At 45.3% G+C, this 71,406-nt stretch overlaps 2 protein-coding genes and 1 pseudogene across 4 annotated transcripts; all 3 read right to left on the reverse strand.

The window, feature by feature from the left end:
- Positions 1-5,197: 5,197 nt before the first annotated feature.
- Positions 5,198-45,369, reverse strand: ZSCAN2 (zinc finger and SCAN domain containing 2). Of its 3 annotated transcripts, XM_076004725.1 has the most exons (4): positions 45,243-45,369; positions 42,588-43,102; positions 29,296-30,691; positions 5,198-5,786 (listed from the first exon to the last, which is right to left on the reverse strand). In XM_076004725.1, the coding sequence occupies exons 2-4, from the start codon at positions 42,994-42,996 to the stop codon at positions 5,579-5,581; spliced, it is 2,013 nt and encodes a 670-aa protein (XP_075860840.1). In that variant the 5' UTR covers positions 42,997-43,102; positions 45,243-45,369; the 3' UTR covers positions 5,198-5,578. The 3 variants fall into 3 exon arrangements, with proteins under 3 accessions (XP_075860840.1, XP_012618718.1, XP_012618719.1); XM_012763264.3 differs by lacking the exon at positions 5,198-5,786 and having other exon boundaries at positions 28,742-30,691; XM_012763265.3 differs by lacking the exon at positions 5,198-5,786 and having other exon boundaries at positions 28,742-30,691; positions 42,588-43,099; positions 45,243-45,356.
- Positions 7,806-9,040, reverse strand: LOC142871894 (nucleoporin SEH1 pseudogene; annotated as a pseudogene).
- LOC105870590 (ATM interactor-like) lies at positions 12,157-20,488 on the reverse strand. The gene is given in 7 exon segments (XM_012763263.3): positions 12,157-12,938; positions 12,941-13,558; positions 13,561-14,685; positions 15,815-15,938; positions 16,597-16,658; positions 17,594-17,678; positions 18,778-20,488. Coding segments are annotated over 7 exon segments (3,195 nt in total). The 5' UTR covers positions 19,177-20,488.
- Positions 45,370-71,406: the final 26,037 nt, after the last annotated feature.

Genomic DNA, 71,406 nt, shown 5'->3' on the forward strand with positions numbered 1-71,406 from the left:
CTTGGGAATGTAAAATGATGCAGGCTCTTTGGAAAACAACACTGGCAGTTCCTCAAAAGTTTAAACATAGAGCTACCATATGACCCAGCAGTTCCACTCCTAGGTATTTATCTGAAAACTAAAAACATATGTCCACACAAAAACCTGTACATGAATGTTCACAGCAGCATTATTCACAATAGCCAAAAAGCGGAAACAAGCCAACTGTCCATCAACTGATGAATGGATGAACAAAATGCAGCATATCCATATAATGAAATATTATTACGCCCAATAGAACAATGAAGTACTGATATGTACTACAACATGAATGAACCTTAAAAACATTAAACCAAGTAAAAGAACCAGATGGAAAAGGCCACTTATCATATGATTCCATTGATGCTAAATGTTCAGAACAGGCAAATCTACAGAGACAGAAAGTAGGTTAATGGTTGACAGGAAGTAGGGGAAGTGGGGAAGGGGGACAGACTCCTGTGGGTATGGGGTTTCATTCTGGGGCAATAAAAATGTAAAGGAATTATATAGTGGTGACAATTGCATAATTTTACAAATACTAAAAACAACTGAGTTTAAAACTTAAAAAAACAAAAGCCAAAATCTGGTCTTGCACATCATAATAAGGTATATTTGTCAACGTAGAAGGATAAGAATTTAACAGTTTGTGGGCTTACTTAATAACTTTTAATATTCAGACATGTGTTAGAGCATGTGAACCTCCATTTGCACTCTTTGCCCAGGGTCTCATGGTGTTAGGATTAGATCCTGGGCCTGCAGCCAGGATTATATGTTTTGAATGATGGCGATGTGCTTGGAGATTCTGACCTCAGAATCACAAGTGACAGTTTAACAATCTCCTTATTTTGTCAATGAGAACATGGGACTCAGAGAGGTGAGGTGGCCAGTACGACGGAGCGAGTTGCCTCAGTGACATGGACCAGCTAGCTGTTCTAGCCATCCAGGGCAGTTGTGAGAGACAGCACCTTGCTGTTTCCCAGAGGTTTTGATCTCTGGGTTTTCAGCAGTATGCAGCTCACAGCCCCTTACCTAATGGGCTACAGGAAGGATCTGCAAGAGTAATTTTGACTATGCACACTCATTGCCTGACTTTGGAGCCCAAGCCCAACATGAGCTGTGACTCCAGCAGTTGCAGTTGAGAGGCTGATAGAACATGATTAAGACTCCAGCGTTGGAGTCATACAGATCAGGGCCCAAGTCCCAGCTCTGTGCTCAGTCTCCCCTACAAAATGGGCCTGATCATAGTACTGTCTCATGGCTGAGATACTTAAATGACACCCTGTAGATAAAGTGCTTAGCACAGGGCCTGACACTGTAAATACTGAGTCACTATAAGCTGTTATAATTTTCACTTCAAGTTCTTGACTGCAGGACAGTGTTGCAGAGACTAGAAAGCCAAAGCCCTGTAAAGCAGTAAAGGGAGAAAAGCCACGTTCTCTGGGGTGGAACAGAGTTGTCACAAGTAGTTTGTTCTGGGCGACTCCACTGGGAGAGGGTCATGCTCGCCATGGAGTGGTATTTGCAAGTCTCCATCCTGGCCTATTGTAGTCTTTGCAGACATCAGTCTCACATAAATCTCTGCTCTACAGCTTAAAATCTAATGATTAATTTGATAAAAAAAAAAACCTCTCCATTTGACTATTTCACTCACAGGATTCACTTGGAGTTAATGTATTCAATAGGTTAATACACTTGCATCAGCTTTGGCTAGGATTAATGTCTTGAAATCCAACTCCAGTGTTTCCTGCTATCTCTAAATGAGAATCAGTCTTTTTGCTAGGAGTTTCTTCAATAAAAATTTTGCAGTGCATAATTTGATTAACTAAATATATCATCTCTTGCAACTTTTATAATAAGTGAATTTCATGCATTCCCAATTACAACTTTTATCATTTTTATCTTGAGAGATTTCTAAGTAAACAACTTAACAAAAGCCACCACCGATTGTCTAGTTCAGATACTTTGAAGCCATGATTGCTTTTGAATTGAGTTAAAAACAAGAGCCTCCAGAGCTTTGCACATCTGAGTACAGTGGTAGACAAAAAGGTAGCTCAAAACACTTTTGAGCAAGATAATGGGTGACTACATTATCAAATCAAAATTAGAACACTGTAAAAATCATAGTACATTGAGATTCATTGGGAAACATCTCCACGTAACTATTAAACCACAGTTTAACTCACTGCTGTCTAGCATGTCATACTCTCTAAGGATTGTAAGATATTTATGAAATATTTACATCTTCAGCTTAATTTTCCCATTACTTCACTGTGGGAAAAATACATGTGAGATGAAATAGTGTGGATATTATTTGAATCTTCTTGTTCCATTCCAAAGAAGTGTGATGGCAGATTCCAAAAAGGAATCTGCTTATTTCCAAAGTCTTTTTACAATGCAGAGCTACGCCTCAGGTATTAGTAGGATGAATTTCCACCTAAGTAAGAATTCTCATTAAAAGAGTGAAATGATTTTAAATAATCTACAGCAGATTTATTTCCTGACCTTGCAAAAAATTCTAAGCTCATATTTCTGGAATACTTCTTTGAACACTGTCTCCAACAACAGGCGCTTTTATTTTATTTTATTTTATTATTTGTTCTCGTTTTAGTATCTGCAAGAAGGCCCTTTAAAAAGTCTTCTCAATGTCAGCAAATTGACATCCTTTGAAGGGATTCTATTTTGGGAAAGCAAAAATTGAGCACAGCCAAGTCTCATGGACATGATGGATACCAGGCTAGATAAACAAGGTGTCCATTCTGTCAACATTTTTTTTTTTTTTGAGACAGAGTCTCACTTTGTTGCCCAGGCTAGAGTGAGTGCCATGGCATCAGTCTAGCTCACAGCAACCTCAAACTCCTGGGCTCAAGCGATCCTTCTGCCTCAGCCTCCCAAGTAGCTGGAACTACAGGCATGCGCCACCATGCCCGGCTAATTTTTTTTCTATATATATTAGTTGGCCAATTATTTTCTTTCTACTTATGGTAGAGACGGGGTCTCGCTCAGGCTGGTTTTGAACTCCTGACCTTGAGCAATCCGCCCGCCTCAGCCTCCCAGAGTGCTAGGATTATAGGTGTGAGCCACCGCGCCCGGCTCATTCTGTCAACATTTTTGTCTTAAGAGACAGGATCTTGCTCCCCAGGCTGGAGTGCAGTGGCATGACTGTAGCTCACTGCAGCCTTGATCTCCTAGGCTTAAAGTGATCCTCCTGCCTCAGCCTCCTGATAGCTAGGACTACAGATATGTACTGCTATGCCTTGCTAATTAAAAAAATTTTTTGTAGAGATGGGGTCTCACTATGTTGCCTAGACTGGCCTCAAACTCTTGGCCTTAAGCAATCCTCCCAACTCAGCTTCTCAAAGTGCTGGGATTATAGGTGTGAGCCACCTGTCAGCATTTATTAAGCCCTTTCCATGTACAAGACCCTAACTACTCTACATCCTGGAAATGCCTCATGGAGACGAGGCTTTCTGAGGTGGTTTGAAGATAGTTCTTAAAGAAAAACTCTAAGAATGTGTTGAATAGTACAAACAACATAGAAAGTCCACAGCCCATCAAAGTGACTACGTTTTTTGGGGGGTGGCAAAAATAGTGACTACTTTTGACAGACATTTGTTTGAACGAGTTCTTTTATGTTTTTTAAAAAAGACTCATTACCTAATAATCCTGTTTTATAAATCTAATTAGGGAGAATCATATAGATTGTGCTTTGTTTTATAATTAATGGGTTTCTGAAAGATTGTGGAAAAAAATAATCAAACACACAAAGGCAACTGTTATAAGAGAAACTGTGTTCCACTTATTTCCAAGCCCCATAAGTTCTACATGTCAGAGTCCTAGCAAGACTCTGCTCTTACAGAGGGGCCTGAATCCGTGGGACGCTGTTGGCCTGCACGTGGCCTCCCCCCCAGGATCTGGAGACAGGAGCACAGACGGGAACCAGTGGGCTTGTCAGAGGCAGGTGAGACAGAGGTAAACCCTCTAACTAGGAGACTTCTTAATACTGTGGTTCTTAGTTACTGTTCTGGACATATGTACAAACAGAAAACGCTTGACCCACTTTGTTATCCTGGTCCACAATCTCTTAGACCCAGTCTCACAATTTCAGGATACAGTATGAGCTGAAAGGTTCTACAGCAGTCTGGCCACTCAGAAATTCTAATTAGATTGGATCATAAAATTGCTGGTTTTACAGATCAAAAATGGCAATCTCATATGGTTCAACCTAATATGTTGAGAGGAGTAGGTTATGGTTTAGAAAGCCAAGCACTGGTCTTCAACGTTTCTCCTTTTCCCTCCTCCAAATATATGATAGAATGCGTTCTTCCCAAGTAACTCCATGTAAATCTCAAAAAGCAATTTGGCCAGCCTGAGCAACAGTGAGACCCTGTCCCTACAAAAAATAGAAAAATTAGAGCCTGGTGACATGCACCTGTAGTCCCAGCTACTCAGGAGGCTGAGGCAGGAGAATCACTTGAGCCCAAGACGCTGAGGTTGCAGTGGTACTGCACTCTAACTTGGGTGACAGAGTGAGACCCTGTCAAAGAAAAGAAACGAAAAGGAAAGGGAAAGGAAAGAAATTTGGGAAAATGTAGACAAGTCCTGAGCCCCAATCCTCCCACAGGGAGAATAGAAGGCTTTTAAAATTTTATTAATAAACTCTTGTCTAGCTGCTTAGTGCTTAAAAGAAACCACCCAGATATTGCTGGCTCTGCAGCTGACCCAACCATCATTAAAGTCATCAGCACAGGAGGACAGGGCCTCCTTTGTCCTTGAGAGAGGGGCTCAGGGACAAGAATCTCACCCCCCTATTAATAGGTGTGAAAATTAAGGCACAGAATCACAATGAAGACACACTGAGATGGTGACATAGTCAAATTCAAAACTAGTCTCTGAATCCTTTGGAAATTGGCTCCCACTTCAACAGCATGGATAAGAAAACCCTGAGTAGTACTTCATAAGCCAAGTGAGTATTTAGTGAGAGAAAATAAAGTCTGTTGGACTGGGATCTAAAATCTCTCTTTTCAACTCATGTGGGTGACATGGTATAGAATCAAAGGCAAGACAAACACTTTTTTGGAATAGATTCCCTAGTATTTTCAGATTGATGCTTTCTCTCTCTCTCTCTCTCTCTCTCTCTCTTTCTTTTTTTTTTGAGACAGAATCTCACTGTGTTGCCCAGGCTAGAGTGCAGTGAGGTCATTATAGCTCATTGTAACCTCAAACTCCTAGGCTCAAGTGATCTTCCTGCCTCAGCCTCCCAAGTAGTTGGGATTATAGGCACACGCCACTATGCCCAGCTAATTTTTCTATTTTTAGTAGAGATGGGGTCTCACTCTTGCTCAGTGGTGGTCTCGAACTCCTGAGCTCAAGTGATCCTGCCACCCAAGCCTTCCAGAGTGCTGGGATTGCAGGTGTGAGCCACTGAGCCCAGCCTGACTTGATGCTTTCGAAACATTTCTCCTACATTTGGGAACATTTAGAATCTCTCTCGGCCACACAAGTTCTCCGATGCGCACTAAAATGCGAACAACTGTTCAATTGCCTCCCACATTCAGTACATTCATAGGGTTTTTCTCTTGTGTGGATTTTCTGGTGTATGATGAGAGCTCTGATTGAAGCTCTTCCCACATTCTCCACATTTATAGGGTCTCTCTCCAGTATGAATTCGCCAGTGGGTAAAGAGATTTGAGCAGTCACTGAAACTTTTCCCACATTTGAGACATTTATAGGGTTTCTCCCCTGTGTGGATCCTTTGATGGCTGGTGAGGGTGGAACTCTTACTGAACTTTTCCCCACACTCTGGGCACGGTTAGGGTTTTTCACCAGTGTGTGTTCACCAATGTATGCTAAAGTGTGAACTATTGGTGAAACTTTTCGCAAACTCACTACATTTATGGGGTTTCTCTCCTGTATGGATTCTCTGGTGCATAACAAGGCTCTGACTGAAACTTTTCCAGCATTCTGCACATTTATAGGGCTTCTGCCATGTGAATTCTCTGGTGTGCTGTGAGGTTAGAATGATCACTGAAGCTTTCCCAACATTCGGGGCATTTGTAGGGCTTCTCCCCAGTGTGGATTCTCTGATGGCAAACTGTGTGTGAGCTTCAGCCAAAGTTTTTCCCACTATGGCCACATTTATAAGATTTCTTTTCTCCAACTAGGGCTAATCTGTGGACAGCTAGGTGTGAGCTCTGGCTGAAATTTTTTCCACAATCAAAGCACATATTGGATTTTTCTCCTACATAGGTTCCCTGAAGACCTATGAATTTACCTAAGTCCCTTTCTGGAGAAGAGAGTGATTCTTGCCCATCTTCCAGGGATATTTTCCATTGCTTTTCTGCCCCATATTCACTTTCCCAGTCTTTCTTCCAAATAAGGTATTGGGAAACATTCGTTCTGGATCTTTTTAATAATGCGTCAGGTAGTTCTACTTCCTCTGAAATGTTCTGGCTTGAATTCTCCTCATTCTCAGCCCTTGTTTCAAGATCTGAAAGAATGAAATGAAACTGCAAATGTAACCCATTTTCTGAATTCAGAAGAATGGAAACTATGTGAACGAGGTCCTCAGTGGATGCTTAAAAACAAGTTATTGACAGAACATAGTCAACTTTGCATTAACCAGGAACAAACAAATCTGAATATGGCCGAACCATGGTTAAGACCAGTAGACTAGCACTTCCCCAGCTTCTAAACAAGAAGGTCATTTGGGAAAGGGCTGGGGAAAGGATGCAGGCAGGCTCTGGGCCCATTCTTTTTCAGCCAGAGCAGCTCAATGCTCCTCAGAGGCTCCTCCTCTTTGCCCACCTACCTAGGGACTGGCAACCAGCACTAAAAGGCTACCTTTCTCTTCTTGGTGCTTCTTTCCAGGGAGCATTCTGTAGAATAGTTCTACATCCCCAGAATAGATCTCCTGGCCTCTGTCTGTCCCCTTACTTAGAGTATGAGGAATGACTTTGATTAATGACGACGTGAGTATTCAAGACTCAGAAGATCAGCAGTGAAGGTTCTGTCCCTACAGGGTGCTGCCTGTGGCAGGGTGGGTCAATCTGCTCAATTCTTGGGTACAGTATTATTAGGAAAGTCCACTGTGGCCATACACCTAAGTCACATTCTCCAACGGCCCCATGCTGCCATTTTGATCTCACTGTCTAACTCATGTCTGTCGCAGTTGGTCAAGAATCTGGGTAGGAGAAGAAGGGTACTACTTATCAGATCCCCTAATTCCAGCAAAATGACTGAGCTGCACCAGGGAGAGGAGCTCATCTTAACCATGAGAAATTCTCCCTCCAATATTCTAAGGTTGACTGTAATTTTTTTTATAAAAAATATTTATTCAGTTTTCAAATTAAAAGTATAAAAATTCATCATTTAAAGTTTACTGTTTTAGGAAACAAAAGAAATATGCCAATATTCTCCAAATGAAATAAAGTGATATTTTTCCTCCTTCCAACTACTTACATAAGGATGGTAACAATCCTTTTAATTTTTAAACCCAAGTTAGTTTCAGGAACATTTCAAAAAATTGTTTTGGTGATAACATCTCAACAAAAAGCCTCTCCTTTATATTTTAAAAGTTTCAAATAGTGTCAGTAAACTGACTAGTACACAAAAATGATATACACTGTATTTTTAAAGGCCTTTTGGACTGCATTTAGCAGTAAGCAGGCTGCTGGTGTATCTTGGGAGAAGTCAAGTGGCGCTGGGGAAGGGGAAAAGGAGCTTGCTTTCCATTCCTGTGTGCATGCAACAAACAGCAAGACAGCAAAGTTACTCCAGTTAGCTTGTACTCAGCTCTGCTTTCTGCCAGCAGAAGATCCATTTAATGAATTTTGAAGATTTAGAATATTTGAACCTAGGGAAGGATTTGAGTTTCCCTGCTGAGAACTCCCATTGACTGGGCTCCCATTACCTTTCAAAATACCAGTACACTTCCAACTGTCCATATAATTAGCTTTCCACAATCGTACACAGCCATCATCTCCTGAAGATGCTAGCACTGTTATATTCCAACTCACTCGCCAGACCTGGGAATTATGATTATCAAATTGAGCCACGATATGGACTTCAAATTTTGTTGGCCCGCCAGAGGAAGTAAGTTCTTTCTTCACAAGCTTTAATGTAAAAATTCTCACATCTTTGGTTGCTATTGCTAGAATATGGAAAGATCTTCCCAAATTTGAAGCAAATGGAATATCATGTACAGGATCAGTGACTGTCATAAGAGTTCCAGCTTTTGTGTATTTCCTGGTGTTTTCATTATATTAAAAAATCTGAACCTTGGCCGTTGTATTTGGACTATTGTCCTATCATGGGACTATTGTCCTACAGCTATCATGGGAGAATGAGCCTGAGGGCTTGAAGGGTTCCAACAAATACAACTACAGCTCAGCTTATGTGAGATCTCAAGCTGCAGAGACCACTGGCTGAGATTCATAACATCTGGTGCCCTGTATATTCTTACTATACCATCTGCTGAACAGGTTGCTAGCATAAGACCCATATGCTTGGGAGCAAATTTCACATTGGTAACATGTCCTACTATCCTTAGAGTTGTCCTTTCAACCCAGTGACTCTGGCTTCGAAGTTTATCATTTGATTCTCCTACTATTTCTTCCCATATAGCAGCTGTTCGGTCAAAAGAACAGGAAGCCAAAACCTATCCAAATTCAGGATGGGCCCATGTCACACGCCATACAGATCCACTATGTGTCTTCCAGCTAGCAGTACAATGCCAATCCCCACTTTCACTTTTATCCCAGACCTTAACGCTCTGATCGCTGGAGCAGGTCACCATCCGCCACCTGTGGAAGTCGAAGGAGACATCATGGATGAGATCCTCATGGTCTGCCGCGATGCTGCACACCACAAACGTGGCTCCTGCCCGACCTGCGCCTCCAAAGAGGGCAGTGGTGGCCGCGGCACACACCCATAGCCTACCTGGGCCCCGCCATCCCTGTAATTTTAATTTGGGGTTTTCCGTGATCACTTTTTCTATTAGCCTGGTTAAGTGATAATTAATCATAATTAAAATTCAGATAAAGGGAAAATCATAAACACTCATAATTCAGTTGTATCTTTTCCCAAGGTAACTAAGGTTTAAACTTAGGGGAATAGGCTTTCCTGAGTGCTGCCCGCTTCTCTGTTCTTTTCCCAACTCCTGTCTTTTCAGCATCACAGAGCTGGGAATGCTAAGTGCCTGGGTTCCTCTCTCAGCGCTGGCTTGTCCATGTTGAGAACTCCTGGGGTGACTGTTTTGGTGGAGTACTAGCTCCCACTCACTTCCCACCTGCAGAGGAAGTTTTCTGAGTCTCCTCCAAATCCTGAAGATCGACATTCCAAAGCCCCTCACTTCTCTGCAGCCTTGTGACCCCATCTGGCTGGGGAACTGGAAGTCCTGCTCAAGGAAAAGCAAGAAGGGACATGGAGTTCTGTGATTGACTTTCTCTTCTCATATCTGGAAGTGGCAGGTGAAATGAGAATGGAAGCACCTCCCAGGAAGGTCTAGTTTTCAGAAGAAAACGTTTAATTTCTTCATACCCCCAGTGCACACCTGGGGAAAGGGTACAGTGGTTAAGCCAAGACAATGCTACTGGTTTGTTTTGTAATGAAGATAGCAGAAGACACCATGCCCACCACAGCATTTTAGTGATTTTCTGAAAAATAATCAAATGGGTTTTTCCCTCTGTGACAGGACTTGATCCAACAATATGCACATATTTATTTTTAAGCTTATAAACATTCTTAAATAATCGTTCTTCCTTTTTCTCAATTACTCAAGTGAACAAAGGGAGCTTCCATTTGTACATAGTCTTTCCTTGCCCTTTCCAAACTATTACAATGAGCCCTGAACCCAAATGTCACTTCTTAGAGAACTATTTGGGATGAGGCTCTCTCCAAACTCTGTTAATAAGTGGGACCCTCCCATCTTGCTCATGATACCAGTAGCACTTACCAGCAGGACTCTGAAAACAGGGCTGGGATACCAGGGCTTCCGGATGCTTCTTGGATCCACCGTTCTTCCCCCTCAGAATCCTGTCATGGCTTCTGAATGCCCTTCTTCCAAAGATGCCGCTGTACAGCCTAGGTTCCGCCCCTGCTTCCCCGACCTGCTTCCTAACATAGCCTCTGCCAGCATCGCCACCTCCTGCTGCCAGCAAGCCCTGTGCAGTTCTTCATGCTCCACATCGTGCTGCGCGGGCAGACCCCCCTGCCACCTCTGGAATGGGGGTGGTGACCCGTGGGCACATCAGGGCATCCATCTTGTCATAGAAGGCACAGGTGCCTGGCATGTAGGTGCTCCTGGCTTTGCGCTAGTTGGTCTGGAGGTTTTTTTTTTCACAGAAACAAAATGTTTTATTTTTTAAAGCCATAGATCGCTGTACATATATTTACAAAAAGCCACAGACATGCATTTTTCCTTTATTTGGAGGACTTAAATAGATGTTTGAACATTAAGGCAGTGACAGTTCTAAAACATAATGAAATTCTAAGATAAGGCTTTATGTTTGTTTTGAAACCCATGTTCATAGGCAACTGTGACCAAAGCAAACTTTTATCTACTAGGTTGAATTCATCTGCCTAGGATATATTATTTATCCATTACCAGCACTTCTTTTGTATCAGATGTATGGGATAAGAATTAGTAGCAAAACCATCAATTTGCTTTAATGAATCATTAGTCCCCTTCTTAGGTTTTATTTTGAGAAGTTAGCCTTCAGCAGCACGAGTGTGCTTTTTTTTTTTTTTGTAAACTTAGAGAACTTACAGGCTGCACTGATGCTTACCTGCCTGAAAGTTGCCCAACAATTAAGAATTCAGGATTTCCCAAATACAGAAAACCCCCAGAGCATACTTGATCGTGCTCCCATCTGAAAACATAGTAAATGTTCTTATTGAAACAATAGGTTCACCTTTGTTTTCTTTGATGAAGACTGTGCTATTAGTCTCTTTTAAAAAATAAAGCAACAAAATGCAGAATACCATATTTTAGATGGATCTATTCTATAATTGCTAGCCTCAAGGCACAAACAATATCCTTGCTAGACCAATGTCTTTTCTTATTCAAGGGAAAGATAACAAGTGGCAGATGGAAGAAAAATTCACTTTAAAATTGTAGATTACACTCTTGCCCTATCAAGCTTAGTAGAAGTGCAAAGTGTTGAAATCTAGGGGGGAATGTCCTTTTCACTTCTCACTTTTTATTTAACACTGAGAGTGATAAAACTCAGATCCAGCCTGTGGGTGCACTTTGGGAAATAGCTTCAGGGCTCCACTCCGGCCTATCATGGAAAGCAGACAGGATGATCATAAAGTGCATTCCAGGACGAACTACATAGTCACCCTGTGTTTCCACGATTGGATGGAACTTTTTGGATGACTTTTATTTAGCAGGGTTATTATTTACACTATGCTTGCTGCTCTTTCTAGAGGCAGTAATTTTATAGCAACGAACTTCTTATAAGGAAAGTACCACACACTAATATTTGTATCAATAAGAGCTCATGTAGAGGGATAGCATTGGCTACATGAAAACTACCTAAAAAGCTAAAGATAGCTGTAGTTTTCCTTGGTGTTTTCAAATCGGAAAAAGAGATGTCAAAGTAGAAGAAACTGCAGGTAGCAAGAGTGTTAAACCACAGAAGCACTGTTGTTTAAATCTGATGGTGGCAGCATCAGATCTTCTAGATATTACTATCAAGAAACAGGAATTTCTAACAAGCACTGTCAATTATATTTTACATGCAATTTAAGTTAAGTATGTTACATGCGACTAAAATGTTTTGAAGATTTGAGAAGTCTGTACCCTAGTACCTGGTAAGCTTGGTTTCAGCTAAATGGCTATATAGGTTTTATAGGTGTGAAATACATTTTTTTTTAAAAGATGGAAAGACTAGCTGTAAAAGGGCAAATGTAGGCAACACAAAAACAATTATTTTTAGATCAACATCTTACACTTTATAATACACTCACATTTATACACAAATTTCATGTTTATAAGTACAAAAGGCAAGAACTGCAAAGAATCAAATCAACTGCATCATCGACTACATTCAACAGAATTAATATTGCTGTCCCTGTTCCCCATTTTCCAAATGCAGAAAGAAATGGTAAACGCCATCCCATACACGGACTCCACTTTTAGAAGTTGGAGACTCTGTGCAGTTCAGCACACGTCTGGGTCTCTATAGAGCTGAACTGAGACTCCTTCGTGTTCCAGGCCAAATCAGCCAGGAGAAAGTCATCCATTGCTGTCTGAGTTTCATAGCTGGTGAAGAACAAGCTCCCCAGGGTTTCAAAACCAGAACTCATGGTCTGTGTTTCTGCACTGTTCAACTGAACTTTACTTTCTAGAGCAAGTATGTTTTTAGCAGTGCAAATTCCTTCAGTTTGGGTCTCTGTGTCAGACGAATCCATACTCATGGAAAAGCTGGTGTGTTTCAGAATATTTCCCAGAGGCAGATGAGGGCTACTGTCTAAAAAGTTGTTTAATTCTGTTTGTGTCTGCGTGTCAAACATCTCAAGGCCTAAGAAGTTAGAATTTCCCCTGCATCCATAGGACTGAGGGGAGGTGTCTGCGAGTAAGAAGTCAGTTTGCGTCTCTCTGTCCAGTGATTTCAAGACTGGTTCAGCATTCATGGTGCTAAGTTCACTCTCTTCAGTTTAAGCCTGGATATTTGAAGCTGAAAAGAACTCTTTGATATCAAAATCTATTCCGGGATTCTGGGTTGGGCCAGATGGGAGCTGGGTGTCAGGTCCAGGATTCGTGTCAGACAAAAGACTACGATTATCCAGCGTCTGACCAGGCAGATTATTTGACAAGATGTTTTCTAAATCACTTAACAAATCCACGGTTTGGGTCTGATTATCCGTCATGTTCTGTGAAGGAAGCATACCATTCTGTGCGCTGAAGTTTATATCTATGCAGATTTCTCAATATCTTGATTTAAAGTCTTAGGGTCGTTCTGAGGCAACAAACCATGAGTTACTGTCTCTGCTACTAAACTGCTGCTTGTGATATTGTCAGTAGCAACACTTTACGATGAATGAACACTCTCAAAAATGTCTCTGCACATTCCAGCTTGGTCCGTCTGCATGGGGTCATCGGTCGGACTCCGCATCCTGCTGGTTTGAGTCTCTCTGGAGATCCCACCTGACTGGAAACAAACATCTGTAAACGCATCAGTCTGAGCAGCAACAGACGAAGTTACCTTAGAGCTGGGCAAAAACGTTTGAGTGTCAACGCTTACGGGAAGGGACACTTGAGAATCAAATGACAAGTCAGTCTAGGAACAAGACGACACAGAGGAATCAGGGCTAGCCCACTGTGTAGAAGGTATAAGGTTTTCTGAGACATAAGGCAGATCTGTCTGTACATTGGTTGAAGAAATGCTGTTCTTCTGACATGTGTTCCCAAGTTCCTGTGAAGGAGTGGATGGACTTTTACCCAAGTTCACTTGAATACCTGTACTAACTGGCTCAATCTTGGAAAGAGGTAGGCTCTCCTTAAGAGAGTAAGCCTCTGAATCTAGGCCAAGGATCAGGTTCCTATCGACAAGGGCAGCAAGTGGACAGCCCCCATGGCAGAGCCCTGATCCACACCTAACACCACAGGCTGGGCCGAGGAGTCGGCTGTAGGCACAAAGACAGGCATGGGAGAAAACTGCATCATGGGTAGTTTAACCAAAGCCACCTCGGGCTTTGGTAAAAGCAACTTCTGAGGATATTTCGGAGGCGTAGTAAGCGACTGCTTTCTGGCATTAGAGCCGCAGGAATCTTCGAAAGGTGCTACTAGCTTTATTTCTGAAGCTTCTAGTTCTTGAGTGTCTGGTGTAGGGACTGGTTGGTTGCTCAATGGTTCAACGGTCTTACTGGACAACTTCTGGTTTTGCAGGCAGTTTTCCATTTTCCTTTTCTTACTAGGTGGATCCTTGTGTTCTGCGGGGATCTTGTGGCCAGTTCGGTAGATGTGGGACTGCAGCGCGGTTCTGCTAGAGTAGGGACGGCCACATGTGCACTGGAAGGTCTTGCCGCAGTCCTCCAAGTGCCTCTTCAAGTCCCACTCCGTGCCATACGAATTGCTGCACTTACTGCATTTATGCTTCTTCTCGGCATGCATTTTCATAAAGTGCTGTTTTACGAGAGAAAATTGAGAAAATGGTCTGTTGGGGCCTCTAGGGCATCCTTCAATTGGACAACAGTAGAATTTTGGTACGGTTTTCAAATCTTTTCTTATTGTTGGATTTACTATGCCGTCCTGCAGGCGGTGGCTCTTGACTAGGTGCATGTTGAGCGCGGGGCTGTTGGGCAGGATCTTGCCGCAGCCGGGCACAGTGCATAGGATGTTGGTCCGCACGGCCCGCGACAACTCGCTCACCGAAGGCCTGATCAGCTCCCAGGCTGGTGGCGCCGGGGCCGCAGGCAGGCTGCCCCTCAGCTGGGCTCCCGGGGCCCCCCATGGGCCCAATGCTGCGGCAGCTCCCCTCTCGGCAGGCTGGACGGCTGAGGCACCCGCTGCCGCCTCTGAGACCGCCAAGGCTCCCTCACGGCTGCCCGCCCCGCTCCCAGGCCGGTCTGGAGGGTCTGGAGGTTTTTGAACCAGTAGTGACACTGCTCCAGGGTCTGCAGGAAGCCATGCTCTCGCAGCTGCTCTGCCACAGTCCGGTACACCTGGCGGTTCCAATGACAGGTGCAGAGTTTTTCATGGATCCAGGACTCTCACCGAGAATTCCCAGAAAAATCTTGGTTTCCTCATAGCCCCAGTGTACTCCTCCCCCTTTTCATCCTCTGGGCCCTGCCACTCCAGCCCATCCCAGGTCTTGGCTTTTCTCCAGTTTGGCACCTGGCCAGGCTTGACTCTCAGCCCACCCACTGAGCAGTCTCTCACACTCCTCTTCCCTCCGGAGTGCGGAGGATCTGAGCTCTGTGGTTTTTCCTCCAGTTCCACATGGGAGCTCACACTGGGCCTGTGGATTGGAAAATCTGTTTGCAGGGAAACAAACAGAAGATGCAATGGTTTGGTGAATCTAATCCCAACCATTTTATATGTCAGGGGGAGAAGATAGTAATTTTTTTAAAAGTCTAGGGGGATTCTTGGGAAGGCTTAATGAAAATACTATAAAGGATCATGAGAGAAGAACAAGAAAACAAATTCAGGCCCAAATCCATAACTATATATCCATGTTCATCTATCTTGTAACAGATAAAATTCAGGCACACACCTAAACTGACCGTCTCCCTAAGATGAGCTTTCAATCTGATATCTTTTCTGGACTCGTTAAACTCATCCTTTGTGACACTGACAATGGTATTGGATTTCCATATTTCTTTCAAACAAGACTGAAGGAAGGGCCGGGTGCGGTGGCTCACGCCTGTAATCCTAGCTCTCTGGGAGGCCGAGGCAGGCGGATTGCTCGAGGTCAGGAGTTCGAAACCAGCCTGAGCAAGAGCGAGATCCCGTCTCTACTATAAATAGAAAGAAATTAATTGGCCAACTAATATATATAGAAAAAAATTAGCCAGGCATGGTGGCGCATGCCTGTAGTCCCAGCTACTTGGGAGGCTGAGGCAGAAGGATTGCTTGAGCCAGGAGTTTGAGGTTGCTGTGAGCTAGGCTGACGCCATGGCACTCACTCTAGCCTGGGCAACAAAGTGAGACTCTGTCTCAAAAAAAAAAAAAAAAAAAAAGACTGAAGGAAGGAATTGATTTGAAACATTCAACCCAGAAAAGGTGCAGAGTAATGAATACTACAGAAACTCTATGGCTAACTTTGACTGTAAAGGAAAAAGTCATTCTTACCTAGCAAGACTCCCTTTGTAGAGTTCTGCCAAATTACTTCTATGTGGTTCTTCTGTCCAGGTTCCAGTTTCCTCAGTGCCTCCTGGGAGACATATACAGCCACATCGCCAAATGTCATCAGCTCCTGAGGAGACATAACAGCCCTCCTCAAAACACACAGCCTTGGGACCAAATGCCTCTATAATGCCTGAGTCATAGGGCAAATGACAAAACAGAAAAAATACAAAAGTGAATGCAGTAAAGGGGGCAGGAGGAGGGCACAGGAGGAGAGAAAGAAAAGAAATAAGCTAACATTTACTGAACACCTGTGCAGTGAGACAGCCGCTTTTCAGGCTTGATGGAAGTTACACAGCTGGTACAGGTCATAGCTAGGATTTGAACTCAGGGCTATCTGTCTCTGAAGCTTTTTGTTTTTCCCCTCACAACATAATACTGCATGCCATGTGAACAAGATCCAGAAGTAGAATGAAAGAAGCAACCAGTACTTTTAAGGCAAACAAACAAATCAATATAATCTGACAGTTTCAGGGTCAAGGAAAAGAATAAGTTTAATCTAATCCCTCGCTACCACACTGTGGCACTGCCTTATCATAAATAAGGAGATTTGGGTGACCTTTTGCAGGCTGATGGAATTCTGGAGCCTAATCTGTAAAGTTACTGGGTTTCCTCACTGGGTAAAACTCTTTTGGAATTTCTGAGAATCAAGAGAGTTGGCTGCAGAGAGCCCACTCTGTAGTAAAAGGTGACCTGAGTAAAGTCTGGCTCACCTGGGAGCTACTCACCATCCCCTGGCCACCACAGCTCTTCTCTGTAGGAATTCCCAGAGCCTGAGCACCAGGCAGGGCTGGGGGGAGAGAAAGGAGCCATTAGAGTACGTGGTTCTCAACTCCTGTTGGGGACTGGCCCAGCTGAGTTTAGAAACAGAGTCTTCTTCCTTCTCTTAGTACTTGCTTTGACCTATCATAGGTTATTAAAAATCCAAAATGATACTTTTTTTTTTTTTTGAGACAGAGTCTCACTTTGTTGCCTAGGCCAGAGTGAGTGCCGTGGCGTCAGCCTAGCTCACAGCAACCTCAAACTCCTGGCTCAAGCAATCCTCCTGCCTCAGCCTCCCAAGTAGCTGGGACTACAGGCATTCGCCACCATGCCTGGCTAATTTTTTGTATATATTAGTTGGCCAATTAATTTCTTTCTATTTATAGTAGAGATAGGGTCTTGCTCTTGCTCAGGCTGGTTTCGAACTCCTGACCTCGAACAATCCGCCCGCCTCGGCCTCCCAGAGAGCTAGGATTACAGGCGTGAGCCACCTCGCCCGGCCCAAAATGATACATTTCTAAGATGAAGTTTCTAGGTTTTCCCTTCTATATCCATCCAGGTACTGACAGCCAGGGTTTTATAATTTTGTTTTTTAGTTCTGGTTTGGGGACACCTACCTGTTTTAAGGATTACTGCACCTTAGTTTAAACCTACCTTGTATCCTTCCCACTAACCAGGCCTAAAATCTATTCCTACTAGGACCAGTAATCTCTCCATCACATAAGGAAAGGTGCCACAGGCTCCCCTGTGTTGTTTTATAAAACACGCCAACCAAGGTCCTTCTTCCCTTTGGGGATACCTATTTAAGATCTCATAGATTCATGTGGTCAGCCTCAGTTCACACGCCACATCTTCCAAGTGGAAGAAAGTGGGAGTTCCCACTTTCTGCACTCAGGGTAATTTTATGCCCTCCCCACAGAAGGATCCCTCCTTCCTCCCCACACTGCTATTAGTATTTCTTACCGCTGTCATGGAAGGATTGGGGTTCTATTTTGGGGCTGTGGCTCAATTGTTCATCTGCTTCTGCCTGTGAGCTCTTCACCACTGCCTGGAACAGACATATGAATTCTTTCTGTGCTTGCTTTGGATGGATGTTTATAGAATTCAGTACTGATCCTGAGGATTCCCTCTTCTCTGAGAGCAAGCACATCCTGTCCCTATTTAAGGACTGGAAGTCATCAAAATTCTGTAGGAACTAAAACTTAAACATCCCAAGACCCAAAGAAGCAAAAGAGAAAGCCAGTCATATGTGAATCCCTGCAGCAGCAGTAAGGAGTGTGGTGTGTGGAATATTTCATGGAGATATGCCTGCCCATTGCAACCTAGCCACCCAGCTCTCCTGGGGCTGCTCCTACCTGCCCTGCCAACACCTAGGTAAAACACATAGGGCCAACCAATAATTCAGCTATTTTGCAATAGGTTTAATTATATCAATAAAGACCAGTGAAGCCTTTGCTTCCAGCTGGGTGCTGCAGAATGAGAGCTGTTCTCCAAAAACAGATTCCCGTCATGCTGTGTTCCTCCTTGCTCAGAGTGATGCTCAAGCCATTTTAAACAATTCTCTTCTGTAATGGCAGGGACCAACACTCAAAGCAGCCAATGTCACACATTCTCTGAAGAGTCAGTCCAAACTTGAAAAGAAAGCTGCAGCTACCTGGACCACAGAATAAGCAAATTCTAGTTTGACACAAATAGCAATTTACTGCATGTCTCCTACACTGCTGGAAACCCAAGGTGGCTCTATCTCTCACATTCATCTATTTTAACTACTCAGAACTATGTTCTTTTTTTTTTTTTTTTTTTGAGACAGAGTCTTGCTTTGTTGCCCAGGCTTGAGTGGAGTGCCGTGGCATCAGCCTAGCTCACAGCAACCTCAAAGTCCTGGGCTCAAGCGATCCTGCTGCCTCAGCCTCCCAAGTAGCTGGGACTACAGGCATGTGCCACCATGCCCAGCTAGTTTTTTCTATATATATTAGTTGGCCAATTAATTTCTTTCTATTTATAGTAGAGACGGGGTCTCGCTCTTGCTCAGGCTGGTTTCGAACTCCTGACCTGGAGCAATCCACCTGCCTCGGCCTCCCAGAGTGCTAGGATTACAGGCATGAGCCACCGCACCCGGCCATCAGAACTATGTTCTTATATCTCACCTGCAGCATCTGTCTTCGAAGCTCTTTCTGTAAGTCTTCTACCAGAGCCACTGCTTCCTCGCCACTCTCTGGATGTTGTTGTCTAACCCAGATCTGGGTCTCCAGGGGAAGGACAGTCAGGAACTGTTCTAGGACTAGCAACTTTAGGATATGTTCTTTTGTATGCTTTTCTGGTCTCAGCCACTGGTGACAGAGCTTCTGGAGTTGGTTGAGGGCCTCTCGCGGTCCTGATGCTTCTTGATAGCGAAAATGCCAAAAGTTCTGGCAGGATGTCTCTGGGTCAGCGTCATTCTCTTGATGGGAAATTTCCTGCTCCCAGTGGGAATCTTCTTCCTGTTTCACTATTTGCAGACCTTGTACTTGTGGAGTCTGGATTTGTTGGTCCACAGCTACAGCCATTGTTCAGCTCAGGAAAAAAAAAAAAAAAGCCTTGCAACTATACCGTGAAGCTCAAGTCTCTTCCGTCGCCTCACTTGGAAGCCATCTTCAGTTAGGAATCACTAAGTGGAACTTGAAATTCTGGAGTCAGAGACACACATTACAAAGTGAACTCTACTGAAAATCACAAATATTAGCCTAGCAGGATTGAGAAGAGAACCTTCCAGTCCCCACCCCACTCCATGCCTGGGTGCCCTCTGTCACTGGGGAGGCAGTCCAGAAGTTTGTTAAGAGTGGTCAAGGGCTGCTAATATGGTCAGAAAGTAGAGGAGCTTGAATCTGTGTTTCCATGGCAGTCATCTTAAGGCTGAAGAAAGGACAGTTATCCACTGAAGAATGCCAATGGGCTGATAGAGATCACGTATAGGACAATAAACTGCCCACCCTCCCAAGCCACTGGTCTTCAGAACTACAGGGTGTTGCAAAGTAAATGTCTGGCACAAGTCTGAGAAGGCACCTAAGGTAGCAGCACTGGGGTGGCGCTGGCTCTAAATTTCAGAGATTCAAATGCTCCAGCTGCTCCACTGCCCTCACCTCTGGCTAGGTTCTCAGCCTTGGGCGCCCCGTTCTGGATTCCTCAGCCCTGACATCAGAACTCTCTCTCCCAAACAAGGAGATTTACCCTGGTTATGGTTACAACCTTTAAGAGAGTAATAAAAACAGACTGACGGGATGCTAGAATTGGGAGGAAAGTTAAGAGATACTCTGGGTTCAAGGATCTTAGGCCTGAAGCAGTCATGGCTCCAGAGACCCCCAGGGACTTGCTCAAAGTCACGCAGCTGGTTTATGGCGGGAAAATGGACACTGGCTCAGCCCTCTGACCGTGAACTGCGTGACCAGCTCACAGAGCATGACTTACTCTGGAAGGCTACTCTGCTCCTCGGGCGACCTTCTCTGCAAGCTTTATAGGTCAAACGCGGGCCCTGGGGACTGGGGCGCCTCGGCGGCCACAGAGCCACGAACGTCCTCTCCGGGCCCAGCGGGTGGCTGGAAAGAGGGCGCCGCCAGCAGGAGGACCGTATCTTGCCCCGGGTCCGCTCGCAGGGACTCACTCCGGGCCTGAACCCAGGCGGCCGGACCCCCGCTCGCGGCCCGGCCACAACCACCCGGCGGGGGCCGCCCGGGGTCAAGGTGACAGCCGCTCCCGCCCGCCGAAGCCCTGGAAATACGGACGACTGGGCGCAGTGGCACCTTCTCCGCAGCCACGCAACGTCCACAGCACCACACTGGAACCTAGAGCCCCAAGCCCGGGCACCGGACGGGAAGCGGAAGCGGAGACCGAGATGCACTCTGTATTCGCGGAGCTACATTTCCCAGAGGCCTCTGCCCTCAGACAGACAGCAGCACTAACCAATAATGTATGAGGACGTCTCAAGCGCCTGTTTGTTTCAGACCAACCATTGACGAGGGGTGGGACTTGCCTTCGTGCTGGCGGCTGGAGGGGCTCCGTCAGGGACGCGGCTAGAACTGACCCGGCTGCGGGCGCGTGCGTCCTGCCTCCCGGAGGCGGAGGACGCCTGTCGCCCTGCGCGGCCCTGGCGACTTGGAGCGAGAGGGCCCTTTACGACGCGTTTCACTTAGGGCTGAGGGCGGCTGTTTAAACCTGTTTCCCTGAGGTTGCACCTTCTTCCATCCTGGGCTCTCCCCAGCCCTCTCTAGTATTTCCATCAAGTTGTTTCCTTTGAACTCACCTCCACCTGGCATGTATCACATGGCATTGGAGTTATTTGGGTTCTTTCCGGCAGCGTTTTCGAAAATGGATCCTCAGCTGGAATGCACTTAAGAGGAAAAGAGTGTTTTGCTTTTTATTTTCTGCCACCACAGCACAACCACAGCCTGATTGTTGAATGAATAAGCGTCAATGGTGTTCCTCTCCAATGACCCAGAACTGTGCACGCAGGAAATGAAGACATGTGAGGGGTGCAGGGGAGAAGAAGTTGAGGGAGGATGTAGTGGTGGTGAAGTATTACCACACCTGGCAACCAGAGAAAAGCACTTTAAGTGGCAGAAAACCTTGACTGGAGTCCCAGCTCCATACCAACAGACCCTCATCTCAAGCCGCCTCGGGGTATTCATCTATGTAACAAGGGTAAATAGAGATTAACAGGTTTAAACAGCCGCCCTCAGCCCTAAGTGAAACGCGTCGCTATTTAGCGTCTAATTTATGTATTTTATCTGGTTTGGTTGCAACAAGGAACCCTGCATAATAGGTCTCACTCCCTATTTAACAGATGAAAGGTCCAGATCCTGTGGAGGTGGGTGAAACTGTGATTTCTCCCAGTAAGAGCAGCCTGTGCTGAGAGAAAGCACAGGATGACAGGAGGAGCTCTCCGGAAAGCCAGTTGCCAGGTCCAGCCACGACAATTCCTTCTGAGAAGGCTCATGTGGAAACTCAGACCAGCACTCTTCCCCTCACACACATCTAGCTTTCAAAACATTCCCTGGACCAGCCCCAAAATTCCTGAGCTGCCTCAGGGACTGGCAAGGTGGGGCAAAGGTCCAACCCAGGAGAGGCCTTTGGGTTCCTGCCTTCCAGTCACCAGAGCAGCTCTGCTTTTACGTATTTTACATAGTCCGTGAGCTATGAAGGACTCCAGTCAAGTGTCATTGGAGTGAGAACCTCTCCCAGCAGTTCTCCCACAGCTGCCTCTGGCCTGTGAATGAACGGAAACGTCTCGCTGTGGGACACTGGGAATAGTGAGCAGGAGAGAGGGATCCAGGGGCAGGTGGGCCCTGGAGCCACAGCCTCTGCTCAGATGCCAGAGGCATGAGCTCAGCTGCACCAAGGAAGGGGTGGAAAGCCAAAGGGAATTAACCACAGGCCCTTCCTCTCTGCCAGTTTCTGTAATCTCCTGCTTTCAAAATGTTACCATCACATAATTCTGTTTTTTTTTTTTTTTGTTTTTTTTTGAGACAGAGTCTTGCTTTGTTGCCCAGGCTTGAGTGGAGTGCCGTGGCGTCAGCCTAGCTCACAGCAACCTCAAACTCCTGGGCTCAAGCAATCCTGCTGCCTCAGTCTCCCAAGTAGCTGGGACTACAGGCATGTGCCACCATGCCCAGCTAATTTTTTATATATATATTAGTTGGCCAATTAATTTCTTTCTGTTTATAGTAGAGACAGGGTCTCGCTCTTGCTCAGGCTGGTTTCGAACTCCTGACCTGGAGCAATCCACCCGCCTCGGCCTCCCAGAGTGCTAGGATTACAGGCGTGAGCCACCTTGCCTGGCCCACACAATTCTATTTCCACTTCCCCTGTGGCCTTGGGATATTTTATAGAGGGTAAAAAAAGAAAGACTATATTTTGCCCAAAGATTTGAAATACGTTAGGGCCAGAGAGCTGGAAGGTTAGAATGGCCCTCCACTTGAAAATCTCCAGGGCCATCTGTGAGAGGCTGTGGGTACAGCAAGTTCAAGACATGGAGCTCCTGCTGAATTCCCTGAGATGGGATCCTTATCAGAGATAAAGAGCAAGGAAGGGCAATCACTGGTCATGTGCAAAGGACTAATTAATTACAGTTGTGGATAGACCTGACACTAGCTAGGTAGAAGACTAAAAATTGTAGCTGATATATCAGTTTCTACTTTTAAAAAGATTTTTATTTTTTTGAGACAGAGTCTTATTCCATCACACTGACTAGAGTACAGTGGCATCATCATAGCTCACTGCAACCTCAAAACTCCTGGGCTCAAGGGATTCTCCTGCCTCAGCCTCCCAAGTAGCTGCGACTACAGGTGTGAGCCACTGCACCTGGCTAATTTTGCTGTTTTTAGTAGAGACGAGGTCTCACTCTTGCTCAGGCTGGTCTTGAACTCCTGAGCTCAAGTGACTCTCCCGCCTTGGCCTCCCAGAGTGCTAGGATTACAGGTGTGATCCACTGTGCCTGGCCTTAAAAAATAATTTTAAGTGCCGGGCGCGGTGGCTCACGCCTGTAATCCTAGCTCTCTGGGAGGCCGAGGCGGGCGGATCGCTCGAGGTCGGGAGTTCGAAACCAGCCTGAGCAAGAGCGAGACCTCATCTCTACTATAAATAGAAAGAAACTAATTGGCCAACTAATATATATAGAAAAAATTAGCCGGGCATGGTGGCTCATGCCTGTAGTCCCAGCTACTTGGGAGGCTGAGGCAGGAGGATTGCTTGAGCCCAGGAGTTTGAGGTTGCTGTGAGCTAGGCTGACGCCACGGCACTCACTCTAGCCTGGGCAACAAAGCAAGACTCTGTCTCAAAAAAAAAAATAAATAAATAAAAATAATTTTAAGGACCTTTGTGATTACATTGAGTCAGTTGGTTAGTCCAGGATGACTTCACAATTTTTTTTTTTTTTTTTGAGACAGGGTCTCACTCTGTCACCCCAGCTAGAGGACAATAGCATCATCATAGCTCACAGCAACCTCAAAATTCCTGGGCTCAAGTAATTCTCCTGCCTCAGCCTCCTGAAATGGCTGTGCTACAGGTGCACACCACCATGATTGGCTAATTATTTTTATTTTTTGTAGAGACAGGCTATCACTATATATTGCCTAGGCTGGCCTCAAGCGATCCTCCCACCTTGGCCTCCCAAAGTGCTGGGATCACAAGCGAGAGCCACCATACCAGGCCTACCAGTTTTATTTTGTTTTGTCCATTTGTTCCTACAGGTATTTCTCATGGCTGTAACAATACAGTGGAGTTAACTGACTTCAGGAGTCATGGCTAAGAGACAGGTGCTGGGCAAGTTACTTACCAAACCTCTCCTCTGAGTCTCCACTGTCTCACCTATGGAGTGAGGAGACTTACCTGCCTCCTAGGGTTGTTGTCAGGACTAAGTGAGATAAGTAAAAAGTTTAGCACAGGGCCTGGCACATGGTAATTGCTCTGTAAATTTTGTTGCTATTAATATAGGCTATTATGGTTTATTGTAAAGTGTAAGTGCAACCCAAGGGAAGCAAAATTCCGTGAAAAAAGTCGTCTAATTATGACCTGCCTCAAAGTATAAAAGTGAAGGTGTGTAGTTAGTGATTACAGGTTTATCTAGAACTGTATTTGTCCAACTCCCAATACTCCATCCACTACACAACAAACTTCAGGGCAAGGTCAGGAGGGAGACAAGGTGCTGATGGGGAGGGGATGCCAGGGAGATTTCTAGGGTGCTGCTAAGTTGTTTCCTGATCTGGGTACTGGTTACATGAGTGTGTGCAATTTGTAAAAATTCAATGAGCCATACACTTGTGTGCATTTATCTGCTATATATATATATATATATATATATTTTTTTTTTTTTTTTTGAGGCAAGGTCTCCCTCTGTTGCCCAAGCTGGCATGCAGTGGTGCAGTCAAAGCTCACTGTCACCTCAAACTCCTGGGCTCAAGAGATGCCCCCACTTCAGCCTCTCAAGTGGCTGGGACTACAGGTGCACGCCATCATGTCCAGCTAATTTCTTTATTTTTTGTGGAGAGAGGGTCTTGCTGTTACCCAGACAGGTTTTGAACTCCTGCTCCTCAAGCAATTCTCTCGCCTCAGCCTCCCAAAGTCCTAGGATTACAGGTGTGTGCCACTGTGCTCAGCCTTTTCTGCTAAATTTCAATAAAAAGTTTAAAACAAGGGGAACTGTCTCTGAATATAGTTATTTGGATACACTGGATGTAAAAGTAACATAAAGTCTTTGAAGTTTTATTGCTTGTCCAAACAGAAAAAAATAGATTGTGTATTACAAATTCAGCTATAATAAAGAAGACACATGGTTTTCCACTGGCTTTTGATTATGTGACGTTTCAAAAACATATGTTGTTTCATTAAGATACTGGTTGGTTAATTGGAACTGTTGGAAAAGAAAAGATACTGGTTGGTTGGTTTAATAAATGTCTTCAGCTGTGTGTGTACTGTACATGAGTAAATACTATGAGGGCACTGACGTTAAAACTAATTTACATTTATCACCTTACCAAAGGAAACCTAATCCATTTCCCAGGCCAGAACTTTGGGCTCCCTCTGCCTCTTGCATTTCTATGTATCTCTATGAAGAGAACCAAGTGGCAAATATTTCCTGAGGTCCTAGTATATGCACTGAGCTGCCGGAGAGTCTGGGACCTTAGGACAGGTATGAACATAACAGAAAAGAGGGAGGGACAGGATGGAGGAAGGGAGGCAGATGGGTAACAGGTCAGTGTCATGAGAGTCACGGCACTAAAGTCAGAGTGCAGGGGAGCAGAGGCAGGGTCACGCCTGCCAGGGAAGTGCCAAGAAGGCTGCAGGGAGGAGGTGGTGCCCAGGCTGTGTATTCAAAGGTGGGCAGGTGTGACCCAGCAGACAGGGAGGCCCAGCATTCCAGAAAGGAAGCGGAATGAGGAGAGGCACTGAGGCAAGGCCCAGTGGGGGACATTGAAGGGGAGCCACCCAGGGCCAAGGACAGGCAAGACATAGGGGTGTGGCGATGAGGTTCCCATCAGAAAGGTCTCTTCTGTCCACGGAGCGTGGCCTTTCTGCAGGAAGGCTCAAGCTGAGCAGTGACGCTCCGACCTGTGTTGCGGAAGAAGGCTCACCCTGGCTGCAGCGTGAGGGATGGAGAAGCAGGGGCAGGGCTGGAGGGAGCCGGGGAGCCAGTCGTCCAGCGAAGGTCTGAACTACGCCAGGGGCTGGGGAATGTAAAGTAGGGAGGCAGAATTTGTGTTCCCAAATAGCTCTGAGGGATGCGAGAGAGGAAGGAGTCCGGATGCCTCCCAGGTTTTGGGGCTGGGTGAGGCGAGTGGGTGGTGGTGCTCAGCTCACGAAGTGGAAACGCAAGGGGAGGCCGACGGGTGAGTTCTGGACATGCCGAGTTTGAGACTCTGGGAACAACTTCAGCAGGAGAGCAGGTTGCTGGAAGAAGCCAGTAGGGGAGGGAGAGACTTGAAATCGAGAGGAAATAGCTGATGGAGCAAGGTTGGGGTCCTGCAGAAGAGGCAGCGCAGGCAGGGGTTACTATTCAGCTGAGAGCACGCCTCTGGGCTGCACGTGGGGTGAGGGACTCAGTGCAAAGAGAGATTTGTTAGTTCACGGGTGGGAGGCTGAGAGAGGCCACACCTGACAGGTTCAGGGTTCTCAGAGGACATGAGCTGACATTCTGAGAATGGCAAAAGGGTACAAGGCCATTGTGGGGACAGGGAGAGGGAATTGACCAAAGTCATATAAAAGACTTGCTGAGGTGGACTTGGGGGCCAAGCTGAGGTTGAAGCAATCTTTTTATTTTTTTGTTTTGGCTTGTTTTTTCTTAAACCATTTATTGTGGATTAATTGTCCCAAGACTGTTCTCATGAATCTTGAAAAAAAACTAGTAACAAAAGCTGAGTCCTGGCCGGGCGCGGTGGCTCACGCCTGTAATCCTAGCATTCTGGGAGGCCGAGGCGGGCGGATTGCTCCAGGTCAGGAGTTTGAAACCAGCCTGAGCAACAGCAAGACCCCGTCTCTACTATAAATAGAAAGAAATTAATTGGTCAACTAATATATATATAAAAAATTAGCCGGGCATGGTGGCACATGCCTGTAGTCCCAGCTACTCAGGAGGCTGAGGCAGCAAGATGGCTTGAGCCCAGGAGTTTGAGGTTGCTGTGAGCTAGGCTGACGCCACAGCACTCTAGCCCGGGCAACAAAGTGAGACTGTGCCTCAAAAAAAAAAAAAAAAAAAAAAAGCTGAGTCCCTAATGGCATGGACCTGGAAGGGAAAGAGCCTATGTCTTTGTCACAGAGACACAAGGGGAATTGAGTTGTGAGGGAAGCTGTGGCAGATGTAGGTCTGCCCAAAGGACCGGAGCTTCTTGAAATCTTTTAGAGGAAGAAGTCACGTCCTTCCACCCAACACAGAGCTGCACGAAGGCTGCTGTACACTGAGCCCTCTTTGCCTCTGTGGACCCACGTAGAGGAAGCAGTGAACCCTCAACCTTTCAAGAACCACAATTTGTCATTTTCCCAAACTGGTCCTACCATAATTCTGCAATTCCAGCTAATAATGTTGTGTCCTTTTTTTCCACAGAATATTTTGTGTTTCTACCAGGTAGGAAGGAGTTAAAAAAGAAAGTTAGAAAGTTTCAAAAACCTTACTATCAACTCTTCTGTCGAACTGAGATTTAAAGATCCAGTATCTTCTACAGCCCAAGTTTCCTTTACTAATCAAATTCCAGGACTTAACGTGAGCTGGGAAGCCATCCTATCTATTCTCCCTTACTGGTAGGACAGCTCTTATATCTTCCCAGACAGATGGGAATCTTTGTATTAGACACATGATGGGACTTCTTGTTCACAACCTCTCCCTAGCACGTAGGACAGTGACGGTACGCAAGTCCCCAGTGACTGTTGGCCAAATAAGTGAAGGAATGGAACTAATTATGGGGCTCTCACAGCCTACTTGGTTTGGTTTAACAACCATCACTGCTTAGAACTTCCTTCTGGTGTGTAACTTAGCTGATTCCCAGTTGCCATCTGGCTCCTTGGCCAAAGCTGCAACTCCAAGCCTTGGTTGACAGATTGGATGTAGAGTCTGCAAAAGGCAGTGGAAGGGTTTGTGCCCTGGTCACGCACACACAGGCCTAGGTTCACCCAAAGGTGTGCTCTTTGAAGCAATGGGTTTTTACTCCCTGAAGGTCTGGACCACTATCAGCCTAGGGCAGGAATTTGCTAACAGTCAAGTTCAGGTTTTTACCATGTGTTAAAAGACAGACTCCAGAAAAGAATGGGACTCTACTTTATTAGGCAGTATGGAGCATCCACCTGTAAGACCCAAAGCCCATTCTGAGCACAGGCCCCATGTGTGGCAGGAGGCAGTCTCACATCTCCCAGAAACACCTCATCTACTCTCCTCTTCCCTCATGACAAACCCCTTCACCTGTGATCTTTCCCATCTTCACTGTTTCCAGGCTGGAGGATCCCAAGAACAAAGCCCTGGTAGTATCCCAAGATCAAGGGTGACATCTATAGGACAAACTCCTGATTCAAGCCCAAATCTCTCCAGGGCACAGATAATGTCCTCAAAATCAGCACTTCCTTAAAAATAATGTTCTTAGTATACAAAAGCTACCAGGCAGAATTCAAGGTCTGCATATATAAAATGAAAAATGTAAGAACAAGGAAATAATAAATGCATAGAGTAATTTAGAAATGATTATGGGGCTATGTATCTGTGGGGGTAAAGACACAAGCCCACTCCATAGCATGCAGGACTGCTGCACTCCTGACAAGACAGAAACGACCATCGCTATGGGTAGGCAGCTGGGGGTCTCAGACTTCACTACACACTCCAAACACAAAACCCCACAAGAACAAGTGTGTTCCCCCAGGCAACCGACTTACCACAGGACAGTAAGCAGAGACAAAAAGCAAGCATGTCAATTTCACTGTGTACCTTTCCGGGCAGGCCCTGTTCACCTCTTCTATGGGAAGGACACTGGGACACCGGGTCTGGGCCAGACTTCATGTTTCTGTGCTCCTGATACTTTCTAGAAACAGAAAGGGGCTTTACCTTTACATGGGTAACTGAGAATTGGAGAAGCCCTTCCATCTTTATCTGAAACCAAAGCCCAAGACACCAAAGCAGGAAGAGCAGGTTCTAACTTGGACAGGGAGCCCTGGATGCTAACAGCTGGTGTGAAGGCACCTAAGCCCAACAAAATGGCAGCAAAACAACCAGAACCACACTAATGGATTTCCAGTATTTCTCTGAGGATTCAGCCCATGATGTGGGCCACACTATCTTCCACTCCACTTGGAGAAATATTTCCCCCCCATTTCACCAAAGAGGAAACTGAGGCACAGGGGAATCGAGAGACACCAATCAAGCCATGAAATGTCACTAAAAAAGACCCAATTTTCCAGACCTTCCATTCCTACACGCTGTTCTTGACTGTGTGTGGGGCTTGACTCCAACCACTAAGATGACAGGGTTCTAGAAAGACCATGAGCAAGGCTGAGATTCTGGCAAAAACCCCAAAAAGCATTTGGGAAGAATGGCTCTTTTAAAGGGACATCACTATTTGGGGCAGTGTGGCAATTCCTTCTCCAGCCAGTCCCCTCACTTTCCCTCTTCGCTATTTCAATAAAGTTTCTCTTTCATATGAGTTCTCTGATGTGTAATAAAATTGGAGCTATTGCTGAACCCTTTGCCACACTCGGGGCATTTGTAGGGCTTCTCCCCTGTGTGGATTCGCTGATGTATAATGAGAACCGAATTCCAGCTGAAGCCTTTCCCACATTCGGGACACCTGTAGGGCTTGTCTCCCAAGTGGGCTCTCTGGTGCATGACCAGGATGGAGCCCCGGCTGAAGCTCTTCCCACACATGAGGCATTTGTAGGGCTTCTCGCCCGTGTGGGTCCGCTGGTGCACCACCAGCTGGGAGCGCTGGCTGAAGCACTTCCCACACTCACTACACTTGTAGGGCTTCTCTCCCGTGTGGATCCGCTGGTGCTTGAGCAGGTTGGAGCTCCAGCTGAAGCTCTCCCCGCACGTCAGGCACTCGTAGGGTTTCTCCCCCGTGTGCATGCCCTGGTGTGCGATCAGGCTGGAGCTCTGGCTGAAGCTCTTCCCGCACACCCCGCACTTATAGGGCTTCTCCACCATGTGGGTTCTGCGGTGGGTGGCCAGATTGGAGCTGCGGCTAAAGCTCTTCCCGCACTCGCTGCACTGATAGGGCTTTTCCCCTGTGTGAGTTCTGCGGTGGGTGATGAGAGCCGAGCTCTGGCTGAACCTCTGCCCGCAGTCGGTACATTTGTACGGTTTCTCTCCCGTGTGGATCCTCTGGTGTCTGATTAGGTTCGAGTTGTAACTAAAGCTTTCGCCGCATTCCTTACATTCGTAGGGCTTTTCTCCGGTGTGGATTCCCTGATGTGTGTTGAGGCTGGACCGGTTGCCAAAGCTCTTCCCACACTCCGGGCACGAGTACGGCTTCTCTCCCGTGTGCGTGCGCTGGTGAGCGATGAGGTTGGGGCTCCTGCTGAAGCTCTTGCCGCACTCGGCACACTGGAAGGGCTTCTCTCCCGTGTGGATCCTCTGGTGGGTGATGAGGTTTGCACTCCGGCTGAAGCTCTTCCCACAATCCCTGCATTTATACGGTTTCTCCCCAGTGTGAGTAGTTTGGTGTCTACTGAAGTTTGAACCGTCACTAAAGCTTTTCCCACATTCGTCACATTTGTAGTATTTCTCTCCCGTGTGGGTCCGTTCGTGCGTGATTAGGTGGGACTTCCGGCTGAAGGTCTTCCCACACTGGGGACATTCATAGGGCTTCTCGCCCAGGTAGGTGCCCTGAAGGCCTATGAGCTGGCCCACCTCCCTGCCGTGGGACCGTGCGGTCCCACGGTCCTCACCTGGCGCGTTTCCCTGGTGCCCCCGAGGGCCACAGTCTCTCTCAAAGTCACTTTCCCCATCGGATTGCTGAACGCCTTCCACTTCAGGCATTTTTGAGAACAACTCATGTGACTCGACATCCTCAAACATGTCTTGATTAGAGTTCTCCCCACTTTCACTCTGTATCTCAAAATCTGAAACAATGAAGAAAAACATACAGTGTCTACTCAATTCCCTGTCATGATGAGAAAAGGAAACCAAAGGGAAATTTATAAAAATTAAACCTCTAGTGAACACTAAGAGGCTAGAAAATCCTCAAAAATTCTCAAAACCAGGTTTACTTTATTCTAACTGGTTATTTAGTTGCCAGGTTACACATCTTTATAGCCATTACCCAGAATCTCAAAGTCATAACCATTTGGGTTCCATATGTCTACCTGTTTCTTCACCAGGAAATCAGGTCAGATGGGAATTTGAAAATCCTAACTAAAGGACTGCAACAGGGTACACAATAACCCCCAATACTCACCATGGTGCCTGATGCTTAGTAGGTGCTCATTAAATTTGATGAATGAATGAGGTTTTTTGGGTTGTTGTTTTTTTTTTTTGTTTTTTTTTTGAGACAAGAGTCTCACTCTGTTGCCTGGGCTAGAGTGCCGTGGTGTCAGCCTAGCTCACAGCAACCTCAAACTCCTGGGCTCAAGTGATCCTCCTGCCTCAGCCTCCCAAGTAGCTGGGACTACAGGCATGTGCCACCCTGCCCAGCTAATTTTTTCTATATATTTTTAGTTGGCCAATTTCTTTCTATTTTTAATAGAGACAGGGTCTAGCTCTTTCTCAGGCTGGTTTCAAACTCCTGATCTTGAGCAATCCGCCTGCCTCGGCCTCCCAGAGTGCTAGGATTAGAGGCGTGAGCCACCGCACCAGGCAATGATTGAGTTTTTTATTGGTGCCATACATATTTCCCTAAAGCTCAGTCTCCTTTCAAAAGGAGTTTAAATAATGATTTCTTGCATTAAAATGTATCTGTATTTACAATCTTATTACTTGGCATTTAAGTAAGACACAGATGACAGAGCCCCTGCCACAAGGACCCTAGGTATCTATACAAATACCTAGAAACAAGTACGTGGGCAGTTACAAGAGCCCTCAAATTTGTCTGCAGTGGAAGCCTATTAGACCTTTATTTGGTAATACAGAACACATCTATCTTCTAGGAACTTGTCAAAGCCTGTATTGCCCTATACTTAGCAAACATGTGAGTGAAAGAAATCATTAGGGAAGGCTGCTGGAATTATAAAGCCCCTTCCTTAGACAGGAGACTCTAAAATCACTCTAGGATGAAGCCAGAGCAGCAGAGAGCTCTGAGCCTGGATCACACTGTTCTGACCCCCGGCAAAACTGTGTTTGCTGAACAGTGTGCTGGCTTAATGGCCCTGGCTGACAATCTGAGTGTCATTAAAATTAATGGCTGTCAGGAACATTACTGCTGCCAGGAAGTTGTTGACAACATTGTTTATACCACACAATGTCCTCTTGATGAGACTGATGAACAAATTTCTCTCTTGACCTCAATCCCAAAAAGAGCTACTCTTCTGAGCCACTGATTTGTGTCTGCTTCATGCCCGTGACTGCGGCTCCCTCTTTGCCTTGCCTGCTTGGAATCTTGGAGACGAGGGCTTACAGCAAGAATACTGGATGTTTTTATAGCATGCATTTTGTGTACTTTCATTTCATGGTTTTCCTCTCATTATTTTCTTTCTCACTATAAATTCCTTGTGCTATATTTTGGTAAAGTGTCTCCAATCGTTATTTGAAATTCTGTAGAGTATACAGAAATAAATTGGTGGCCTGATTATTCAGGGAAAGACAATTAGTAAAATAATTATACAAAATTTTAGTGACATTTCTATTATTAAAGCTAATAAACTGTTTACTTAAGGTGAGATGCTCAATTCAACAAATGATTTCTGTAAGTTAATGTAAACTCCCACAAGTGGGAATTCTCAGACAGGGCCTGGGTTCTGCTCATCCTTCAATCAATGGAAGATCACATTTAAACTTGCAAATAAGCCTGGGCAATATAGTGAGATCCTGTCTCTACAAAAAACTTTTTAAAAATTAGCTGGGTGTGGTGGCAGGCACTTGTAGTCCCAGCTACTTGGAAGGCTGAGGCAGGAAGATCAGCAGTTTGAGGTTGCATGGAGCTATGATCATGTCACTGCACTCCAACTTGGGCAACAAAGCAAAACTCTGCCTTTAAAAAATAAAATTAAGGCCCGGCGCGGTGGCTCACGCCTGTAATCCTAGCTCTTGGGAGGCCGAGGCGGGCGGATTGCTCAAGGTCAGGAGTTCAAAACCAGCCTGAGCAAGAGCGAAACCCCGTCTCTACTAAAAATAGAAAGAAATTAATTGGCCAACTGATATATATATAAAAAATTAGCCGGGCATGGTGGCTCATGCCTGTAGTCCCAGCTACTCGGGAGGCTGAGGCAGAAGGATCGCTCGAGCCCAGGAGTGTGAGGTTGCTGTGAGCTAGGCTGACGCCACGGCACTCACTCTAGCCTGGACAACAAAGCGAGACTCTGTCTCAAAAAAAAATTAAATTAAATTAAATTAAACTTGCAAATAGACACATAATTATATTTAGTGCTTATACTAATATGCATGCTGCTAGTAACCTGTGGGTTCATATAACTGCCCTCCAGCCCCACTTGCCTGCATCTCCAGGGGCTGGACAGAGGCTGGAGGGGCACAGTGCATACTCCTGCTTGGTCAGGGTGGGAATTTCGTGCTTCCTTAACTTCCTACAAGACGGTTTCTTTGCAAGTTTTGAGCACAGAGCTCTACTATCATACTGTGTTTCCCCCAAAATAAGATGGGGTTTTATATTTATTTTTCCTCAAGAAGACACCTTAGGGCTTATTTTCAGGGGATGTGTTATTTTTTTTAAATACGGTACAGCCATCTACATTTATTCAAATATATTAAGTTGTCTTCTTCTGGAACATCATCATCACTCTCCAAACCCCAAATTCCCTCCTGAATTTCTTGCAACTCTATTTCCTTTAGAACCACTGGCCCCAGTTTCTCATGGCGAGCCATAGAGCTCTCATGGGGCAGATGAGAAGGGCTGCTCGTCTTTACCGATCCACGACAAAATGCACGGGTTGTACAGATACGCTGCGTAGCCACGCCCATCATTAGGTCTTATTTTCGGGATAGGGCTTATGTTGCGCAAATGCTTAGAAATCCTGCTAGGGTTTATTTTATGGGTAGGTCTTATTTTCGAAGAAACACGGTATCTCTTCTAGAAGGACCTCCAGGCCAAGGCCCTGATTTATTTTTAGCAAGCTAACATGACCAAAAACATTTTTTGATGACGTTAGTAATTTTTCTCTTCTGAATAGGTATTATAATATTAGCTAATAAGATTTTTCACCACTTCAAAATGAGAATCAGTGAGTTCTTATATAAACTCAGAAGCAAAGGGAAAACAAGTAAAAACTCAAACTGATTTTAGTGAAATCAAAAGAAAAATATAATTTACAGACACCAAAATACACATCAGATCTTCCCAAAACATTAGAGACTGGGTTGACGTGACGAGGAAGGAAGTGAAAAGACTAAGCATGGAAAGTACTGGGGTGGGAGAGTGGCCAGGAGCAGATCTCAGAAAGCTGAGGCAGAAAGCACTTCCTGAAGGTTCCGGATGTGCAACAGTACATTTGGGAACTGGGGTAAACAGGGCTGGCTTCTGTGGTTCAGAGAATCAAAGGAGGTGAGACTACAACCAGAACCCACGGAAGAGCGACATATGCAGGAAGCTGTTTCTATAAGCAGAGAAGAGAGCCTTCGACCCATACGCATTAATCAAGGGACTTATTATTACTGAGAAAGGTGACCATTTCCATCCATAAAAATAGTTAAATGAAGCAACCATCTCTATAAAGGAATACTATATAGTAGAACAGGCGTCCTCAAACTACAGCCCATGGGCCACATGCCACCCGCCTAGGACATTTATCCGGCCCACTGGGTGTTTTTGTCGCCGATGCCTGTCCTGCTTAGCAGCCAACTCGTCCCGGGCCCACACTCTCCAACGGTCTGAGGGACAGTGAATTGGCCCCTTGTTTAAAAAAGTTTGAGGACCCCTGTAGTGGAACTTAAGGAAGAGATGGTGAGACAAAAAGAAGAGATAAAACATAAGCTGGAAGGACTCAGGAAAGAAGGGAAAAATCTTCTGGAGAAATAAAGACAAGATGGGAAGGAGCACGATAGGAAATGGGCATCTTGGAAAGCAGAAAGGGGAAAAGAGGACCAAAATGAGAAAAGCAATTAAATGAAATGGAAACAAAGAAATTAAAAGGATTAAAGAGAATGACAGAAACAGAAGTTAGGCAAAAAGAGAATCCATACACATATAACTGGAGTTCTCAAAGAAGAAAACTAAAAGGAATAGAATACTTTAAAATATAATCTGTAAAGATATAAGAACTCTTGAAAGGTCTACTGTGTGCCAAGGAAAACTAACCCAAGGGGCTAACCGTGAGACAGGTGGACAACAGCAAAAAGATCAATCCCGACAAGAGGGAAGATGATCAACTGGTTTCCAGATTTCCCTGCAGTAACAGTCAACGCCTGCAGCCAGAGGAGCAACAGCTACAAGACATGCAAGAAAAGAAAATGTATGCCAAGGATTTTATATTCAATAAAACTTCCCTTCACGTATAAAACCTACAGGCAGGGCCGGGCGTGGTGGCTCACGCCTGTAATCCTAGCTCTCTAGGAGGCCGAGGCAGGCGGATTGCTCAAGGTCAGGAGTTCAAAACCAGCCTGAGCAAGAGCGAGACCCCGTCTCTACTATAAATAGAAAGAAACTAATTGGCCAACTGATATATATATTAAAAATTAGCCGGGCATGGTGGCGCATGCCTATAGTCCCAGCTACTTGGGAGGCTGAGGCAGAAGGATCGCTCGAGCCCAGGAGTTTGAGGTTGCTGTGAGCTAGGCTGACGCCACGGCACTCACTCTAGCCTGGGCAACAAAGCGAGACTCTGTCTCAAAAAAAAAACAAAACCTACAGGCAAAGAGCTTGGAACATATGCAGATCTGTGGAATATTAAAGGACAAATGCCTAATAAATTTAATGTTAGAACAAAGACTACAATTACCATGGCAATTAGGATGATTACAGAGCTTGTAAATGTTACGGTGTAGAAATGACACTCTAACCAAAATTGAGATTGAGGGGTATAAGGTGGGATACAGGATATGTTTGCCGATTGCCTCATCTGTAACTACCTGGAAATCCAAAGGATAACATTTAACAGTGGCAAATCATGCAACGAAAGTATAAGTGTACAAAAATAGACATTAAGAAAGTCATTGACTGAAATGGGGGGGAGGAAAGGGATTATCTCTGTCAGATGTTAAATATTATGAAATCTCAATAGTTAAAATATTAATAGACAATTAGACCAAAGACATAAAATAAAAACTCCAGATAGACTCAACAGACATATAAAGTCAATTTAATCTAGGTGGCACATGGATAGAACGGTAGGACAGAAAAGAGAATCTGTATAATGACTATGGAAATTTAGCTTAAGATAAGGGTAGGCTCTCAAATACATGGAGAAAAGACACAACATACAATAAATGATGCGGGGTCGGGCACAGTGGCTCACATCTATAATTCTAGCACTCTGGGAGGCTGAGGCAGGAGGATTGTTTGAGCTCAGGAGTTCGAGACCAGCCTGAGCAAGAGCGAGACCCCATCTCTATTAAAAATAGAAAGAAATTATTTGGACAGCTAAAAATATATAGAAAAAATTAGCCACGCATGGTGGCACATGCCTGTAGTCCCAGCTACCCAGGAGGCTGAGGCAGTAGGATTGCTTAAGCCCAGGAGTTTGAGGTTGCTGTGAGCTAGGCTGATACCATTGGACTCTAGACTGTCTCAAAAAAAAACACAAAACAAAACAAAACAAAAAAAAGAACAACAACATACAGCTTTGATATATAGCTTTATGTAATCTACAAAATTAAAATTGGTGACAAGGCCAAGCATGTTGGCTATTGCCTATAATCCCAGCTGTTTGGGAAGCCCAAACAGGAGGATCACTCAAGCCCAAGAGTTTGAGACCAAGCAGCCTAGAGACTTTGTCTCCACAAAAAATTTTTTAAAAATTCGCCAGACATGGTAGCGTGCACCTGTAGTCCTAGCTACTTGGGAGGCTAGGATGAGAAGATTGCTTGAGCCCAGGAATTTGAAGCTACAGTGAACTGTGATCATGCCACTGTTATTCCAGCCTGGGTGACAAAGAAAGATCTTGTCTCTTAAAAAAAAAAAAAAAACCAGTGACACACAGCGTACTAGACAAATTCTGAAAATTAATTTGAAAAGATTACATTAAATGCTCAGAAAGGTATAGAATTCTTAGAAACACTCATATATTTCTGACAGTTTTATAGGCAAAATAATAGTATCTTAATTTAATGGGTATTTCCCTGGTAATTTATAAGGTATAATATCTTTTCATACAGTTACAATTTGTATTTTTTTTCATTTCTAAATTACTTTGTATTTTTTACCTTTTATTCTACTGGGGTGACTTTTCTTATGAATTTAATAGAAGCTCTTGTAAATCAAGGATTTTGACTCTTGATCTGTTACATTCCAGGCTTTGTTGCAATTATTTCCTCCCACTGTGTGTGTTGTCTTTTAATTTTGTTCATAGTATCTTTTTTATATAAATGACTTTTCTTCTGTACTCATGAGTCCAATCTAGCTTTGATGATTTATGCATTGCTTATGAAGTCCTTCCCTACCCTAAGATTACAAAAATATTTTCTTACTGTCATTTCAGATCTTGTATAGTATAGACCTATAATCTTGTATAGTATAGACCTATAATCCATCTGGAATTTATTTTTGTGCAGGGATCTATTTCTATGTAGGTTGAGAAGTAGAGATCCAATCTTTGTTTTTTCAAAATGATTAGACCACTGTCCAAAAACTATTCACTGAATGGTTCTTGAATTGCCACAGGCCCTCTCTCCTTATCAGTCAGTAGACAAAAGCTGCAGTTGTAACTGGGTCTAAACCAATGGTTCTTGTATTTTTACACCCTCAACTCACGTGCACGGCATGTTCCTGTGGCTGTTCACAGGGCCTTGTGTGCCCCCTGGCTGGCCACAGGCCTCCTCTTTCTCTCCCGTGTTAGAAAGCATATCACAGTGAATGTGGGGGATACTGATGCCAATATGGGGATAAGCTCGAATTTGCTATAATTTATTTATAACGAAATCAATTGGTCACAGACTTTGGTGCTTTAGTGTGTAGCTCAAAATTCATCTAAAGCCCTTCCTGCTTGACTGTGACATACCACTGAGTCTCAAGACTGCGGCTGGAGCTACTGGTCCAAAATAGAGAGGTGCGTCCAGTACAGGTTACGCCCAGCTCCATTCTGACTTGGGCTCTGCCCAGCAAACGCCACCCTGGCAAGCCTATGGAGGCCTGACCGTGCGGAGTGACTGGGAATACTGTTCCACCTGAACTCGGGCTGCTTAAAAGATGAACCACTGATAAAAACAACAATGAACAGTTCAAATGAATGACTGCCAAACACTTTACAGTGAGGTTACCTTTCCCTAAGAGTTCTGTCTGGAATACTTTTCAAGTATTTAAGTAAACTAGAAGTAATTCTATTTTGAAGCTAAGAATTGTAGCTCTAAAGAGACATACCTTTTTACAATGCTCCAACACTCCCCACTCCCTTTCTGGCTAAGAGAAACGAATGTGTATGTTCATTCGTGGTCATTAAGGGAGCATTCTGCTGGGGCAGCAAGCTCAAAACAGATAACCCGCTGCCTGTGACCACCAAAAGCCACATGATGCTGAGGATGGCAGGAGAGGTCAGCTGTGACTTTTTGGCTCAACTGATCACGGACACAGTAGGTTTGAAGCTAATAACCTCTATTCCTTTCTAGTCTAGGATAGTGCTTCTCGGACCTCAGAGAGCATACAAATCATCTGGAGATCTTGTTAAATGTAGATTCTGCTTCAGTGGGGCTGGGGTGAGACAGGCAGCATCTCCAGCAGACTCCCAGGTGATGCTCGTGCTGTTGGTTCACTGGCCACCCTGAGGAACAAAGCTCTAATAGCAACGGTCTTTAAACTGCTGCATAACAGAACTCCCTGGAAGCTTTCAAAAATTCCTTGCCCAGGCCATACCCCATACCAATTAAATGAGAAAATCAGAAGCCTTGCGAGTGGGTGCCAGGTCCCCAGGTGGTTCTGATGTGCACCCAAGTTTGAGAACGAGGCATCTAATGCAGAGGTTCTCAAACCAGAGTTGAATCAGGATCACCTGAAGGGCTTGTTAAACCCTGGAGTGCTGGGCACCAAGCCCAAAGTTTCTGATTCAGTCGATCTGGGGTTGGGCCCGGAGGTTCATGACACTGGAGAGAGGAAAAGAGAGGGGAGAAAGAAGGGGGAGGGAAGAAGAGGGGGACAGAGTCCAAATGTTCTGGGGGAGATGACTACCAGCAAGGTGATTGATTAGAGATGCTCCCAGCTGTGCGGAACTGGGGATAGGGAAGCAAAGGACAGCTTTACGAAGAGGGTCTCCAAGGGTGGGCACTCAAAAGACAGCTGGGTTTTATTACAGAGATGAGACAAGGCCATGCCAAGCCAAACATTCAGGAGCAAAAGGTGAATGCTAGAAAGCACAGGCTATGTTCAAGAAACGGCAAGCTCTTGTCAGAAAGGAGTGGAGGTTAGAGCAAGGGGGCAGGGGAGGGACCAGGCTGCCGGGAAGGTCTGGGCCAGGTCACACAGGGCCGTGGATTCCATACTGAACAAAGAGGTCATGCCTGATTTGGTGGACACTGGGAAACTGATGAAGATATTAAGGTAGGAGCGTGCCCCCATCACTCTGGTAGGAGGGGAAGAGCTGTAATGAACGAGAAGAGGCCAAAGGCAGGTTCAGTCTGGAGGCTGCTGCAAGAATTCGGGTGAGAAATACCCAGAGCCTGGATTAGGGCTGGCTATGGGGATTACAATGTCCTTGGGAAACATTCACAGATAGAGATGAGCTTCGCCACTATTAATATAGTCTGATCCTAATTGGAATTATAAGATACTTTGTGAGCACATAGAGGTTCCTATTAGTCAAACATTAAACCACCTAATAAGGCCTTGAAATGTCTTGTGCTGGGTGAATGTGGATAAATGTCCCAAGCTGGACAAGCAGAATAGAGGTCAAGTGGTCTCCTGTTGGGTGAATGTTTGAGAAGGGAGGGAGACAAGTGCAGCGATTCCTATGGGCAGACACGGGGAAGGGTGGGAACATCTGTTAAACACACCAAGCCCAGCAAAGACCACCGCAAAGGCAGAAGTCAGGGGACTGACACACCTACTTGTCTGGCACCATCCCCATCTCTAATGGCCAGTAAAAGATGAAAGGCACAAAGCCCCTGGAGCAAGCCAGGTGAGAAGGGCTGTAATCACCTCAGACACCTGCTGAGGCCAGACCCTCTGCTCTGTGCTTCCCAATTAAACCACCAGCCCAGAGCTATCTCCTTGGCCGCAACCACTCTGCCTTCACCAGAGTGTCTAGCTGAAGATCCTCAAGTTCACTACAAATCTGTCACATCCACCAGGAGGCAAGAAAACAAAGTTTTGAAACAGGATGAGAAGTTTTTGTAAACAGGAGGAATAAACTTAAAAGTTACTTTTCAGGGCCAAAGAAAATCAGGTACTTCACTTCTAATAAAACTTGGGCTCCACCACACACACGTGGAAGCAAACAGTTAGAATCCTGGCTCCACGAGACGACAGCTGTGTGACCTTGCTGAATTTCCATTTATCTGGGAAATGACAGTCCCACCCACTTCACAGGATTCTTAGAGATGGACATGTAAGGTGCCCAGTGCAAGGCTGTCACCATAAGCCCTCAAGATCAGTCCCTTTCTTCAGAGGACAGCTTTATTCCTACCTCCCAGTCACAGGAGGTTGTCATAACCACTGCCCCAAACCATCTTCTTTTTCCTTCTCTTCCCTTCCCATTCATTCATTCATTCATTCATTCATTCATTCATTCATTCATTTAGACAGAGTCTCATTCTGTTGCCCAGGCTAGAGTGAATGCCGTGGCGTCAGCCTAGCTCACAGCAACCTCAAACTCCTGGGCTCAAGCAATTCTGCCTCAGCCTCCCAAGTAGCTGGGACTACAGGCATGCACCACCATGCCTGGCTAATTTTTTCTATATATTTTTAGTTGGCCAATTAATTTCTTTCTATTTTTAGTAGAGACGGGGTCATGCTGTTGCTCAGGCTGGTTTCGAACTCTTGACCTTGAGCGATCCACCCGCCTCAGCCTCCCAGAGTGCTAGGATTACAGGCTTGAGCCACCATGCCAGGCCTCCCAGTCTTCTTTTTTAATTTATTTTTTATTCTTAGAGACAGGGTCTTGCTCTGTCACCCAGGTTGGAGTGCAGTGGTGCAATCATAGCTCATTGTAACCTCGAACTCCTGGCCTCAAGCAATACCCATCACCACCCCCTCAGCCTCCCAAAGTGCTGAGACTGTGGGCATGAGCCACTGCGCCTGGCCCGCCTCCCAGTCTTCGGAATCCTCCAGGCTAGATGCCCCGGCGTTAGTCACTTTGTCTTAATCCTGTCTGCATCCCCTCCTTCCAACAGCCCATTAGGAACTGTCACTTAGCATCACACACATGATAAAATGTTTAAGGACATGGGCCATTTCTTCAGACACATAAGTTCAAATCTTGGTTCTGCCTCCTACTAGCTGCATGGTCTTAAGGGAGTCACTTCACTTCTCTGGTGAGGACAATCCTGTTTATCTTCACAGGCTGTGAAGTTTACATGAGTTTTGCATATTAGATGCTAAGCATATTTCCAGGCCTGGCCCACAGAAAGAGCTCAAGAAATGCTAGCCATTGTTACTATTAGTTCTTTCTCACACGTGTCCAATCAGGGCCCACCCCCATCCCTGCAGCCCGATGACTAGGCAGCTTCCTGGCTGCCCTCCTGCCTCTAGCCTCTCCCTACTCTAATCAAGCCTACATCCTGTTGCCAAACTCAGCTTCCTCCCATGCCTCTTGGGTCCCACTTGAGGCCAATGACATTCAGTTCAAGCCTCCATCCACCCTTCCTCAAACTCTACCTACCACTTCCTAAAAACACACTTTCCGCTCCAGTCAGCCAGCCCTCCTCCCTGTCACCTGAAGGAATAAACTATGCTGGCTCTGCCCTTCCAGGCCTTTGCTCAACACAACTCCTTTCTCTCCACACCCTGCTCCCTGCCCCTGACCTTTCCCAGTTTGACTCCCTCCTGCTCAGGTTTCATGTCCTCCATAAAGCCTTCTCTGACCTAACCTGACCTCTCCACGTTCCTTTCTCTGAATTTCCACAGTCCTCATCAGCACAAAGGCAGCCCTGTGCCCCAAAATATTCCTAGCAGCACAGGTAGATCTGAAGGAAGCTGAAAGCCAGAATGGACAGAGCAGGTAAAGGGCACGCCGGGAACACAGGCATCAAAGAGCTCAGGTTTTGAATTACTCTCTTAGGAGCCCAGGATAACTTTATACCACAGAAAGTCCCTAGTTATTAGATGGTTTATCTGCCATTTATCTTGGATCTCATAAGAATAATCACTTTGAAGAAAATCAGATTATTTGGTTTTTATAATTGCTGGAACTATTTGGAGGTTTACTGTACAACAAAGTGAAGGTGCCAAGGGGCGGTTTATAGGGGTATTCAGCCCCTCCCCCACAGCCTCCATCAGCTCCTCAACCACTCCAAACAAAAGGGTAAGTAAAAACTATGGATGCAAATGTTGCTCCAAGAGCAGTCCTGGAAGCCCCTCCAATCTGGAAGTTCTAGAGCTACCACTGCACACGATGAGGGCATTAAACGCGTGCAGAATATGCTGACTGTCTGCAGAGCAGAGGGATGGGCCTGTCCTAGATACCCCCCACTCTGTCCTAGATACCACCTGTGCCTCCACCACAAACACCATGCTCCTCCTCCACCCTCTCCCTACGAGATTCTGTGTCTCACCACTTTCCTGAAGGGTCTGGGTCAAGTCTTCCACCAGGGCTACTGCCTCCTCGCTGCTTTCGGGCCTATGCTCTTGTAGCCAAGCCTGAATTTCCCTTGGTAGCACGGTCAACATCTGCTCCTTCGTGTGCACCTCTGGCCTCAGCCAGCGCCGACAGAGCTCTCGGAGGCGGCTGAGTGCACCCTGCGGTCCCCCAGCCACTGCCTCCTCCTGGGGGCTGCCCTTGCCAGCACTCTGGGGAAAGGGCTCGGACTCAGGGCCATCCTCCTGCAGTACAGCTTCCTGCACCCAGGAGTCATCCTCCAGGATCATAGTGGTGACCTCCTCTTCCTGTCCATCTTCTTCTTGAGGCACCTGGACCAAGGGGCTAAGGGGGGTGGTCACTCTTGGCGCCTCTGCAGCCATCATCCACGTTCCTGGGGCGATAACTCAGGCTTTAAGCATTGACTCAGTCTCCTCCAGCCAGGCTCTCTGAGAAGACACCTCCCTCCTCAAATCTCAACAAGTAGTCCTGCTGAGAAACAAGAAAGAGAACCAGAATCCATTAGTAGACTGTCCTAAAAGCAATCTAAATCACAACAGCCCACATCAGGCCACCAAGTGATCCTTATATCCGCAAGTTAACAGACATTTCCTGTACCTCTTAAAGAAAAAATAACTTATTCCTAAAAACATCTCTCTGTGGTAAGAAAAGATACAAAAAATATAGCATTGTTCTTTCAAAAAGACCAAAGAATGAGTATCAAAAATACAAAATCATAAAAAAAAAAACCCCAGAGCTTAGTTATCTCCCCCTAAGTCAGTTCAGACTTGCTGCTGAGCAATGACCACCTAACATACAACTTAGTCACTTAACCTCAGTGACCACCTAAGAAATATAGATAGTGACACCTTAAGGAGTAGCAATGGATCAGATGTCAAGGCTCTTTGAACTTCATTGGAAGGAAGGCAGTATCTCAACCACATTATTACCATACTTTAAAGTGTTACGTTTTTGGTTTGGGTTTTTTTTTTTTTTTTTTAAGAGATAGGGTCTTGTTCTGTTGCCCACACTGGTCTCAAACTCCTCCCACCTTAGCCTCCTGAGTAGCTGGGATTACAGGCATGAGCCACCTAGGCCAGCTTAAAGTTTTAAACATGTTCATACTCTCTGATCCAGCCTGGCCCCTCAGTAATTTATCTTTAAAAAATAACCATCTGGGCTGGATGCAGTGGCTCAAGTCTGTAATCCTAGCACTTTAGGATGCTGAGTTGGGAGGATCACTTGAGACCAGGAGTTCCAGACCAGCCTAGGCAATAGCAAGACCCTGTCTCTACAAAAATTTTTTACAAAATTAGCCGAGTGTGGCGGCATGCACCTTTAGTCTCAGCTACTCAGGAGGCTGAGACAAGAGGATCACTTGAGCCCAGGAGTTTGAGGTTGCTGTGAGCTACAGTGATGCCATTGCACCCCAACTCAAGCAACAGAGTGAGAGCCTGTCTCAAAAACAAACAAATAAACAAAAAACAAACATACAAAAAACTCCATCTCAGTAAAAAGAAATTTATTTGCAAGGACATGCAACCATAGCACTGTTTTTGATTGCAAAAAACAGGCTCCTTAAAATCCAGTAGCAGGGAAATGGTTAATAAACTATGGCACTTTACACAGTAATGTATTAGAAATTACACTAACATAATCAAGACTACCTTTGGGGAATATTGACTAGGTAGGGGCTCAAAGGAGTCTTCTGAAATTTGTGCTGGAAATTTTCTAGGTCTTGTTTTGGCAAATGGTTGCACAACACAAGAGCATGCATATGAAATTTAAGAGTCATACACTGCTGTACGTTTATACATTTAAAAAAATCATACTGACAAAGATTATTAATCATTAATGGTTTAAGATAATCCTCCTGGTATGAAAATAATGGATAAAAACAAAACCCACAAGGCAGAAAAACCATAGACACAATGAGACCCCGATTTCCTTTAAAAATGAACACAGAGAAGGAAAAAGACCCGGAGGGCAACTCTGCAAAATACTGAGAGCAATGGAATTGCAAAGGACTTAAAATAAATATTATGAAAGCAATGAAAAATTAGCCTTAAAAATCATTACATTATGAAGACTCAGTCAATCCCCCTGAAAAAAGAAAAAGAGAAAGGAAAAGTAGGAAAAGCTTTAAAAGAGAGAGAAAGAGAAGAAAAAAGAAAAGCTAATGGGAAAACCTAAGCTCTCAAGGTGTATTTACCCAAATGATTAAAAGGAACAGGTATAACAGAAAGCAGAACTCTCTCCTACTTGGGAGCCCAGGAAAACTGCGCCTAGTCAGCTAATTCGCTGTGACCTGGGGCAAGACACGCCCCCTCTGAACCTCGGTTTCCCCATCTGTAAAACCAGGAGGCTGCGCGGGATGTCGAACCTCCCTTCCAGTCCAAACACTGCGCTTCCTGGCAGGATATGCAAGGAGCTCTCCGTCATGGAGGAGAGTGCGGGTCGGTTGGCGGAGCCGGGCGGGTAAATCCGAGCGGTCCGGCCCGCGGGACACGGACAGCGCCCCCGACACCCCTCCCCCAGCAGGGCTTCCGGCAGCTGGCCCCAGGCCCGTTATGCCCTGGCCTCGGGCTACCGTCCCGCGTCCGCGGGGTCCAGGCCTGCCTCTTCGGCTCACCTCTCCGGAGACCAGGTCTTGCTCTGGCGGATGCTCCGCGCGCGAAAGCGCCCCCGGGCTCGGCCCTGCCCCTCCGGATTTACCTGGGCTGAAGCCCGTGGGGCACCGAGAACAATGGACGGGAGAGCCCCGCCCACCGCCGCGCTCATTGGCTGCTGGGAGCGGCCCCTGGAAACTCTGCTTTTTTACTGGTGGCGACGGGGCTCGGCTAGGCGGCGGGAGGGAGGCCGGGCCCGGGGCATTGTGGGAGATGTAGTCCACCCGGAGACGGACCGGACCGCGGTCCGGGCGGCAGAGTTACGTGGCTAGCCTGGGCAATGCCGGAGGGCCAGCGGCAAGAAAGTGCGAGGACTGGCCGTCAGGACCCCAGTGTTGCCAGAGCTGTGGCCTTTCACCTCTCTAAAGCCTCTGCATATTTGTCTATAAAAGGTGAAAGTTGGATAGACGCACTTGCAGGTCTTTCTCGGCCGCGAAGCGCGTGTCAGGTAACGCCGTTAGGCCCCTCGCGACGGGCGAGAGCAGACCCGAGCAGGAACGGAACCGCGCAGGAGAAGCCCCTCAGCGCCCAGGCCGGCGCCTCCGCCCCGTTTGCAGCCGTGCACGTGCACCGGCCCTCGCACACCCCTTTGTTGTCGCACGTGCTGCTCCTGCGCAGGCACGACCAGCCCCGCCCCGCCCCCGTGCCTCCCGTCTGCTCCGCGGGGCACCCCGTCCTCACCCCGCAGGCACGGACGCCGGCCCTGGCACGCCTGCTCTTCTTCTCCGCGTTAGTGCTTGCCACGGTGTCGCGTACAGCTCAGTCTTAGCCCCTGTCAGGGTCACGCCGTTGAAGAAAAGGCTGTCCCAACGCTGCATGAAAACAAGTGAGAAACTGCCTGGAAACCCAAACGGAAAATCAAAGGATGAAGAGAAAGGACACCCTTTCCATTGTGTGCGTTTGTGCAGAGCGATTACTGGAGGCACACATAATCAAATGACTTCATTAAAAATTTTTTTTTCATTAATTTATGAGTGAGAAATGTTTCATGTTTATTGGTGACTTTAATCTTGTTTTCTGTGAACTAATTGTTCATATCCTTTTCCCATTTTAAAATTAGTCTCTGAGAGCTCTTTGTATATTAAGAAAATTATCTTTTTTTTTTTTTTTTTGCTCTGTCGCCTGGGCTAGAGTTCCTTGGTGTCAGCCTGGCTCACAGCAACCTCAAACTCCTGGGCTCAAGCGATCCTCCTGCCTCAGCCTCCCAAGTCGCTGGGACTACAGTTGTGAGCCACCATGCCCAGCCCAGATTTCTAAATTTCATAACCAGCAATAGTAGCAACTGTTGTGACAAAGAGATAATTTTCTTGGCCCAGCGCAGTGGCTCATGACCCCGTCTCTGCAAAAATAGAAAAATTAGCTGTTGAAAAAATTGAAATTCACCTGTTTTTCTCTAATTAACCACTTTAATCCAAATACAAAGATGCAAAGTGAAGTTCTGCTGGTAAATCCTGTCATCCAATAGAACCCGGGTAGCATCTTAATTTATTAGCCCTATCTGACCACGTGCAAACAGCACCACCTCCCGGCCAGCCTGAGAAGTCTGCACTAAGAGCCTGGATGCAGAATTCCTGGCCACCACCCCTCCAGCAGTCACCACCCCTCCAGCGGTCACCATTCCTAGAGAGGAAGATCCACAAAATGATTGAGGATGATGATTTGGGTGGATGACATTGTATAAACGAAGATTTTTCTCTCCACTTGTCCATCCTTACTAGGAATGGAAATTTACACAAAAAGGAAAGGACCGGAGGAGGGGACTGCACAGCTGAAACTTTCCAGCAGCCCAAGAATCCGTTTACTTCTTCCCGTATCCCAGTCAACCCTTGACCACAAGAACTGGCACTAGCTTGTAACTGGAAAGTCCTGGAGCCAGCCATCTCTTCCCTTTGCCTGATTCTGGGAAGCTGGTCCCGGCCAATGTCAACTATCCTAGGTGAGACAGAGAGCAAGTCACATTTAAGAGTAATTCATGGCATAATGGTCCTACTGAGGAAGCACGCTGAGCCCGTCTTGGGACGGTGAGGCAAGCCTAGAAATATAGCCAAGTTCAAGGTTGCTCCTCCAAGTGATTTCTTTCTCCACTGGCCAAACCACAGGGGTGAGGGAGACTCTGTTCTACCAGGGAGCATTCTTGGTTACAAGCTTCAGAGAACTACTCCAGCTAACTTAAGTAAAAGGGACTTATTGAAAGACTGTCAGGGAATGTCACAGAGTAGATGGGAGCTGAGGGATCAGGCTTGCAACCGTTGGGAATCAAGGAACAAAGAGTGAGGCCCCAAGAGCCACAATAAACAATCCCTTAGCAGCAACAGTCCAGCCTGCTCACCTCGTGACATCTGGTGATACTACAGCCTTCTCTGTCTCCCTCACTTTCTCACTCAGATTTCCAAGTGCACAGAAAGAGTATTTGGTTGGCTGAAACTAAACCACATGTATACCCCCTGGGTGCACTGGTGAGAGGGGATCGGATCTGGCTCCTAGCTTTTCTTAGTAATACCCCACACCGAGCCACATCCTCCACTCTGGAGACTGAAGGCATATTAAGAAAAAATGGGCCGGGCGCTGTGGCTCACGCCTGTAATCTTAGCTCTTGGGAGGCCGAGGCGGGCGGATTGCTCAAGGTCAGGAGTTCAAAACCAGCCTGAGCAAGAGCGAGACCCCGTCTCTACTATAAATAGAAAGAAATCAATTGGCCAACTGATATATATATATAAAAAATTAGCTGGGCATGGTGGCGCATGCCTGTAGTCCCAGCTACTCGGGAGGCTGAGGCAGAAGGATCACTCGAGCCCAGGAGTTTGAGGTTGCTGTGAGCTAGGCTGATGCCACGGCACTCACTCTAGCCTGGACAACAAAGCGAGACTCTGTCTGAAAAAAAAAAGAAAAAATGGACAGGCAGCAACAGTGTCACTACTGGTTTTTAGATGTTGACCAAGAAGGGACCTCACCCCAAAGAATGCTCAGCCCAAGGCCTTCAGGGGCCCTTAGCTCCTCTAGAGTTAATGAAAAATTATGAGGGTCGGGGTGGAGAGAACCTGCTTTCCATAATAACATGTCATGATCCGGACTAATGACCCCTGAGCTGATAAGGCCAAGGCCTTGAAGCAGAGGGGCCTTGGGCCCTGAGGATGCAGGAAGTACCTCCTCCTACCTAAGACCCCCATCTGCTTAATCCAATCTCCTTCCTCACCATCAGAGTAAACAAGAAGTCTCTTCTGGTTGTATCCAGGGTACGCGTCTCATTTTTGTTAGTTATGCCAAAGACCCAGGGTCACTAAATGTGATTGGAAAAAGACCATTGAAATGGACAGTGTTATAGGATATTGTAAGACTGGCCTAAGGAGAAGATAAAACTAAAGGGATGCTCATCCTAAGAATGCCCAGACAGAAAGACTAGGGAACAGGATCAGGGAAACGTTTCTTTTAAAGAAAAGAGTGGGATTCAGTCCAAGAAAGTGTCAATCAGTGAACAATTGTGAAATTAAGTATCATATGACACATGCTGGGTAAAAACAATAGCTAGAGCAGAATTTTTTTTATATATATAATGGGATTTTTTCATCCCCCAAAGCCAATATCTTTTCTATTTTTTATTACCAGTTTGCATTAACAGTGTTGCAGAGGGAGGCTCTTTAGCTTTGTGGCTTTCAATCTTGTATTGCTCCTCAAAGGATGCTGGCTTTTCTCTTACTTGTCCTGTGCTGGCCTGGGCTGCTCCAGGATTGGACACCCCAGGCCGTGTTCCAGCCCTTTCTTGCCAAGAGGAGGGAGGAAAATGGATTTACAACCTCTGACAAGTTCCCATGCCCTATTCTGAACTGCTCTATTCAAGGATGTTTGTGGGAAGACACGAGGGTGCTCTGGGCTGCACAAAATGACTCGGAGGCGGCCCCAGTGTGAGGTGGTTCTTGCCAAGACACAGAGGCAAGGGTGGTACCAGGGGTCTCTTGGGACAGGATGTGTTTTAGAGGGGATTTATCTCCATAATCTTCAATGCTCCCCACATTATTACAAGTGAAGACTAAGTATAAAAGATAGGAAGAAAAAAAAAGATAGGGAAAAAATTAAAACACGCACATGTACAGATATATTTATAGTCCCTAGGGTGTTTGGTTTATATTAATAGGAAGAAAATTATCCCTAAAATAGTTGACCATTGGAAAGAAAAATAAATCTTGTAACCTTCAGTAAAAGCAGTGCAATTGGTAAGCAAAAGTGGCTTCAAGACAAGTTCCCTAACTGTCTTGTCAAACCAGACTGCTGATCCTAGTACAGATGTTGAAGTCCCTAACTATGAGATTTATTGAGCCTGGAGGTTGAAACATCCTTAGGGGGTGGTTTGGTGCCAAAGACTGTTCCCCTAATGGGCTTTTACTATTGTGTGTTTAATTTGCTTCACAAACACACACACAAGCAACTTGAATTTTTATTTTAATTAAAAAACTAATGCACTCAGAAATCAGTAAGAAAAATAAGGACACATTTGAACCCACAAAACTAAAAATGTTTGCATAGCATAAAAGGCCATAAATGGAAGTCAAAGGATAAATGACAAAGTGGGGAAAATATTTGTAACATGTGACGTAGGGCTGAATTTCTAATTTACTATGAGTTTATACAAATGAGCATGAAAAACACCAACAATAGAAAAAATGAGCAAAGGATAAGAATAGGCAGGTCACAAAACAGAGTGGGGGAAAAAAACCTCAACTTGCTGGGCATGATTGGGGGGAGGCTAGGGGGAAGGATCCCCTGAGGCCAGAAGTTCTAGGCTGTAGTGTGCCATGACTGTGCCTGTGAACTCTGCACTGCCCCTCCCCCAAACAGCTTAACCTCACTAATAATCTTTAAAATACAAATCAAAACAAATACAGATGCCATATTCCACCTATAGTTTTGGGTTTGGGCAAAAATTTTAAAGTTTGATAATACAACGGTGTTTATAGGAAAATAATTCATTCTCATACTGTTGGTGGTAGTATAAATTGGTACAATAATTTTAGAGGGCGATCCAGGAATTCTATTGCAAGGAATATATCTTATAGATATGATCATAAAAATATGCCAAGATATGTACAAGAATGTTTACTGCAACAGTATTTATAACACAAAATGGAAATAATTTCAATGTTTATAGACAGAGGCCTAGATTAAAAAATGCTTAGAACAGGCCGGGCGTGGTGGCTCAAGCCTGTAATCCTAGCACTCTGGGAGGCCGAGGCGGGCGGATTGCTCGAGGTCAGGAGTTCGAAACCAGCCTGAGCAAGAGCGAGACCCCGTCTCTACTATAAATAGAAAGAAATTAATTGGCCAACTAATATATATATATAAAAAAAAAATTAGCCGGGCGTGGTGGCACATGCCTGTAGTCCCAGCTACTCGGGAGGCTGAGGCAGAAGGATTGCTTGAGCCCAGGAGTTTGAGGTTGCTGTGAGCTAGGCTGACGCCACGGCACTCACTCTAGCCTGTGCAACAAAGCGAGACTCTGTCTCAAAAAAAAAAAAAAAAAAAAAAAATGCTTAGAACATAGATCTCAGAGTTCTATTTAGCTATTTTTTGAAAATGAGGTTGATTTTTGAGGTTGATTTTTATGTTAATGTGGAAAGCTCTTCAGATGGGTGAAAAAAGCATGTATAAAGTGGTGTGCTTATGGCATGGTACATTTTGTGAAGAAACGTAATGGAAAGAAATACTTCATATATATTCTGGGAGGTACATAATAAGTTTTTCTTGTTGCAAACCCGAGAAAGTATGAATGGCGATTAGCTCCAGTGGGAGACTGGAAAACAGGGGGGAGAGTTTTTTACTTCCTTTTGTTATGTGTATGAATTTATTTTTTAAAAAAATAATGGAATTGAGGAGTGTTTGTATCATTTCTTTTTTTTTTTTTTTTTTTTTTTTTTTTTTTTGAGACAGAGTCTCGCTTTGTTGCCCAGGCTAGAGTGAGTGCCGTGGCATCAGCCTCGCTCACAGCAACCTCAAACTCCTGGGCTCGAGTGATCCTTCTGCCTCAGCCTCCCGGGTAGCTGGGACTACAGGCATGCGCCACCATGCCCGGCTAATTTTTTATATATATATCAGTTGGCCAATTAATTTCTTTCTATTTATAGTAGAGACGGGGTTTCGCTCTTGCTCAGGCTGGTTTTGAACTCCTGACCTTGAGCAATCCGCCCGCCTCGGCCTCCCAAGAGCTAGGATTACAGGCGTGAGCCACAGCGCCCGGCCTGTATCATTTCTTTTTAAAATTTTTTTATTAAGAAAAGTAAAGCAATATATGCTTACGTTGAAATTTTGAAAAATACAGAAACTTTTGAAAAGATAAAAATAATGGGCCGGGCGCTGTGGCTCACGCCTGTAATCCTAGCTCTTGGGAGGCCGAGGCGGGCGGATTGCTCAAGGTCAGGAGTTCAAAACCAGCCTGAGCAAGAGCGAGACCCCGTCTCTACTATAAATAGAAAGAAATTAATTGGCCAACTGATATATATATATATAAAAAATTAGCCGGGCATGGTGGCGCATGCCTGTAGTCCCAGCTACTCGGGAGGCTGAGGCAGAAGGATCACTCAAGCCCAGGAGTTTGAGGTTGCTGTGAGCTAGGCTGATGCCACAGCACTCACTCTAGCCTGGGCAACAAAGTGAGACTCTGTCTCAAAAAAAAAAAAAAAAAAAATAATGTATAATCTTAGTACCCAAATATAACCTCTGTTACCATCGTGGTGGGTTTCCTTTCATCCTTTTTTGTGTGCATGTGAGTGTGGCCGATATGAACTGTACCACAATAATCAGGATGCATTTAAAATTTTTCCCTATAATACTCACTTGGATGGAAAAAAAAATCCCCAAATTTAGAAAACTAAAATAGCTATAGCCTATACCCACTGAATTAGCCAATTACCTCCTTCTTGAACCTGCCCATCCTCTGGGCAGGAGGATTGCCCAGGAACCTGGGGCTTAAGTAATTCTCAAAGAGTCCCGTGGGCATTCACACCAGTTGGAGAAAAGCCCAGACATCCCGAGCACCAGGCTGTGGCTGTTTCTGCCATTGCTCTCCGCCACCACAAGGTGTCACTCTTTGCTGCCCCTTGCACATTCCCACCAAGGCTCGTGAGATCCCTGGGAGGAGGAATTCCACTCTCTAGGCACCCCTCATCCGGAATCCTTCACCAGTTCACAGGGTTTCATTCTGAGTGCCCAGCCCTTCAGGCCCCACCAGCCTCTCCTCTCCGAGCCTGCCCCCCACCCCCAGCACAATGTCAGGATTGGCTCAGAAGAGCACCCACTCCAGACCACTAACAATTTTCCCTTTCTTGCTTAGGGGTTTTCAGCCCTTGAAACTGATTGGGCTTGTTCTACTTCCTTCCTGGACCATACAGCTACAAATTCCACCCCACCCCCCAAGAGTGACTTCCAACAGGTTTTTGGGCATCCCTTCCAAACCTTCTCCTTTATGTGCGCACAAAAGGTTGGTTGGTTTCTGGTCACCCACCTTCCATGACAATAGGGTCTGATTGCCTCCAGCCGGGGTGGGGGTGGGGCTGCCCTTCTTAGCAGCTAAATTCTATGTATGTCCCCTAAAGGAAGAGGAGCTCTGTGGGGAGTCTATGCTCCAGGAGAAAGCCTGGCATTCTATTAATAGAGCAGTGAAAATACAACCCATCTTCAGCAGAATATATTGCATATATTTTTATATGGTTGTACATATATATAGGTCCATATTCTGATTTTTCATGTACTGTAATATATGTCAAACATTTTCCCATGTCATTATAAACTCTTCATAAACATGTCAGCTGAAGAATGATGAGATTCATAAATGTGGAAAAGAGAGTTTTATTTCTCATAAAGGGTTGCAGCCTGTGGGGTGGCCATTCTGACCACAGACTGGGAGGCGATGGCCTCAGAAAGCCTAGAGCAGGTATGAGAAGGGAAGGGCACAGGAAACAGGAGTTTTATGCTGAGCTGGTGGTCGAATATGCATATTTAACAAGGTATAGAGTCGGCTGGGCGGCTGGGCGCGCCCTGCGTGGCTCATGACTGTAACCCTAGCACTCTGGGAGGCCGAAGTGGGAGGACCCCTTGAGATCAGGAGTTCGAGACCAGCCTGAGCAAGAGCGAGACCCTATCTCCACTAAAAATAGAAAAAAATTAGCCGGGCGTGGTGGCACACCTGTAGTCCCAGCTACTCTGGAGGCAGAAGCAGGAAAGACACTTGAGCCCAGGAGTTTGAGGTTGCTGTGAGCTAGGCTGACCCCACTGCACTCCAGGCTGGGTGACAGAGAGAGTCTCAAAAAAAAAAAACTATAGGAGGGCTCACGAATATTTAGGAAAGAAGCATGCACGTGTGCAATTGAGCTTCATGGGATCCAGGTTCAGAAAACGGCAGCGTCAGCATGACTCCGGGGCGGAGGTTTGGGCCCTCTGAGGTCACAAGGTGAAGCAGAGGACACGAACCCCCACCCTGCGCTTGCTGCGGCAGACTGACCAGAACCGCCCCGCAGGTGGCCCTTATCAGGCAGGAATGCGGGCCGGCTGCGAGGCCCAAGCCGCAGGGCCCGGGCAGCGTCAGGACACGGCCCCGGGCAGCGTCAGGACAGGGCCCCGGGCAGCGTCAGGCGGGCGATTGGGATCAGCCGCGGCGAGTCTTTGGGGCTGGGAGCTCGGGGCTGCGGGCCTGGCCTGACCGAGGGCGCCTGCCCTCCCGCCCTCGTGGCCAGGATTTCAGTTTTGGGGTTTCTCTGGGGATCTCCTTGGCCAAGAGGGAGTCCATTCAATCAGTTGGGGGCTTAAGACTTTATTTTTTATTTCTTTTTTTTTTTTTTAAGTTGTTTTTTTTGTTTTGTTTTTTTTTGAGACAGAGTCTCACTTTGTTGCCCAGGCTAGAGTGAGTGCCATGGCGTCAGCCTAGCTCACAGCAACCTCAAACTCCTGGGCTCAAGCGATCCTTCTGTCTCAGCCTCCCGAGTAGCTGGGACTACAGGCATGCGCCACCATGCCCGGCTAATTTTATATATATATTAGTTGGCCAATTAATTTCTTTCTATTTATAATAGAGACGGGGTCTCACTCTTGCTCAGGCTAGTTTCGAACTCCTGACCTCGAGCAATCCGCCCGCCTCGGCCTCCCAGAGTGCTAGGATTACAGGTGTGAGCCACCGCGCCCGGCTTTATTTTTTATTTCTTAAACATTAGTCATAATGGTTGAATGATCTTTTCATTATATGGTTCCATTGTAATTTTCATTCGAACCAATGGGTCTTCTCCTCCAGCGGTCACTGTCATGAAAAATTGTGAAAGACCTTGCAATGTACCAGAAAAAGAAAATTATTGGGTGTTCTACCTAGGGTACCTTTCCATGTTATCTGTGCCTTTTGTCGTTTTTAATCTAGTCTACAACTTGCAGAGTTGTAGAAAACTGGTATTAATGAGAAAATTCCTCTTAGTCGTAGAAATGCAAATTAGTTGTCCCTGGTAGAATGCAATTGATTGTTGCCTAGTGTATCTACCTGTTTTACTTCTATTTATAAATTCATTTCAGCATTCCTTATCTGCCTCTGTGTGTGTGTGTGTGTGTGTGTGTGTGTGTGTGTGTAGTTGTTTGAATTCTCCTATGAACTGGTTGTAATATTTTATGGTTCCCTGATTAATGTTAATTTTTAAATTTTTTTTTTTAAAGACACAGGGTGTGGCTCTTTTACCCCAGCTGGAGTACAGTGGTGCAATCATAGCTCACTGTAACCTCGAACTCCTGGGCTCAAGTGATCCACCCACCTCAGCCTCTCTAGTAGCTAGGACTGTAGACACTTACCACCACACCCCGATTAGTAAGTTAAATAAAATCTTTGACATGTCTTCATTTCATATCTGCATGAGACCTTAATTATTCCCTCATTTAAAAATTGTCTTTCGCCGGGCGCGGTGGCTCACGCCTGTAATCCTAGCTCTCTGGGAGGCTGAGGCGGGCGGATTGCTCAAGGTCGGGAGTTTGAAACCAGCCTGAGCAAGAGCAAGACCCTGTCTCTACTATAAATAGAAAGAAATTAATTGGCCAACTAATATATAGAGAAAATTAGCTGGGCATGGTGGCGCATGCCTGTAGTCCCAGCTACTCGGGAGGCTGAGGCAGCAGGATTGCTTGAGCCCAGGAGTTTGAGGTTGCTGTGAGCTGGGCTGACGCCACGGCACTCACTCTAGGCTGGTCAACAAGCGAGACTCTGTCTCAAAAAAAAAAAAAATTGTCTTTAAACATCACCTATATTCAAGGAATAGGTTAATAGGTTATGGCCAGGATTCATTCTGGAGACAGTTTATTTTCAAGGTCAAACTTCCTGGGAGCTTATTTAAAAGGGCTGGGAAAAGACTGACAGTTCATAATTATGAATTATCAAGAAAAACTAGAACTATTTCTTGTGCTTAGAAAACACGAAGAAATATATTCATGTACATTTCCTGATTTCCAATAAAACAAAGTGGAGTCCATACACGATAGGCTTTCTGTATATGTTTTTTACTCACACTCACTTTAGCCTCTTTTCAAGGCCTTAAAACTGGGGGAGCCAGTGAGCTACTGGGGAGTCACTGGAGGCCAGGCACTCTTTCCATTCACTTCTAGTAGTAAGTTCTCAGGCAACTGTCAAAATGTTTGTGAGATTAAGCAGTTTCCCTAGTGATGTGAAAGTTGTTATGGACACATAAGGGAATCAGGCAGTTGTCAAGTAGGAAGAGAGAGAAGCAATGGAGCAGGGGAGGGACTGGAGAGGGACTGTCCCCCAGGCTGCGCAGCCCAGGGCACTGAGCCTGGATATTGCATTTATTTGTTTATTTATTTTGAGATAGAGTCTCACTTTGTTGCCCGGGCTAGAGTGCTGTGGCGTCAGCCTAGCTCACAGCAACCTCAATCTCCTGGGCTCAAGCAATCCTGCTGCCTCAGCCTCCCGAGTACTACAGGCATGTGCTACCATGCCCGGCTAATTTTTTGTATATATATTTTTAGTTGATCAATTAATTTCTTTCTATTTTTAGTAGAGATGGGGTCTCACTCAGGCTGGTTTCGAACTCCTGACCTTGAGCAATCCGCCCGCCTCGGCTTCCCAGAGTGCTACGATTACAGGCGTGAGCCACCTGCGCCCGGCCTGAGCCTGGATATTTATATGGCTCCTTTGCTTTCCCCATCTCCTTCCCACTCCCCAGGCCAGTCAGGTGGCAGAGCCCAGGCAACTGGGAGGAAGGAGAATGGAGGATGGACCTGGGGCGGCAGCTGTACCGGCTCCCCTGGCCGGGCAGTGTGGGCGCCACTGCTACCAGCCTGAGAGGTGCAGAAGTAGAAGGCGGGGGATCCCCTGCTTGGGGAACTACAACAATGGGAAGAGTAGAAAGTTGGAGAATAGGAACTCGAAGCCAGTAGCAGGAACATGGTTGAAGAGCCGACCATGGGCCCCAGACTGAGGGGAGGTAGAAAAGGAACAATAAGCAAGGAAGCGGAAGACGCCATGCCCGGAATAAAGGGAAGTCCCAGTTGTTATAAGGGAAAAACAGAGATGGAATAAGGAGGTTGGAGTTGAGAGGCTAAAATGGAAGCTGGTTCCCGATGTGGCCATGCCTTTGCAGGTTGAGTAGATGGGGATGGAAGTCCCTGGAGTGGAGGAGGCGAGGGACGGTGAGCACAGGTGGTGGAAATGTAGTAACACATGCTGGAGTCACTGAGGTTGAGGGCAGGACACTGGGATGAGGGGAGCCTGGTAGCCATGTCCCAAAGCCATTACAGAAGACTGCATTCCTCCACATACTAGCCTTTGAGAAAAAAAAAAAAAAAGAAGACTGCAGCACGGCCCGGAGTAGAGGTTCTCAGCTAAGGCATGACACTAATGGATGGCCATGATCATTTCTGCAGAAGGTTAGGGCATGACATTCAGCGTCAGGAATTGTGCCTAGGCTGAATCGTGCCACCATCCATATAGCAGCTGCATCCCAGATCTGGACGGCATTGCTGGTGCCGGGGACAAAGGTTGGTAGCTGACAATGGAGAAGCCCTGCAGATGTTGTGCTGATACGTTACTACCGTTGGAGTTCGGGGGAGTCAGCAACAACGCCCCTCTCTTCCTCACCTGAGTTTAGAATTAAACTGAGAGATGGATTCAGTTGGAATCCATTTAGATGTATTATTCACCTTTCAACAAATGTACTGAGTATTATTTATGCATGTGAATAAATGCAGGGAATAAAACAGCAAAATCTCTACCTTATTCAGCTTACACTTTGGTTCAAAGACATTGTCAGTAAATAAAAAATTAAGTAAAGCATATGGTATGTTAGAATAAATAAGGAAGAGAAGAGGCATGGAAAGTGCAGGGGGTGTGAGTATGATGGTCAGGAAAGGCCTGCTGATAAGGTGATGAGTGAGAAAAGACTGGAAGAAGATAAAGGACCACAGCTTGCTGATGCCTGAAGGAGGAGCAACAGGCAGAAAGCAGCCAGTGCAATGGCCCTGAGACAGTACGGCCTGGCCTATTTGAGAGCGCTCACCTGGTCTGGTGATCTCACTTTCCTTGCCAGGGATTGGTTGAAGGGTGAACAGTGACCCAATTCTGACCTATGAGGTGAGGAGATCTTCCTAGCAGCTGCTAAGAATGGTTTCTACACTCTGAAGAAACGGTCTTGTTCTGTCTATGAGCTTTTCCGTAGCTGATGTGACATCTGAAGCTATTCCAGCCATGTGGTGGCAAGAGGGGAGCCACCTAGGTCTTTGATGCCATCAGTGAGCCATTGATGGTGCAAAGCCTGGAGCTTCCTTAAGACCAGTGCAAGGTCATGCAGCCCTGGGTAACTTCGTGTGTCTGGTTCAATGAATGTGTAGGTTTATTATAATGCCTATAATGTCAAGAAATTATATGAGAATCCAGCTAGTATATTTTTTCATTAAAATGTTATGAATTGGCTGGGCGCGGTGGCTCACGCCTGTAATCCTAACACTCTGGGAGGCCAAGGCGGGAGGATTGTTTGAGCTCAGGAGTTTGAGATCAGTCCGAGCAAGAGCAAGATCCTGTCTCTACTAAAAAAATAGAAAAATTAGCCAGATGTAGTGGCACATGCCTGTAGTCCCAGCTACTCCGGAAGCTGAGGCAGGAGGATCTCTGGAACCCAGGAGTTGAAGGTTTATCTGAGACATTATTATTGCTAATTGAAAAGTTTTCCCAATATCCCACTATGATGACTTGCAATACAGTTGGCATTGACAATTTTTGACAGTCTCTATGGACACTGAGTAATTTGAAAAAAAGGAAAAAAATAATGAAGTGAGACCCTTATCTAACACCACATACAAAAATTAATATAAAATGGCCAGATATAATGGCTCATGTCTATAATCCCAGCACTTTGGGAGGCCAAGGCAGGAGGATCATTTGAGTCCAGGAATTTGAGACCAGATTGGGCAACATAGCGAGACCCCATCTCTACAAAAAAAAAATAAAAAATTAGCCAGGCATGGTGGCACAAGCCTGTAGTCCCAGCTACTCAGGAGGCTGAGGCAGGAGGATCTCTTGAGCCAGGAGTTTGAGGTTGAAGTGAGCTGTGATTATGCTACTGTACTCCAGCCTGGGGGACAGAGCTAGACCTGTCTCTAATAATAATTAATATAAAATGGATGAAAGGCCTAAATATAAGACCTAAATAATAAAACACTTAGAAGAAACATAAGGCAAAGGCTTCACATCATTGGATTTGACAATTTCTTTGATATGACACCAAAGGCACAGGTAAAAAAAGAAAAAATAGACAAATTGAACTTCATGAAAATTTTAAAATTTTGTGCATCAAAAGATAATATCAACAGAGTAAAAAGGCAGCCCACAGAATGGGAAAAAATATTTACTAATGATATATCTGATAAGAGTTTAATACCTAGAATCTATAGAGAACTCCAACAACTCAACAACAAAAAAGTAAACAAAACAATTCCCAAATGAGCAAAGGACTTGACATTTCTCCAAAGAAGATATACAATTGGCCAATAAGCACATGATTGACTCAACATCACTAGTCATTAGAAAATGCAAATTAAAACCACAAAGAGCTACCACCGCACACCTATTAGGATGGCAACTATTATAAAACAGAAAATAAAAAAGTTTAGGCAAGGATGTGGAGAAATTGGAACCCTTTTGCACTGTTGATGGGACAGTAAAAAAGCAGTGGCATGGCCACTGTTAGTGAAAAACAGTACGGCAGTTCCTCAAAAACGTAAAAATAGAATCACCATATGATCCAGCAATTCCATGTCTCAGTATATACCCCAAAGAATTGAAAGCAGAGTCTTGAAAACATATGTGTACACCCATGTTCATAGCAGCATAATTCACAATCACTGAACCATGGAAGCAACCCAGATGTCCATCAGTGAATGAATAGATACACAAAATATCCATACAGTGGAATACTATTCAGCCTTAGAAAGGAATGAAATTCTGCAATATACTATAACATATTGAAACTTGAGGGCATTATACTAAGTGAAATAAGCCAGTCAGACAAAGACATATACTGTGTGATTCCACTTAGATGAGGTACTGAGCGTAGTCAAAATCATAGAACAGTGGTTGCCAGGGGCTGGTGGGAGTGTAGAATGGGGAGTTGTTGTTTAATGGGTATAGAGTTTCAGTTTTACAAGATGAAAAGAGTTATGGAGATGCATGGTAGTGATGGTTACACAACATTATGAATATATTTGGTATCAATGAACTGTATACTTGAAAATAGTTAAGATGGTAAATTTTATGTTATATGATTTTATCGCTATTTTTTAAAAATTCAAAAAATGAAATTTAAAAAGAAAATAAATGTTGACAATATCCAGTGTGATGAAGATGCAGAAAAAAGACACTTTCGTTAACTGTTGGTAGAAGTGTAAATTGCACGAGCCTTTTAGAATATGTTGTGGCAGTATCTATCAATACTCTTCAAATCAACTTTGTACTCTTGGATATCTATCCTAAAGTAGTATTCACACAAGTGTACATAGAAACATGTATGTATATACATAGGATGTAATATAAAAAATTGAAATCAACCTAAACAGTGACCATTAATGTAGTGGTTAAATAGATTGTGGTAGAGACATATTGTTTAATTCTAAATACAGTTGATTCCCATTTTTTTTTTTTTTTTTTTGAGACAGAGTCTCACTGTGTTGCCCAGGCTAGAGTGAGTGCCATGGCATCAGCCTAGCTCACAGCAATCTCAATCTCCTGGGGTCAAGCAATCCTCCTGCCTCAGTCTCCCGAGTAGCTGGGACTACAGGCATGTGCCACCATGCCCGGCTAATTTTTTGTATGTATATTTTTAGTTGGTCAATTAATTTCTTTCTGTTTTTTTTTTTTTTAGTAGAGACGGGGTCTCACTCAGGCTGGTTTCAAACTGCTGACCTCAAGCAATCCGCCCACCTAGGCCTCCCTGAGTGCTAGGATTACATGCGTGAGCCACCGCCCCGGGCCTGATTCTTATTATTTAAGGGAGTTCTCTAAAGTCAATACAAACACTGAGTTGCGAATATGGAACCATGCTCCTAGAGGAAAAACAGGGTTAGGTTCCAACAAACCTCTGATCACAACATTTTCATCAATCAGCACATAACCCTGTGTTATTTATTTGTTTGTCCACGGTATTTGTTAATTGTTTATTTATCAAGAGAAACTATTGCTTACCCTACATATTCATATCTTAGGAACACAAGTCAGTGACAAATTCTATGAAATTCTACCCCAAGAAACTCTTTCTTTTTTTTTCTTTTCTTTTCTTTTCTTTTCTTTTCTTTTCTTTTCTTTTCTTTTCTTTTCTTTTCTTTTCTTTTCTTTTCTTTTCTTTTTGTGAGGCAGGCTCTTGCTCTGTCACCCAGGCTGGAGTGCAGCAGCCTCATCATAGCTCTGGGCAACCTCCAACTCCTGGGCTCAAGCGATCCTCCCACCTCAGCCTCCCAAAGTGCTAGGATTACAGGCATGACCCACCGTGCAGGGCCTAAGAAATTCTTTATATTTTAAAATTAGTTTGCACTCTGAAAGGCATCAGCCTTCCTCATCTCCTCAGAATTTTTTCATGGAACCATAATTTCTGTAGAAATCTGTGTATGCCTTCTTTCTTGGTTCAGCCACAGCAAACTTACAGAGAGCCGAAGCCCTTGGGGATGCATTAAATGCTCCCACAATATGAAATCGCAGATGCCTGGCCAGAACACCACGCACCTGAGGTTTCGCCAAAGCCCTGGAAGCCATGGTGGCTACTGTCCTTGATGGGAATGTCAGCCTCAAGACGTCCTGCCTGGCTCATGGAGAAATTAACTGCCCATGACCCTGTGTTATTACGTGTTTCTGTTTAAATTTGCCTTACGTAATATATATTTCTTACAAATGATTTCAAGCCTGGGGCTTTGGAGGCTGTTTGCTTTATATGTGTTCATTTGCCAATGTCCTTGTAAAACAAGCCGGTCTGATCAGGGTTGAAAGCCTGCTCTTCCACATAACCTTTACCCTTTTCCCATATATAACACTTAGCTTATATTTTTAGCATTCTTCTGCAGTCCCCTGATCTGTAGAACTTGCCTGCAAAATTGACATTTTTTCATGCTGTATCACCTTTTGAAATATTGGAGGCAGCAGCACTAGCTGAGGCAGATTTAAAACATTTTCCTGACCCAACCTGACTGTAAATTTCTTTGGCTTTTCAGCTTCACAACAACTCTGTCAACTTCCCTTTCTTTAATCAGCAATCAGCCGTCATCTCATGAATCCACAACTTTCGTCACTTTTCTATCTTTCCCACAGCTTCATCACGCACTCCAGGTGTTACTTTAGCTGCCAAAGTGCTTACGTTTAGCCCTTTCTGGAGCAGACTCACACACAGATTGGCCAATTTCCTCTTCCTTTTTCTAGGTGTGTTGTATTGTTGGTTCATTAACAAATTCAACAGCCAGCAGCACGACTCAAGCCAGAGTGAAGCTATGTTTTCCGTAAGCACACCACAGCCTTCTTGATCCCTGGAACACTACACTGCACTTGGGGGCTATTCAAAAAGCAAAATAAACGACAAAAAGCACAAAAATAAAAGAAAGCGACACTAAGTAGACCACAAAAGGGATACTTGTTTATACTATGAGAGCTGAAACAGGAAGGTAGAGCATCACTTTGACCTCGTTTGAGAACATGTGCATAAGGAGCCTCAAATTTTTCACACTCTGCATGTGTTTGCAAATGACCCCAAAAGCTCCATGACTATTGATTTTGGGGTTACCAATAAATTTCAGTGAGACAAATTAATAAATACAGAATCTCCAAATAATGAGGATCGACTGCATCTGCCAAAAAGAATAAGGTAACTAAGTATGTATTTGCATAGCAGGATGCCCATGATGTGTTTTCAGTAGGAAAAAGAGTCGTACAACGGTATGTACAAAGGTTAAAAAAAACCAAAAACACACAGGCTCACGCCTGTAATCCTAGCACTCTGGGAGGCCGAGGCGGGCGGATTGCTCGAGGTCAGGAGTTCGAAACCAGCCTAAGAGAGATCCCGTCTCTACCAAAAATAGAAAGAAATTAATCGACCAACTAAAAATATATATACAAAAAAAAAAAAAATTAGCCGGGCATGGTGGCACATGCCTGTAGACCCAGCTACTTGGGAGGCTGAGGCAGGAGGATCGCTTGAGCCCAGGAGATTGAGGTTGCTGTGAGCTAGGCTGACGCCATGGCACTCATTCTAGCCTGGGCAACACAGTGAGACTCTGTCTCAAAAAAAAAAAAAAAAAAAAAAAAGAGGCCAGGCCCACAGGGGACAAGAACCAAAGGCTGGAAGCCACATGGTCCCAGAGCCAGCCTTTTTGTACTCCCAGGTCTGCTTTCTGCCCCTTGACTCATTCTTCTACTTGGCATGCCTGCTTCCTCAGTTCACTACACATGGCCCTAGTGGCACCCTCGGTCCCGGGGTTACCACGACCTCACAAGGCCTGCACCCTTAGGTAGGTGTCTCCCAAGTCCCAGATCCATATTCCTGGGAGAGAGAATCTGACTGTGGCCACTGAGTTTGTGACCCAGACCAATATCCTCTCCCATCCAACCGCCTGTCAAGGGAAAAATGGGATCCCGTGGTTGGTGCAAACTGGTCCCAGGAACCCTCCCCAGCAGGAAGAGCATTCATCATGATGGCTGGAAGCCATCATGCCCTTCATGTGGCTTCCAGCCTTTGGTTCTTGTCCCCTGTGGGCCTGGCCTCATTTTTTTTTTTTGAGACAGAGTCTCACTGTGTTGCCCAGGCTAGAGTGAGTGCCGTGGCATCAGCCTAGCTCACAGCATTGATCAGAGATGGAGGACCTAGCCTGGGGAGGGGCCTCAAAAGGTGTCCATAGGTGCAACTATAAGTTCCGTGTTTATAGGCACTTGTAAATGCTGGATCTGACAGCACATGTTGGTTCAGGATGGACGTTAACACAGCAAAGTGCCCAAGATCTAGGATGTGAGTAGAGTGACTAACCAGCCCAGTTTGTCCATAACTGAGGGGGTGTCCAGGATGTAAGCTTTCATTCTTAAAACCAGAGCAGTTTTTAAAGGTTTTCCAGATGTGGGACTTTCGTTGCAAAAAAACCAGGAAAGTCCCAGGCACACCAGGATGAGTTGGTCTCCCTAGACCTTAGAATTGGATCTGGTTTTGCGTCCTGGCTCAGCGGCTATAGCTGTGTGACTCTGGGCAAGTCATTTTACTTCTTATGCCTCAGTTTTCTCCTTGCAAAATGAGGATGATAATAGTTCCTACCTCATGGAGTGAGATAAACACCCAGTAAGCATGCAGTAAAAATTAGGCAAGTAGGTAATAATGCACATGGTAAAAAAATGGAAAAAAACAAACAGTGAAAAGTAAATCGCACTCCCACCTCTGTCTCTCCAGCCCCCAATTCCCCTCCCTGGAAGTAACTATTCTTGGCAGTCTCTTGTGTATCCTTCCAGAGATAGTCTGTGAAATACAGAAATGTGTACACAGATCCTTTTCTCACACAAATGTTAGTAGACCACACATTCTGTTCTGATGATAGCTTTTTTCCACGTAATACTGTATCTTGGAAGGCAGTTACATCAGAACATTTAGATCCGCCTCATTATTCTTAATGGCTTTGTAGCATTTCACAGCATGGGAACCCGAAGTCACTTAGATGATCTGCTATTGATTGACACTTGGGTTATTCCTAGTCTTTTGTTATTGTGAACATTATGACAAACAATGTGATATTTTCTTATACACACATCTTTGTGCACATTCCCAAGTATCTGACAGATAAATTCCTAGAAGTGAAAATGCTGGGTCAAGGGAACTATTAAATATTACCATTAATTGTTATTATTATTATTGTTATTAATCTCTAAGAAGTCAGGTGGTGGATCCACTCTTTCCTTCTCAAGGCAGACAGTACCTGTCCATCTGAGCATAAAGAGATCTTCTGTATCTATTGCCTTTGGTGAATACAAAAATTATTAAGTCCTGATACTGACATCTTGGAACATTCTAGAATGCCTCTGCTACCTCTCATCTGTTTTCACACCCATTACTTCTTTCCCTGTTTGCATTGGCACATGACCACATTCCCACACAATGTGTCAGTTGAGTTGATGTATTAGCCTGGGTTCTTCAGAAAATAGAGGCTGAGGCAAAGCCTATATACTTATACTTTATGGGGGTGTATAATCCCAGGGATGCAGGAGTGAAGGGAAAAGGGGGGTAAGTCAAGGAAAGAGGGAGAGTGAATATAAGAGCATGCATTACTGTGCTGACCACAACTTTTGCAAGCACAATTGCTTCCCCTCTCTCAGGATGAATCTGAGAAACCAGATAGAGCTACTGAGTCTCTGAACAGTTTATGGGGCCACAAGGAGGGAGGCAGGGCAAGAAGAGGGATACGTTTCTTTATTTTCTGAGACAGAGTCTCACTCTGTCACCTGGGCTAGAGTGCCATGGCATCAGCCTAGCTCACAGTGACCCCAAACTCCTGGGCTCAAGCCATCCTCCTGCCTCAGCCTCCAGAGTAGCTGGAACTACAGATGTGAGCTGGAACTACAGATGTGAGCCACACCTGGCTGATTTTTTCTATTTTTCAGTAGACAGCGTCTTGTTCTTGCTCAGGCTGGTCTTGAACTCCTAACTTCAAGCGATCCTCCCACCTCGGCTTCCCAGAGTGCTAGGATTATAGGTGTGAGCCACCTCTTCCAGCTGAAGGATAAATTTATCTATAGGTTACCTACTGTCGTGGCCCGTTTACAGGACGGAGGATGAACACAGAACATAAAACACAAACCCACAGAACACAAAGAAAAACTCGGACACACAGATAGATGGTTGACTCAAGTAATAATACACCGGATCCGTTTTATTTTTATACTCTAAAAGATTAAAGTTAGTTCCTTGTACCTAGGCACCCAGGCTTGGCAGATAGCCATAAATTCCAGAATAGCCTTAGGGAAGCAGATATCCCCTGACTCAGAATTTCAAGGTGGTTGCTCTAGGCACTAGGCATAGATAAAGGACCGAGATTAGCAAGGATGGGCAAGGTGAACCACAGGGGGCATTTCTCTTCCCCAGCTTCTCTTAGGGTGACCCCCTAAGATCTTCAGCTGAACCCCGGCGGCTGTGCCTGGCTTCGGTCACCCCTCCCTTGAGGGGTCTTACCCGTCATTGACTAACCAGCCATCTTATGGGGTGTACGCAGCAATCACAGGAACAATATGTTTATCGTGTGGCCTCCAGACCCCCAATGCCATGGGGCGGGGCTGCTCATGCTACTCGCAGCTCAGGTCCTTTGTTATGCCCCTAGGCAACACCTTTGTTTATCACAGGGAGCCTGTCTGGAACAGATTACTTTCAAATGCTCTGGGCAGAACACTTACATTACTCACTAACTTTAATTCTTTTTTTTTTTTTTTTTTTTTGAGGCAGAGTCTCGCTTGTTGCCCAGGCTAGAGTGAGTGCCGTGGCGTCAGCCTAGCTCACAGCAACCTCAAACTCCTGGGCTCAAGCAATCCTTCTGCCTCAGCCTCCCGAGTAGCTGGGACTACAGGCATGCGCCACCATGCCCGGCTAATTTTTATATATATATATTAGTTGGCCAATTAATTTCTTTCTATTTATAGTAGAGACGGGGTCTTGCTCTTGCTCAGGCTGGTTTCGAACTCCTGACCTCGAGCAATCCGCCCGCCTCAGCCTCCCAGAGTGCTAGGATTACAGGCGTGATAACTTTAATTCTTAAACTAGGAAAATATGTCAGTCCCCTACAACCTACCATCTCCCATTGGTCAAAGTTTGCCCCTCGGGGTGTCAACTCCTCCTCTCTTATGAGTTGAGCCACTAGACTCCTCCAGCAGCCACAGAAAAAGCTAGAATCCAAGACAGCAGTCACAGTCTCCGTGGTCAAGCACTGACCTGCAGGGCGAGCCAGTGTGCGTCCACGGGTTTTGAGGTGGTCCACGGGGCCTCCAAACATCAACAGCAGTAAGAAGCCCGCATGGCAGGAGGGTGGAAGCAGAGATGCTGGTACAAGGCCAGGTGCTGCTGTTTCATGCATTCACGTGACATTAGGAACCTGGAGCAGCTACCACAGAGCAAGCTATTGCTAGAGTTCTGGCCCGAAAGCAAGGCAAGAACAAGATCTGTAATGGCACGTAGATTTGGCACACAGGTGGGAACATTGCCAATTTCACTCATTCTAAGATGCACGTTTTATTACATTTTTTTTAAAATTTTATTTTATATTTTGAGACAGAGTCTTGCTCTGTTGCTGTGAGTAGAAGGCAGTGGCGTCATCGTACCTCACTGCAACCTCCAACTCCTGGGCTCAAGTGATCCTCCTGCCTCAGCCTCCCGAGTAGCTGGGACTACAGGCGCATGCCTGGGTAATTTTCCTATTTTTAGTAGAGCCGGCGTCTCACTCTTGCTCAGGCCGGTCTCGAACTCCTGACCTTAAGTGATCCTCCAGCCTCAGACTCCCAGAGTGCTGGGATTCCAGGCATGAGCCACCGCGCCCGGCCCATTTTATTACATTTTAACATCACCAAAATCACGATTCATCTCATAATTGATCAAATGTCAGAATCTATTGGCAGTTTTGTTCCTTCCCTAAGTGGCATTTTAGATGAAATAAGGTAATTTCTTTAGGCTGAGGTGTAGCGACATGTCTCTTGATATCCTTGGCCCAGAAATGTTCTCAGAAAAGAGGCACTCCCCGTCTCCTGTGGGAAAGAGCAATTGCCAATTCATGAATCAGGGGTTTTGTATTTCCATTGTGTATCGTAAATATTCACTACAATTAACATGACCACCTGCTTATAGGTATCAGTGCTTGAAAATATTTGCTAAGCTCAAGTCCAGGCTGTGAAACAAACGTTCTTTCATGTGTTCATGATGAGTAATGGCTTTGATTAAGGCAGAACTCCACGGTAAAGATTAATACCTCGTTAGTCTCGACAAAAGAAGCGTAATGGCGCATCTCAGCAGAGCCCACGCTGGCCTTCAGAGTCTGGTTGTATTTAGACCTGATGGGTCGTGATCCTTTTTTATTTATTTGCATGAATCATCATGTTCGTAAATACCATTATGTTTACAAAGCAATTTACTAAATAATATCAACATCATGATTCCACTATTCTTTGTTTTTTTTTTTTTGAGACAGAGTCTCACTTTGTTGCCCAGGCTAGAGTGAGTGCCGTGGCGTCAGCCTAGCTCACAGCAACCTCAAACTCCTGGGCTCAAGCGCTCCTCCTGCCTCAGCCTCCCGAGTAGCTGGGACTACAGGCATGCGCCACCATGCCCGGCTAATTTTTTATATATATATCAGTTGGCCAATTAATTTCTTTCTATTTATAGTAGAGACGGGTCTCGCTCTTGCTCAGGCTGGTTTTGAACTCCTGACCTTGAGCAATCCGCCCGCCTCGGCCTCCCAAGAGCTAGGATTACAGGCGTGAGCCACAGCGCCCGGCCTATTCTTTGTTTTTTTAAAAAAAAAACACCGCGTGTATGTATGAGTGTGTTTAACTGGCATGTTTCAGGTTCGTGTCTACATTAACATCCTAAATTGCTATGCTGTAAAACGTAGGCTTTAGAGTCTAAATCCTCACTACTCAGTGTGGTCCTTGAACCAGCAGCGTTCCAGGCAACACCCAGGAGCTTGTTAGAATTGCAGACTCTCAGGCCCCATCCTAGACCTGCTGAAGCAGAGCACGTATTTAAAGTGCAAGCTCCAGTATCAACTGATGAGTGGATAAACAAAATGGTACATCCATGCAATGGAATATTACTCAGACATAAAACGGAACGAAATACTGATAAATGCTATAGCGTGGATAATCCTTGAAAATATTATGCCAAGTGAAAGAAGGGCACACGTTGTGTGATTCCATTTTTGTGAAATGTGCAGGATATGCAAATCCACAGAGACGGAGAGTGGAGTAGCATTGCCCAGGGCCTGGGAGAAGGGGGTAATTGGGACACACTAATGCTAATGGGTATGGAGTTTTTTTCTGGGGTGATGGAAATGTTCTGGAATTAGATAGTGATGATGGTTGCACATTGTTATGAATAAACTAAAAAACATTGAATCGCACACTTCTAAAATTAGAATATTATGTTGTGAACTTTTTTCTCAAAAATGTTAAAAAATAAAATCAGCATAGCATATTACCCACAATCTTTTTTTTTTTTTTTTTTTTTTTGGTGAGACTGGGTCTCGCCAGACTGGAGTGCAGCAGTGTGATCGCAGCTCACCGCAATCTCCAACTCCCAAGTTCAAGCAACCTCCCTGCCATTGCCTCCCAAACTGCTGTGATTATAGGCATAAGCCACCTTGCTGGCCAACCTGCAATATTTAACAAATAGTATATTGCTTCTTCCTTTTGTTCCCACAGAGTAGGGAAAGAAAATGTTGCTTGAGTCATCAGATTCCAAAGAAATGCCATTTGATATATAATGTTTCTTCAGTACTCAAAGATCCTTTGGATTTATTTTTGGATCATCCATGCAAGTGTATTATAAAAGGTTGCCTGTAAACACACTTCTGTTGTTAATGTCATTAAAAGTAAAAATGATGAAAGTGATAAAAGGTGTTGAAAAGTTTAAAAAAGAAAAATAAAAAAAGGCTGGGTGCTATGGCTCATGCCTATAATCCTAGCACTCTGGGAGGTGGAGGTGGGAGGATCATTTGAGGCCAGGAGTTTGAGACCAGCCTGAGCAAGAGCGAGATCCTGTCTCTACTAAAAATAGAAAAATTAGTGGGGCATGGTGGCGTGCACCTGTAGTCCCAGGGTGGGCTAGGTACTAGGTACTAGTACTAGTACTAGTACTAGGGAGGCTGAGGCAGGAGGATGGCTTGAGCCCAGGAGTTTGAGGTGGCAGTGAGCTATGATAACACCACTGCACTCTAGCCCTGAAGACAGAGGTTCAAGGAAAAATAAAAAAAAAAAAAAGAAAGAAAGAAAGAAAGAAAAAAGCCAGCTCCCCAGGTGATTCATGTGCATATTAAAATCTGAGAAGCAAGCCGGGCGCGGTGGCTCACGCCTGTAATCCTAGCACTCTGGGAGGCTGAGGCGGGCGGATTGCTCCAGGTCAGGAGTTCGAAACCAGCCTGAGCAAGAGCGAGACCCCGTCTCTACTATAAATAGAAAGAAATTAATTGGCCAACTAATATATATATAAAATTAGCCGGGCATGGTGGCGCATGCCTGTAGTCCCAGCTACTCAGGAGGCTGAGGCAGGAGGATTGCTTGAGCCCAGAAGTTTGAGGTTGCTGTGAGCTAGGCTGACGCCACGGCACTCACTCTAGCCTGGGCAACAAGCGAGACTCTGTCTCAAAAAAAAAAAAAAAAAAAAAATCTGAGAAGCAATTGGAGATGCACCTTCTCCTTGACTACAAGGCCTCAGTGTCCTTCTCCACCCTTATCTGAAAAATTCTTCCGTTATCTTTCGGGAATCCACAGATGTGGCTCTGTTCACACATGAAGCACATGCCAAGTCCAGGCCCCCAGCCCCCCCCTCCTCCCCACGGCCTGCACTGCACTCGTCCTCCCTGAGGTCACAGGGCCACCATGGGCCACTGGTTGGGACATGGTGTCGCCTGGGCCCGAAGAGCATGGCTGCTGCCCAAGGTCTCAGTCTGTTCTGGGTTGCTGTCTTGGGCAGCAGAAGAAACCAGCCGGACACCAGAAAGTGTCTGTTCTTCTCCTCCTCCCCAGGCACCTCCGCACCAAAAATCTCCTCTCTCCTCCTTCAAACAAGAAGGAAAACTTAACAGATGCAAACATGTGTGAGAGAATCCAAAGGAATAGGGAAAGAGGAGGGGGTCTCTCCCTCTCCCCAGAGATGTCTGAACTCTGGCTTCTGCTAAGCCAAAATTTTGTTACACGCATGGAAGATTTGTAGCAAGATATTTTTTTTACCCCAAACCAAACATGGCCGATAAAGGTATAGCAAAATATTGATAGTGGTCTTTTTTATTGGACAATATGATATCTCTTCTTTTTATTTATCTGTATTTCTAATTTTTTAAAAAATGTGTATTATATAATCATAAAAATAAAGTGTTTGGCTAGAGGAAATGAGAAAGAAACTCCCCATGTGATGGATTATGTCATTTCAACATGCATCTTTAAATAGAGAATTGGTCTTGCAAAAATTGGGGTAAGAGGTTCACAGTACACACACAAAGCTTTTATAAGGGCTGTGGGGTTCCAGAGACAGGAAGTGAAGTTGGTTCCCAGATCTTGGCAGGAGGTGGTGGGGAGGCCCTCTAGAAATCTACTCGGGCAGCCCTCTCCCATATATGGGCAAGCCTTTATCAGTAAGAGGGGACTCCTAAGGTAACTAGACCATCATCATAGCAACCAGTGATAATCCCTGCCTGAGCCTTTTTGTCACCGAGGCCTAGGCAATGGATATTTTGTCTTTAATTTCTACCAAGAAGGAGTTGAATTGGTTAATTATCCTCGAAATGTTTCAGCTTAAAAGGGTTTAAAAATTGTTCATTTTGTTTCTAATTTTATTCCCTTTTATATTAATTATCTGAACCTTTAACAATGAGTAAATTTAAATGAGGAATTCTAAAAAAATGGCATATAGA

Source organism: Microcebus murinus, chromosome 7 (assembly GCF_040939455.1).
Source record: "Microcebus murinus isolate Inina chromosome 7, M.murinus_Inina_mat1.0, whole genome shotgun sequence".
Taxonomy (NCBI): Eukaryota; Metazoa; Chordata; class Mammalia; order Primates; family Cheirogaleidae; genus Microcebus; species Microcebus murinus.

Excerpts from the sequence above, each read along its gene's own strand:
- ZSCAN2 (XM_076004725.1), bottom strand. The coding sequence starts at position 42,996 with ATGATGGCTGCAGAGGCGCCAAGAGTGACCACCCCCCTTAGCCCCTTG. Across the intron at positions 30,692-42,587 it reads CCAGACCCTTCAGGAAAGTG|ATTTTGAGATACAGAGTGAA; the intron begins GTGAGACACAGA and ends TCATTGTTTCAG. Across the intron at positions 5,787-29,295 it reads GGGTTCAGCAATAGCTCCAA|CCTCACCAGCCATCAAAGGA; the intron begins TTTTATTACACA and ends TAAGAGTTCCAC.